Source organism: Procambarus clarkii, chromosome 57, assembly GCF_040958095.1.
Source record: "Procambarus clarkii isolate CNS0578487 chromosome 57, FALCON_Pclarkii_2.0, whole genome shotgun sequence".
NCBI lineage: Eukaryota > Metazoa > Arthropoda > Malacostraca > Decapoda > Cambaridae > Procambarus > Procambarus clarkii.
The window spans coordinates 13,856,322-13,928,410 of NC_091206.1; the positions used below are offsets into that span (position 1 = coordinate 13,856,322).

Genomic DNA, 72,089 nt, shown 5'->3' on the forward strand with positions numbered 1-72,089 from the left:
TCCCCAGGTGTCGTATTTTCTCTTCTCTGAGGGATCCTCCCAGCCACAACCAGAGGTGGTATCTCCTTTTTTATATATATGCTAGAACGGGAACCCGTCGATGCCCAGATCTCAGGCTCTCTGTCCATCTAGGTATCTGTCAGAGACTTAGTTACCTCTAGGAACCCGTTCTGATATATATATAAAATGAAAGTCTTTCTGTTTGTTCAAGATTGGTGGCCAGACGCTTGGGTTAAACTCACGCAACTTTGCAGTGTGATTGGTGGGAGAGAAGGAACTGCGACTGGCAAGTCGGAGAAGGCCCCATATTGCTCTCACTTTTAAGGGATGTCGGCTCCCATGGTGACCCCCATGATATCTGTGTCGAGATGAAATGATGGCCATTGAGTCCATAGAGTTTCATCACCTGTTCGCAATATTCTGAATACGGATTGGGATATGGACCTAATAACACGTGTTCTGAAGGTAAATTGGTATTCTTAGGGTTCTCAACACTTGCATGGTGGATCCTCAGACGGTCGATCCGGGAGATTTTCGAAAAGGATTGTACCTTCTGTCCCTGATAATGGAAATTCAAACAACTTGGACACCAATAATGCAATTACCAGAGATGAAACTATAATTTTGGCCCGAGTCCGAATTGTGTTATGTGTTAATATTTCAGGATTACACCTTTCATATTTGTTTTGTTTTTTCCCCGCAATGTAAGGGCATGTTGTTTTACCATGTGGTAAAGGTCCCATGTAACCCAGCAGCGGTACATGGCCATTTCTGGCCGGCTCAGGCCAGGGAAACTGATCGTCGGTGCCTCAAACGTGGTTTACGTGAGACTTCATATTCAGGTTACTTTCACATAAAGGTCGAAAGCCTCTGAAGATCAGAGTTTGACTTCTTATCTCATCTTCTTCCCTCCGCCTCACACGCGTGGGGTTCATGGTTCAAGTCTCGCTTCATGCAGGTCGGCGTTCAATCCCCGACTGTCCACCAAGTGGTTGGGCACCATTCCTTTCCCCCCCGTCCCATCTCAAATCCTTATTTTCTAATTCCTTCCAAGTGCTCTAAAGTCATAATGGCTTGGCCCTTTCCCTGATAATTCCCTCTCTCACCTGGGTTCTATGAGACTCGAACCATGTACCCCAAGCGTGTGAGGGCGAAGCTCTATCGACCTTTTGTATATACCATATACGGCATGGAACCATGTCGTCTATGACACACAGGGAAATTAAAAATGAAGTAACTTTGCTCTGAAAGTATTACCAGAAAATTTACCTCTAAGCTATGGGATTATCTAACAGAGATAAAGCTCCAGCCGCTGAATGATAGATGAGCAAGAGGAGATATGATTGTGATATGAGAGATGCTGAGAGTCACAAGCGGCGAAAGAAAATTGAATGTTCTGTGCAAGCTGCCCCCACGAGGGTCCTGAGGCTTCCACTGAAGCCTAACCGGCGTTTCCCACAACATCCAGCTCATAGGTTCGAACCCCCCTCACGGCCCTTGTGGATTTTGTTCATTTGATGTATCCCGTTACTGTAATTACTGTGTGTAATACTGTTATAATTATACAGAACGTAAGAGAGAACGTAAACAAATATAATATTGAACAAATCCACAAGGGCCGTGACGAGGATTCGAACCTACGTCCGGGAGCATCCCAGGCGCTGCCTTAATCTACTGAGCTACGACATGGTATAAGAATTGCAACCGGAAATTCTACTGAATTTACTTGAATCCTGCAGCCTCTCCGAGACACAAACCAGGATTTTACACACTATAATATTGTCTGCGAGGCAGAAGTAAACATTGCGGCTCTTGCTGAATAGAGACTTGATCGTTGTTAACACATGATCAAACCCAACAACTGACAGAACCCTTCGACCACCTCCAACGAGCGCAGCACTGCCCGCCTTCCTCACCCCAGACAACCACCTCCTACCACCAACTCTCTCGGGTCACTGGCCAATGAGAAAGGGAAGCCTCCTGGAGCTGTTGTTGACGGTATATGAGAAAGAGAAGCCTCCTTACCTTTCTCCGGCGCGAGGCTTGAGAACCGGTTCCTTCGGGTGCTTTCTCCACTCAATATACCAAGGGCGTATAACGTTCTGTAGTTCTGGTGTTCATTGTTCTCCAGTATGAGGCTACCGGGTGCTTTCTTCTGGCACTTGGCCAATGCTCACGTTATCGGCGCGAACGGCCTCCCTCTTATCAGAGCCGTGTGGTTAAAAGCCCCTTCCCTGACCTCATAGTCGAGCAGTTAACATAACAATAGAGAAAGTATCGGTGACGCCTATGGCAGACTCTTCCTCGGAGAAGCGCGGAGCGGGAAGCGCTCTCTGACCCTTCCATTACAGGCATGATAGCCGCCATTTTCAATACAATATGGGACAAACTACCCCATAACACTAACGGTGTGCTGGCCACCGCCACCTCTGATGCGTCACTCAACCACTACTCACCTACATGTGCTTGCAAGGTTGAGCATCAACTCTCAAGCCCCCGTCTTTCCTGCTGCTGCTGCTGCTGGTCAGATATTGCAATGATCTTTTCTCTCTCTCTCTCAGGCTTCTCGTCGTAGTTTAGTTAGATGTTGTTTAATGAGCTCAACTCGATATTATTTTAGTGTAGAGCATTTCACTGATTGGCAGCTCTTGTGTTAAAGAGTTTCAAGGCATCCTTCCGGCCTATCTGCGCCTCCAGCTTCCACGAGTGTTCATTGGTCCTCTCCTCTTTCATTTTGCACGTTGCACCTTCTAGTGTTAGTCACGCATGGCCTGCATAAGGTGAAGGAGCACCTTCACCTTCATTGTGAAGGTGCTCCTTATCCCTGTATCTCAAGAGTGCTCGAACATTTGCCAATTTTGCATATGCTGTTGGTTCTATTTCGTTAATGTTCTCCTCAGTTGGCAAGTTTAATTTTTATGGGGCTTGGCAACATTCAAGGCTGCTGCCGCACCACTATGGTTCTACATGTAGATTCTCGCAGTCTTTTTCGTTACTGACGCTCCGCATCAGTTTGTATTATCCGGAAATTGGGGTAATAACGTGTCGTTTTCTGGTTATGTACTGTGATTAGGAGCAGTATGAGGCCCCAGTACGGGCCTTCTGGCACCTCCCGACGCTCTGATGTTCCCTTTCATAATGTTATCCTCGCTTCCTACCCGAGAGGTGTCGCCACTCCTTCCTGGTCCTGCAGTCCACACCTGACTCTCCACCCACACCTGACAGTCCACCCACACCTGTTGTCTCGAACATACAGGTAAAAATGTCCAACATTTACAATATACACATAAACCAAATAACCCCCCCCCCCCTCCCCTTCACCTGACGAACCCTCCTGACTTGTAATGAGACCCTCTCGCCCCATCCCCCTCCCTCCCCTCTCCCCGACTCTTCCTCGCCATGACTTGATAAGGGTTCGAAACCGAGCGAAACACCAGCACTTAAATGTTAGCAGAAAGTGCAGAGAACAATTCCGTAATACTGATGTTTTCTGTGCATCGGACTCGTAAAGGTTAGGTGGGTTGCTTGGGATCGTATGTTTCTGGTTAGACAAACCAGTTCCAGCCTTTTTACGGAGTGGAAAATCAAGAGAACAGCGACTAATTACTTTCCCTAACCAGAAACAAAATGCGCGCAGGTAACCTAACCTAACCTTTTCTAGGCCGATGTATAGAAGATGTATCAGTATTAAGGGGGGCTGAAAGCCTAATTAAAAAACGCCACATTCTGAATGATTGATTCCTTAACAAAATAAGACGTATTAGGTAAGAGTTTGCTGCATTACGGGATATTCAAGAGTTCCAGGATATCGTTAAGAATGTCAATACGTGAGCACAAAGTGCTAAGATGAGCCATGCTGTAGGAGATGGATGCTCCCAGAACTGCATCTGGGGGACAAACGACTCTAAAGACCAACAGGAAAGTTAAATTACCGATCATACTTAAGATTGAGACATTGTGTGAGGTGACGAGCGACTGTTAGCATGACAATGTAGTTATGACAGTAATTAGATGTAGGTCTCATATATATATATATATATATATATATATATATATATATATATATATATATATATATATATATGTAACACACCCACATGAGTGAAAATGGAACGTTTCGGTCCATCTTGGACCCTTAAGAGTGAGTTGGATTATATATTTTCAGCTACATTAATGTGAAGTAATCCCTATATATATTTTAACTCTTAAGAATAAAAAGTAATACAAAACAAAAATCTTTACAATATACCACTAATAATATAATAAATATAATGTAATAATATTGACCTAATATGGTAATAATGAGGGCATAGTAACACAAATAATGAACAAAACAAATACAGCAAGAAAACAAATAATCTGTCTCAAGGAACACTGGTTCATCATACAGCTTCCACCTCCACCAAAAAAAATAAAAACAATTAAAACTAATTTTCCTTAAAAAAACAACGAACCCCCGCCCCCCCCCCCGGTATTGACTCCTAATCTACGTCCCCCCCCCCTGTCTTGACTCCTTCCCCCCCCCCTGTCTTGACTCCTCCCCCCCCCCTGTCTTGACTCCTTCCCCCCCCCTGTCTTGACTCCTTCCCCCCCCCCCTGTCTTGACTCCTCCCCCCCCTGTTTTGACTCCTTCCCCCCCCCCCTGTCTTGACTCCTTCCCCCCCCTGTCTTGACTCCTTCCCCCCCCCCTGTCTTGACTCCTTCCCCCCCCCCTGTCTTGACTCCTTCCCCCCCCCCTGTCTTGACTCCTTCCCACCCCCCCCCCCCCCGTCTTGACTCCTTCCCCCCCCCTGTCTTGACTCCTTCCCCCCCCCACTCTTCCATCTCAGGCCCCGACACGCTAAATAAGGCAACTCATCCTCTCCTCAAAAGTTATCAACAACTTGTGTGAAGCGCGCCGTAACCCGCTTGCTTAATTAAAACACCAAGGGGGCTAAATAGAATTTTTGGGTCGAGTCAATAGGTGTCGATTTCAGGATCCAATAGCAGGGAAATTGTTTTCCGTCAGTTGTGGAGCCTAAACGGCGTGGAGGTTATGTAGCCTTCCCTTTATCCCCCCCCCCCCCTAAACCCTTTCCCTTCCCCCTCTAAGTCCCCCCCTGGTGAAGAGTATGACTTCCCTGGCGCGCGGGACATGGGGGTATATACTCTCCTGTACTCGTCAATGTGATTGTATTCGCATACGCACAGAACTTTGTGTATTCTGATCCATTTGTTTCGGTTGACACGAACAAAACTTGAGGTATATACGCACGTGGTTAAAAACTACATTTGCGTATGCATAGATTTTTTTCCAGAAAAGCGCCGAACTCTATATGTAAGCAGAAGCTTAAACACACACACACACACACACACACACACACACACACACACACACACACACACACACACACACACACACACACACACACACACACACACACACAGAAGATCAAGCGATATGCCACCAGGCTCGTCCCGGAACTGAGAGGTATGAGCTACGAGGAAAGGCTAAAGGAACTGAACCTCACGTCCCTGGAAAACAGAAGAGTAAGGGGGAAACATGATAACCACCTAGAAAATTCTCAGGGGAATTGACAGGGTGGACAAAGACAAACTCTTCAGCACGGGTGGGACACGAACAAGGGGACACAGGTGGAAACTTAATACCCAGATGAGCCACAGAGACGTTAGAAAGAATTTTTTCAGTGTCAGAGTAGTTAGTAAATGGAATGCCATAGGAAGTGATGTGGTAGAGGCTGACTCCATACACAGCTTTAAGTGTAAATATGATAGAGCCCAGTAGGCTCAGGATTCTGTACACCAGTTGATTGACAGTTGAGAAGCGGGACCAGAGAGCCAGAGCTACACCCCCGCAAGCACAGTTAGGTGAGTACAGGTCAACCACTTGGGCTGGACGGTAGAGCGACGGTCTCGCTTCCTACAGGTCGGCGTTCAATCCCCGACCTTCCCTTCCTTGACACAGGCAGAGCTTCCGAGCTGATGCTCAACCCTGCAAGAACATCTAAGGTAAACACAGAGAAAAGCACCTTCAAGATTTCTTACCATAAAAGAGTCAAAAAATTTTGTTGATGTTTTTTGACCAGTTAATCGAATGATATTTTTAAGTGTCTGTGACCTAGATAACATGAAGGAAACTGTGTTATCATGTTATAGCTTGTAGCGCACGGGAGTGTCCTCGCTACCGAACGAACTGGTAATTGCTTCAACCAACTCGTTGGCTTTTATTACATAGTCAAGTGCAACAGTCTGCTTGGTCATATTGTGTGTCATGGTGCTTGCTTGTTCAAACTGTTCACTTGCATATGAACAATATGTAAGGTATATTTGGTAGTGAGGTGTATTGTTTGTATAGGTGTATGTGTGTGTGTGTGTGTGTGTGTGTGTACTCACCTAGTTGTACTCACCTAGTTGTACTCACCTAGTTGTGTCTGCAGGATCGAGCATTGACTCTTGGATCCCGCCTTTTGAGCATCGGTTGTTTACAGCAATGACTCCTGTCCCATTTCCCTATCATACCTGGTTTTAAAATTATGAATAGTATTTGCTTCCACAACCTGTTCCTGAAGTGCATTCCATTTCCCCACTACTCTCACGCTAAAAGAAAACTTCCTAAACTTGTGTGTGTGTGTGTGTGTGTGTGTGTGTGTGTGTGTGTGTGTGTGTGTGTGTGTGTGTGTGTGTGTGTGTGTATTCACTTACATATAGATTCCCCTGAGTGAAAATCTAGTAATGCTCTGTGCATGACTATTGACCGTCAAATGGCCATGTACAGGGGCAGAACGACCGTCAATGGTCGTACACAGTAACTGCACGACCGTAGACTGGCAAATGGGCATGCCCATTAACTGCTTCCGACTGCTCAGGAAGGGTTCTACGCTCGCCATAAGGGAGTATTAGGAGGGGTAGAAATAGCCTAATCTACTCTATCCCTTTGAGATGTATTTCTTTCTTGTCTCAATAAACATTCTGGAACTTGAAGGGAGTATTAGCACATATATTAACTCCATGTTCTTTACGACATCAACCAGTGTCAATTTCGTAAACATTGAGAACATTATCTAGGAGATAATGTCATGAACCTGCGACTTATCCCACGGACACTCTGGAACCTGGGGTCGACTCGCGTCTAAAATATTCTATGAACATTAATCTGTCGGAAACAGCGACAGTAACGTTGTAGCTGTGACGGGAATGTTGTAGCTGTGACGGGAACGTCTTAGCTGTGACGGGAACGTCATAGCTGTGACGGGAACGTTATAGCTGTGACGGGAACGTCCGTAATGAGTGATCGAATAGTTACAGCCGAGTTCTGAGAGTAATTCAATATTGTTCCGTCTTCACCGATATATTTGTGTTATGTACTTAGGTTGGAACAGAAGTAGACAACTTCTAACACTAATTAACAGGGGATACCTGGTTGATACCTTTTTGATACCTGGTTGATGGGGTTCTGGGAGTTCTTCTACTCCCCAAGCCCGGCCCGATGTCAAGCTTGACTTGTGAGAGTTTGGTCCACCAGGCTGTTGCTTGGAGCGGCCCGGGTTAGATATTTCTCTTTCCATAGCTCATATTAAGCCGTACCCTACTTCCCTTAATGTGAGCTGTGTTTCCTCGAGACACGACCCGGCAATCTGCTTCCGAACCAGGTCCCCCAGTTACTGCTGGGGGAACAGAGGCGAACATATACGGATTGGGGGCCCAGTCAATCCTCACGGGAGACATCTCCCGTCACGCAGGGTGCAGTCGCACCTCTACAGATTTCCAGTATCATCTCCTGATACTGGTAATGGCTCAAAAGGCCACCACTTACGGGCTATTCATGCCCGTGCCACCTTTTGGGTGGCTTAATCTTCATCAATCATCAATCAGTCAATCCTCATAAGTCAGAGCTCGGACCCGGTCGAACTCGGGTGGAGGCGAGTGGGAATCCCCTGCACCACAGGAAAACTACCGTCTATTGTATGTTCAATTGCAATTCCTTAGCATATTTTACAAACGAATAGAGGCTGACTTTATCATCTCCATTTGTAAGCTATTTACTGCGATACTCTATTATCGAGACCAATGTTGAAGTATGCAGCCTCAGCCTTGAGTCTATATATATATAAACACAAGACAAAACTGGAGAATACTCAGAGATATGTCGTGCCACATAGCTTGTCCCAGTCCTGAGAGAGCTGGAGTAGGAGCAGACTCGGGAAACTATATCTTACTACATTAGATACGAGATGGTAGAGAGGGGACATGATTGCAATATGTAAGATTCTAAGCAGATAGTTGAATCGAGCTCTGTTGTTACGGTAACAGCAGAAAGAGAAGCCATAGATGTAAAGTAGACAAGCAGACAAGTCATAGGGAAGTAAGGAAGACGATATTTAGATTAAGAAAGTGAATAATTTTAATAAACATACACACCCTTCATGAAGCGGGAGCCCACATATCTCGAGATTAAAAAAAGGTTACTGCAGCCTTACGGGAGGCAAAGTGCAGCACGGAAGGAAGTCACAAGAAAAAGTGCTTCCCCTGCCAAAGTGTGGTAGGGAGCGTGGGTGTTCCCCGGGGATATCCAGTGATATTGGAAGCTATACTGCTCTTTTAGATCTCTTAAGAGAGGAGGGCCAAATGCGCTATCTGTACGCGAGGGAGTCTAATTCAGTCCTTTTATGGTCCAGATGTCCTGCGAACGCGCCATTTTGCCAGACTAGACTGCCAGGGCCAATATATATATATATATATATATATATATATATATATTCTCTCATTTTTTTACGAGCAGGAGAGATTGTGCTTTCCTTACTCATAAGGAGGAGTCACGTGGCTCCGGCCCACTTATTGACGCGTGTGTTAAGACAAGTCACTTGGATGACTGTTTGTAAGAGAACTTACGAACAGTCATCCACTGGCGAAAAAGAGAACTAAGGAACGAGTTAAAATTAGTTACACGGGAGACATGTAATAATTGAGTAGATCATCTTGTTAAGGGTGAACCAGACCCTTCAAGAGACAGCCTGCCATCTCGCACACCTTCCGAGTCTCTGTCTCCTAAAAAAGATAGTACCTCCTAAAGAGATAGTACTCATAGCAGCTACTTGGTCAAACGTACCTATATGTACTGTTGGAACGCCCCGAACGTTTACGGTTTCTGTTACTAAATTACTCCAAATGGCATTAAAGAAAATTGGAAATGTAACTAAAGAACTTAACTTGATCTGTCTAACCAATCCTAGGCCTAATATACGCTATCTCAGACCTAATATAATACATATATGTGCTATACTAAGTTTTGAAATGTTTAAGCATGGTTTTTAGAGTTTTTCTCGGATTCTGTGAAATATAAAGTACAAAACAGGAACTTATCGCGATCCAACAATACATATTTTTGGAAGGTTCGGCCAAATAGTTACTGTAAATACTATGATTTTAGGAGGGCAGGTTACACCGAGCTTATAGGCCCAATTAAGAGATCTAATTGTTTGCGTGCGATGTTGTTGTTGTTGTTTTAGATTCAGCTACTGGGAACAAACGTTCCAAGTAGCACGGGCTATGGTGAGCCCGTAAGTGGTATCGCAGCTGAAGGTAAACTATACAAGACAAGACAGTAGGGAGGTGAACTACAAGCTTCCAGGCGAGGGCCAGGAGCTGGAGACCGACGGAGGGTATACCAAGCCGTCATGCTGACCGAATGAGACACAAAGAACTATCATTTAATTTAAAGTTTTTGAGGGATTGACATGTGCGTCTGAAATGTCATTGTGGTTTATATATAATGTTGATAGTTTAGATACTTGTTGTTATATATATATATATATATATATATATATATATATATATATATATATATATATATATATATATATATATTATATATATATATTATATATATATATTATATATATATATTATATATATATATTATATATATATATTATATATATATATTATATATATATATTATATATATATATTATATATATATATTATATATATATATTATATATATATATTATATATATATTATATATATATATTATATATATATATTATATATATATATTATATATATATATTATATATATATTATATATATATATTATATATATATTATATATATATATTATATATATATATTATATATATATATATATATATATATATATATATATATATATATATATTATATATTATTGATTTCAAATAATCGAGTTTGCTATTAGTTATCAAACTCCATTTACCCCTCCCCCATCAATACCCGCTTCAAGGACTAAAGGAAGCCTTCCCCAATTCTCTCCCTGTCTCTCTTCCAATCCCAAATCCTCATCCTATCTATTCCCTGAAAACGAAGATTTGTTATATTTTGGCCAAGTTGACATGCAGTTTCAAAACAACGATGGATATTCAAAATCTGATGCTTGAGTGCTATTTTTGAATGTCTACTTCTGTCCCATACCCCAGACCATTCCCCCTGAAAAGTTGGGTGAGTCTAGCCCCAAGTATCGTGCTTCCTACATTAGACAGACCGACACATTCTGTTGTTATAGATATACAGATAGACTGTTGTGTAGCAACAATGTACCCTTCCCTGGTGGCCTTACCTGACGACGCTGTCAAAACATCCCAACAAAGCTAATCATTGTCTCTCCTGTGCGCCGTCTGGGCCAGAGAGAAAACAAAAGAACATTACTGAAAAATAGAGGAGTCTAGGTAGCCTGGTGGAGGAAATGCTCTTCCTTCTCCCAGCTCTTCTACAGGAGTCTCGCATCCGGCCCCCGCGTCGGTATCCGGCCTCCCCTCCCGGCCCTGTCCCGGGACCCTCCCGGACACTCTTGCACTAATTTTCCGGTCGGAGTAACTCGGACATAGACCAATACCAGGTCTGAGGCGGTGTCGGGCCGGGTGGGCTGTCTGTGTCTTGTCTCATTCTGGGCTTCGAACTGGGGTTTGGGGGTTATTGGAATTTGGTGAGGAGGGAGCGGGGCGGTAGGAAGGGACTTCCCTAACCCCCAGCATGGTGGCTTAATGAACACGCCACCACTTGATTGTCGAGTAGGAATGCTTTCCGACAAGTAGAGTGATGAATGTGGTTGAGGGGGAGAGAGAGACGCGTCCTTCAAGGCGGCAAGATAATAAATGGAGGAGACATTGAGGCGACGAGAAGTTTTAAAGCGGTTGCCGGAGGTGGGGACGTTTGTGAGCCGGCCACCACGCCTCTCTCTCTCTCTCTCTCTCTCTCTCTCTCTCTCTCTCTCTCTCTCTCTCTCTCTCTCTCTCTCTCTCTCTCTCTCTCTCTCTCTCTCTCTCTCTCACTCTCTTCATTCTTTATTGCTGTGTACCGATGTCCCTGATGTCAGGTGGGCTACCACTGTTCAATTTCAAACGGAAGCTGAGCTGTGAATTACTTCAAACTTACAACACCTAAGTAAGCTTGAAGTTTTTTTTTCTCGACCCATCGCTCGAAAATCACTACGAAAAATAATACCACAAGGGTACTACATATTATATATCTAAATATATATATATATATATATATATATATATATATATATATATATATATATATATATATATATATATATATATACATATATATATATATATACTGTATTCATGGAGAAGAAATAATTATAAATAATATACAAAACAGGAAAATTATAAAGGGAGAAGACTTACAACACACCTAATACCGTAATTGAACTATGAACAAAAAGAGCATCAGCCACGAACACAAAACACAGCAGCACCAGGGTAGTATTGGGAAGCCCTCAGCTCCTTCTGCACTTCATCCTTAAAGCCAGAATATGCATCACTTGATTGAAACCAGATCTTAAGAGACACGGGAGAGCTGAAACAGAATGTCGAGATCCTTGGCCCGAGGGAGGCCTTGAAGACACCGGAATAACTGTGGACACTTGACGTCAAGACGCTGGAATGGATAGACATAGGATACGTTTACGTCAAATAATATTCTCAGTGAAATTGACAGGTTAGAAGTTGATGAAATGTTGGGAAGAAGTAATACTAAAAGGATGATTCGAGTCTAAGGATGCATTTGAGTTTGAGAGATGTTGGCATATATGTCTTGAGAGAGAGAGAGAGAGAGAGAGAGAGAGAGAGAGAGAGAGAGAGAGAGACTAAGACACAGAGAAAGATAAAGAGTAAGACTTACTAGTTTGAGATATTTAACTTTTGGAATTCCTTAAAGCTCATTTTCTTTGAAAATTACTTGTTCTGTTTCTCCATTAAAACTTTTGCCTCGATTTCCCACTTTTGTCCTTCCAATATTTACACAGATTCCCCCCCCACCTCCCCCCCCCCACCTTACCCACCTCCCCCCCCACCCCACCTTACCCACCTCCCCCCCTCCCCTCTCTCAGGGTCCAGCAACAGCGCACCAGCAGCTGCAACAGGAGAAGCAGCAGCAGCAGCAAACAGCAGCAAACAGCATATCTGGTCGACAGCAGACCAGATATACCTCCCCCGCCACCCCAGTCTCGTGAACACAGGGACCAGACCAGCTCCCCGACACCCATAATCTATAGCCACACACCGCACCAGGCACGTTACAGTTGGTCCAAATCCTATCTAATTATTCTCTTGGTAATTAGAAAAGATGATAGCGATCTACCCGCTCAGCGGCTCACGTGATGATAACTCACCCTCTCTCTCTCTTCCTCCCCTTCCTTCCCTTTCCTTCCTCCTCCCTGTAAAACCCCATTTCCCTCCCTCCCTTCCCCATTAGAACCCCTTCACCCCCTCCCCCCCGCTTTTCCACTGAGTTGCCACTGCCAGTTAAGTGTCGCCAGACGAGCCAATTTCCCAACGAGACATACAATTACAGAATTAACTACCAGTGATTATGTCCGATAACGATTAAAAAAATACCTGTTTAAAAAAAAAATTATTTCTCACAGTTCTAGTTGCTAGGTGGAGGGGTTCGTACGAGTGTGTAAGGGGGCGACAATTACCGTCATTGTTCAGTAATACCATAGACTATCTGAACCATACACTAATACCAGACATTACTAGAACCGTCGACCAGTAGTATCAGACACTATGGGAGGCGTCGACCAGTAGTATCAGACACTATGGCAGGCGTCGACCAGTAGTATCAGACACTATGGCAGGCGTCGACCAGTAGTATCAGACACTATGGGAGACGTCGACCAGTAGTATCAGACACTATGGGAGGCGTCGACCAGTAGTATCAGACACTATGGGAGGCGTCGATCAGTAGTATCAGACACTATGGGAGGCGTCGACCAGTAGTATCAGACACTATGGCAGGCGTCGACCAGTAGTATCAGACACTATGGCAGGCGTCGACCAGTAGTATCAGACACTATGGCAGGCGTCGACCAGTAGTATCAGACACTATGGCAGGCGTCGACCAGTAGTATCAGACACTATGGCAGGCGTCGACCAGTAGTATCAGACACTATGGCAGGCGTCGACCAGTAGTATCAGACACTATGGCAGGCGTCGACCAGTAGCACCAGACACTATGGCAGGCGTCGACCAGTAGCACCAGACACCATGGCAGGCGTCGACCAGTACTACCCAACAACATGGGGGGCGTCGACCAGTAGCACCAGACAACATGGCAGGCGTCGACCAGTAGCACTAGACACCATGGGAGGCGTCGACCAGTAGCACCAGACAACATGGCAGGCGTCGACCAGTAGCACTAGACACCATGGGAGGCGTCGACCAGTAGCACCAGACAACATGGGGGGCGTCGACCCACAAACATGCCACCATTTAGTTTAATATTGGAGTAATTATAGAGTGGGTAACTTGCCCACTAACCTCTAATAGCTCAAATATTTACGGTTATTATAATCCCAATTTTGTCTTGTGATCTGGTTCAATTATGGGTATCTTAAAGTGACGAGTCATGGCTGTCCAGCATGCGAGAGAGAGAGAGAGAGAGAGAGAGGGAGAGAGAGAGTTTAGAAGATACAGTGAACCTTCACAATGTATGTTTGTATGTATCCTGTGGCACATTATTCTCTCGCTAACGATAGTTCGTGATGCGGGGTTTACTATGAGCCATTTTAAGATTTCTAATTAGTGTGTGTGGGAGGGGCGGGGGGAGGGGGGTGAGTGTTCCTGAGCCCAGCCGTTGGCCAATTAGTGTAATAACTCTGTTCCACATTTGTCGTTGCTACACATTCAAAAGTTTACCCCAAATTTTCCTCTACAGTCTGTCCTGGTCTGTATGATCACTCTTACTCTGAAGTGATTGTTTATGGCATTTCACCTTCTTATTTTTGTCAGTCTCCTTTATGGTCTCTTGTTTTACTGTATCTAATCTCGAATTTAGCATTTGTACTGACGGTCAATTCCCTTGGTGTTTTGACTGTCATTGTCTGATTCCCTTTGCTCTTTGTGGTCTCCAGCGAGGAGAGGTTGACATGGAATCACTGGATGACTCGAAGTGGATCTCTCATAAGCTGTCTTAATTATTTTGAAGACCTGGCTGTCAGTGGTAATTACCTTGAAATTCTCGTTTCACATATTCGCCAATATGTCATTGTGCTAATCTCTTTGCTTCACGTCTGGTGTCGTGCGCACTTTCTTAATCTTTCTTCTCCTCCGATTTAGGAAGATGCTAAATTTTAGTCTGAATTGGTGGAGTCTTCTCGTTCATGTCCCCGTCTATCCTCATTACTTTGTACTTATCAGAGCTAATATTTATTTCCTCTGTCTCCGTTCCCTTCATGGTCCTCCTCCATTGTTCCTCTGTTGTTATCCTTCTCACTATGTTGTTGTTGATTTAGGAGCCACGACAATCGAGGGATCGGATGCGCCCCGAGATAGCCCGATATCCTTCTCCTTATTATCATTCCAACATTTGCGAGCAACATATATAAATGACTGCCAGGTCATTGGCACAAATTAGCAATAAATTCGAGAACGGATCCTTGCAGCACTCAATGACATTTCTCCATTTTGACTTAGCAGACGATAACAGCTAGAGAAATAACTGTGAGTGAGGTGCCCCAGCTTACCCTCATCCTAGCAGCCAGCCACATACCCCCAACTTTGTTATCATACCCCAGCTTTGTTATCATACGTGTAGATATCAGCCTCTTGTTCGGGAGAGTGCCTGTTGCTTTCCAGCACTCCTTTGTTCTTTCTCTGGTTTCATCAATAGCTTTTGTCATTGAGCTGCAAGAGATTTGTGGGTCATGATCTTCAGTCTCTGCTACCATGTTTGGTCCTTTTAGAGACAATGTCTGTCCTTTATAACTGTTCCATGAAGTCCAGACGAGTCTCTCCAGTATTACCCCGGGGGACACGTGCTGAACACAGAGGACACGTGCTGAACACAGAGGACACGTGCTGAACACAGGGGACACGTGCTGAACACAGAGGACACGTGCTGAACACAGAGGACACGTGCTAAACACAGAGGACACGTGCTGAACACAGAGGACACGTGCTGAACACAGAGGAGGACACGTGCTGAACACAGAGGACACGTGCTGAGCACAGAGGACACGTGCTGAGCACAGAGGACACGTGCTGAACACAGAGGACACGTGCTGAACACAGAGGAGGACACGTGCTGAACACAGAGGACACGTGCTGAACACAGAGGACACGTGCTGAACACAGAGGACACGTGCTGAACACAGGAGACACGTTCTGAACACAGAGGACACGTGCTGAACACAGGAGACACGTGCTGAACACAGAGGACACGTGCTGAACACAGAGGACACGTGCTGAACACAGGAGACACGTGCTGAACACAGAGGACACGTGCTGATCACAGAGGACACGTGCTGATCACAGAGGACACGTGCTGATCACAGAGGACACGTGCTGAACACAGGAGACACGTGCTGATCACAGAGGACACGTGCTGATCACAGAGGACACGTGCTGAACACAGAGGACACGTGCTGAACACAGAGGACACGTGCTGAACACAGAGGACACGTGCTGAACACAGGAGACACGTGCTGAACACATAGGACACGTGCTGATCACAGAGGACACGTGCTGAACACAGGAGACACGTGCTGAACACAGAGGACACGTGCTGAACACAGAGGACACGTGCTGAACACAGGAGACACGTGCTGAACACAGAGGACACGTGCTGATCACAGAGGACACGTGCTGATCACAGAGGACACGTGCTGAAAACAGGAGACACGTGCTGAACACAGAGGACACGTGCTGATCACAGAGGACACGTGCTGAACACAGAGGACACGTGTTTAACAAAGGGTATTGTTGACGGTTGAACAAGTGTGGACGACGATGAGGAGGAGGAACACATATTTGGAAAGTTTGGAAGGTGTGGACTTGAGAAGGTGCTTTCACGATAGTTGTCGGTGTAAATATTAGAGAGCATTATGCTGTCAAGTGTAGGTGTTGTGCCCTCAGGTGTGGAGGGGTGCAGGTGTGGAGGGGTGTAGCTACAGCAGGTGTGGAGGGTGTTGTTGTGCTGGGTGTCGGTAATATAAAGCTGGTGTCGTTCTGGTGAAAATGAACTTCCAACAAGCACTGTAATTCAGTGTTTTAATTTAATGACTGAAATTGTCACAGCAATTAATCAGTCAGGCGGCTGAGTGCCGCGTCCAATATGCTGATTGGCGCCGTTGTGATTGAAGCGCTGTGATCAAAACAATAGAACAATCGGAAAATGTAAGAGACGTTGAAAATGAAGAGGAGATAGAGGAGGAGGAGGAGGAGGAGAAGGGAGACGAGGAAAAGTGAGCTAGAGAGAGAGAACACAGGGGAAGACAATTATAGTGCGAGTATATTTATACCTCTCAACACTATCAAAACATTGTGTTACCGCATGTGTGTGTGTGTGTGTGTGTGTGTGTGTGTGTGTGTGTGTGTGTGTGTGTGTGTGTGTGTACTCACCTAATTGTACTCACTTAATTGTGCTTGCGGGGGTTGAGCTTTGGCTCTTTGGTCCCGCCTCTCAACTGTCAATGAACTGGTGTACAGATTCCTGAGCCTACTGGGCTCTATCATATCTTGTGTATGTGTGTGTGTGTGTGTGTGTGTGTGTGTGTGTGTGTGTGTGTGTGTGTGTGTGTGTGTGTGTGTGTGTGTGTGTGTGTGTGTGTGCGTACTCACCTAGTTGTGTTTGCGGGGGTTGAGCTCTGGCTCTTTGGTCCCGCCTCTCAACCGTCAATCAACAGGTGTACAGATTCCTGAAGAGTATGTGTGTGTGAAGAGTATTCCTGTGTGTGTGTGTGTGTGTGTGTGTAGCAGGCACATCAGACAAAATCTCACCATTGATATTAGTGTGTATCACTGACGGTCGTTAGCGACGGGAAAATTGCATCCTGCAATATAACAGCAATTATGAAGCCCTACAATGCTGCCAGAGCATTTAACTCTTCTTTTCAAAGCAGTTTGTAATAGCTTTCAGTTGTTAGATTTTTACGGGTGTGCGTTCAGTTTCTCCTTTCACAGGTGCTTTCTCCTTTCACAGGTGCTTTCTCCTTTCACAGGTGCTTTGTTGCTAGCTTGGAATGGCTTCAATTGCATTCGTTGGCTTCATTCTTTCCTGGTGCACTGAAAGAATGAATTCCACCCTATACCCATCCCGTGGGCGGCGGTGGAAAGGATTAGAGACATATAATGGGTTCGGGAACTGAACCCCATAGTTCATTTATCTAAGCAAGTGACATCTTTTGAAGCTAGTTGTATAATTGTTACTGTTATATACACACATATATATTATACAAGGCACTGTACATCTATGGCGAGTCAGGCAGTGACTCGCCATAGATGAGCTCCTCGCCAATCAGAGCTCGCCTCGTTCCGATGGCCTTCATTAGTCAAGCTTGTGTGTGTGTGTGACTGTGAAAGATGAACGACCTGTTTGTTGCCTTTTGTAGGTCTGTGTGTGTGTGTGTGGGGGGATGGATGTGTGTGTGTGTGTGGGGATGGATGTGTGTGTGGGGTTGGATGTGTGTGTGTGTGGGGTTGGATGTGTGTGTGTGTGGGGATGGATGTGTGTGTGTGTGTGTGGGGATGGATGTGTGTGTGTGTGGGGATGGATGTGTGTGTGTGTGGGGATGGATGTGTGTGTGTGTTTGTGTGTGGGGGGGGGGGTGTACGAGGTGGGTGCACGTGTAGGTATATCAGCAGGTAGGCGTGCATGTATGTGTGTATGTGTGGGTGATCGTATGTGCGAGAGAGAGAGCTGGTAGAGTTGTAGAGTGGAGGTTGTTGTGTCCGGGGAGCTTGTAGAGGTCCACGATGAATGACACTTTGACAGCCAAGTTTTGACGAATGACAATCTTCGTTGATGTCACGATAATTGATGCTCCAGCTCACATATGCTCACATACGTGTGGGTGTGACGGAGCATATTGTAAGGAGCTACAGTCACACCACCAACTGGTCGAGGTGAGCCCCGTCACACTACACTTCCCCGGCCACCAACCGGGTCCGCGCCAGACTCCAAATCCCAGAATTATTCTGCCAACTTTCAGCCAACGGTTGAAAAATCGTCTCCAGGAAATATTGTTTGAGATGTGTTAACAAATGGTACAGCAATTCTTATAATGTATTCCTCATTGGCTGAATGGCGTGGCTGGGGAGATATCTTGGGGGAACGATCACGTCTGTGGTAGTGGTGGTGGTGGTGGTAGTGGTGGTTGACGGTGGTGGTGGTTGGCGTGGTAGTAGGGAGTTTTCAGAGCGAACGAAGGGTGGTCCTGACGGACACTGTTTTGGCGGTGTTTCCGGAAGATGTGGCTATGGTTGATTGTGGTTGGTTATGACGTGCCTGTTAGGGAAGGTATTGATGGTGAACCACCAACACCATCACCTCTGTTCCACCAACCACTTCATTTCCATGGTCATTTCTCTGATCATCTCTGCAACCTGTTCAGGTCCTCTTGGAGGATCCTGCAATCCTCATCAATCCGCACCGCTCTTCTCATCAACTTTGCGTCATCCGCGAACATTGACATGTAGGACTCTACTCATGTAAACATGTCGTTCACGTATATTAGAAATAGAACTGGTCCCAGCACCGATCCTTGAGGTACTCCACTCGTTACTGTTCGCCAGTCGGACTTCTTGCTCTTTACCGTAACTCTCTGACTCCTTCCTGTTAGGTAGTTCCTTGCCCATGCTAGGGCCTTCCCGCTCACTCCCGCCTGCCTCTCGAGTTTGAATGGCTCTCCCATCTGCGGTACTGTATCAAAGGCTTTTTGGCACTCCCTCCTTCGGCGGCTGCCTGGGGCGGCCACGGGCGGCCACGGGCGGCCACGGGCGGCCACGGGCGGCCTGGGGGCGGCCTGGGGCGGCCACGGGCGGCCAGGGACGGCCTGGGGCGGCCACGGGCGGCCAGGGGCGGCCAGGGGCGGCCTGGGGGCGGCCTGGGGGTGGCCTGGGGCGACCCTGTGATCTCGGGAATGTTAGCATTTGGAAGCGACGGTGGTGAATCGGCAGAGGAAATGGTCGTTAGTTGGTGCATGGTCTGATGGTGTGGTGAGCGATGATGCTTAGCTTCGGGGTGGCACGCTGGGGAAGATCTTCTCATCTCCATCACCAGCATCATCATCATTACTACCGACACCATCACCACCAACATCACTATCACCACCAACACCACCACCATCACCACCACCACCACCACCACCATCACCATCACCATCACCACCACCATCACCATCACCACCATCACCACCACCATCACCACCACCATCACCACCACCATCACCATCACCAACACCCTCACCACCATCACCACCACCAACACCCTCACCACAACCACCACCACCATCACCACCACCATCACCACCACCATCACCATCACCAACACCCTCACCACCATCACCACCACCAACACCCTCACCACAACCACCACCAACATCAACACCACCATCACCGTCACCATCACCACCACCATCACCATCACCACCATCACCACCACCAACACCCTCACCACAACCACCACCACCATCAACACCACCATCACCGCCACCATCACCACCACCATCACCATCACCACCATCACCACCACCAACACCCTCACCACAACCACCACCACCATCACCACCACCATCACCGCCACCATCACCACCACCAACACCCTCACCACCATCACCACCACCAACACCCTCACCACAACCACCACCACCATCACCATCACCATCACCATCACCACCACCAACACCCTCACCACCACCATCACCACCACCACCACCACCATCACCATCACCACCACCAACACCCTCACCACAACCACCACCACCATCACCACCACCATCACCATCACCACCACCAACACCCTCACCACCACCATCACCACCACCATCACCACCACCATCACCATCACCATCACCATCACCACCATCACCACCACCAACACCCTCACCACAACCACCACCACCATCACCACCACCATCACCATCACCACCACCAACACCCTCACCACCACCATCACCAACACCCTCACCACAACCACCACCACCATCACCACCACCATCACCACCACCATCACCATCACCATCACCATCACCACCATCACCACCACCAACACCCTCACCACAACCACCACCACCATCAACACCACCATCACCGCACAGATCACAACACGTCAACAACCGACTCTCTCTCAGCACAAACTACAATCAAGTCTTGCAAACTATAAAGCTTGACACAGAAAACTCAGCGTAACAATTCTTGTTACAATCCTCCCCCCCTGCTAGAGTGACCGACAATCCTCCCCCCCTGCTAGAGTGACCGACAATCCTCCCCCCCTGCTAGAGTGACCGACAATCCTCCCCCCCTGCTAGAGTGACCGACAATCCTTCCCCCTGCTAGAGTGACCGACAATCCTCCCCCCCTGCTAGAGTGACCGACAATCCTCCCCCCCTGCTAGAGTGACCGACAATCCTCCCCCCCTGCTAGAGTGACCGACAATCCTTCCCCCTGCTAGAGTGACCGCCATATTCACCCTCTCTAGTGTGACGTCAAATCGCACCCTTCACAGAGTCGTTGATTATCGCTTTTATTTCTTGAGAAAAATCAGCAGTTAGGGACGAGTAACATTTCATGTAATCTTAGTGAGGGGCCCAGGGGCCCTCGAGCACCCGGGCGAGGGGCCCAGGACGCCCCTCGAGCACCCGGGCGAGGGGCCCAGGACGCCCCTCGAGCACCCGGGCGAGGGGCCCAGGACGCCCCTCGAGCACCCGGGCGAGGGCCCAGAGGGCCTCGAGCACCCGGGCGAGGGGCCCAGGACGCCCCTCGAGCACCCGGGCGAGGGCCCAGAGGGCCTCGAGCACCCGGGCCTAGGGGCCCTAGACGCCCTCGAGCACCCGGGCGAGGGGCCCAGGACGCCCCTCGAGCACCGGGGCGAGGGGCCCAGGGGGCCTTAGGCGAGGTGAACCTTGCGTGTGCATTGAAAGGGAAAGCTACGAAATTAGAGGTGTGTAATCAGGCTGGTGAGAGAGAGAGAGAGAGAGAGAGAAGAGAGAGAGAGAGAGAGAGAGAGAGAGAGAGAGAGAGAGAGAGAGAGAGAGAGAGAGAGAGAGAGAATAGGCCACCGGAAGTAATCAGAACATGTAGTGACAAAAATAGAGAAAGAAACAAATGAGGGTATAGGTGAAGGGGCGAGAAGGGTATAGATGACGGGAAGGGAATTGAGGGACCCAATTGTTACAGCCCCGCTCCTGTGCCAGGTAAGTCCACTACGGGCTCACCATAGCCCGTGCTACTTGGAACTTTTTGTTCCTAGTAGCTGAATCTATAACAACAACATTGAGGGAGGTCCTGGGGCAGGTAAAGTCATGGAAGATGTGTGTGTTGATTCATGGTCAGCAGGTAGGCTGGCAGGTCAGCAGACAAGGTGTTAGACAGGCTGGACGAAAGGCATGAGGTAGGCTGACACACCTGTAGTCATTGGGTTGGCTGGCAGACAAGCAAGCAGGAGGCAGGCTGGCAGACAAGCAAGCAGGAGGCAGGGTGGCAGACAAGCAAGCAGGAGGCAGGGTGGCAGACAAGCAAGCAGAAGGCAGACTGGCAGACAAGCAAGCAGGAGGCAGACTGGCAGACAATCAAGCAGAAAACAGGCTGGCAGACAATCAAGCAGAAAACAGGCTGGCAGACAAGCAGGAGGCAGACAGGAGGTATGCATGGGGGGCGTCATTATGTACAGCTCCCATTACTGTTCTCAATATTAAACCTGTAAATTATCCTCCCAGCCCTTCCCCTTCCTCTCACCCACTCCGAAGCAGAAGAGAGGAAAGAGGGAGAGATGGACGGTGGGTAGAAGGAATAGAGTGATAGAGGAAGGAAATGAAGAGTAGTGATGAAGGAGAGTGGAAGACTGAAACAGGGAGAAAGGGAAGGAACGGAGGGTGGATTTGAGAGAGAGAGAGAGAGAGAGAGAGAGAGAGAGAGAGGGCTTGTGTGGAGTCAGGGGTTCCCCAAGAGACGACCTCCATGATCTGGGAGCTTAGAGGCGTCCTGCCTACTTCGCCCATTCACCTCTGCTGCCTTCCCCAAGCGCCAGTGGGAGGAGAACCAACGCAAGAATATATTGTCGTGTCCGCCGCCTCCCGCCCCGCAGGGAGACTTCTTTAGGTCAGGAAGGATGTCCTGTTATTGTTGTTAAAGCTCGTGCATTGTTGTTTGGTGACATATCGTGTGTGTTCTAACGTTGTAAACAAAGAGGTTTGGGAATATAATATATTGTCCTCGAGAGCGTCTCTAGGTCACCGCTTCAAAGGGTCAATCCGGGTTATCACAGGCATTCATGATTTCTTTTAGTCTGTGTGGTTTGAATTTCGTGTTCGAAGAACATTTTAAGACGCTAGTGAACTTTCCCATGTTCCTTTTAGACCACATTGATAGAATCTTTACTAACTAAAAAGGAGAAGCAGACGACACATAATCACTGCATACAAAATCCATAGGAGTTAAGACAGGACAGATAAGAATTGACTGTTTGGCTTGGCTGGCACATGAACTAAGGTATACAGGTGGATGCTAAGTAACCAAGTGAGCCATAGAAGCTTTAGAGAGAATATTTTCAGTGTTATATTAGTGAACAAATGGTTTGTGCTAAAAAGTGAAGTGTTAGGAGCTGACTCTAAACACAGTTTCAAATATATATATTTTTGCCAGAGGCCAATGTCCCTGGAACCTGTAAACCAGTCTATTAGAGTTTGAAAGTCGACACCCAAGAGCTGAAGGTAAACTAGGTATAAGTATTGATGGTTGCAGTGTAAGTCGAAGGTCTTAATGGCATGTTCTCAACCTGTTAAACCACAGCTCCAACTCCTTGTAAGGAGCTGTGGTAAAGAGCTCCTTAGTGATATGTCTTCAGCTATTAATACCAGAGGTTCTTGTAAGGTCAGTTTCACTAAGTGGTAAGTGAAACTCCCTCAATCTGCAGTAAATATAGAGTCGAAACGTCAGAATTCTACCCAGGGAGCACCCTCTTGTTTCATTACCAAGTGCCTGGGCCACCTCGAATTATTCTCAGTTTATTTATATTTGAATATTATATTTAATTATTTAGTAACTATATTAGCAATCTGTTAAAACCCAGAGTCACAACCTTTATTAATAAATTTTTACATAATGTAACAAATTATTTCTAATTTGTTACATTATGTGATTTTTCTGAGTCCAAATTGTATTATTTTAAACCATTGCTCTTATTCTGCAAATATAACCTTTAGATGATTATTATTAATCTAGAAGGATTAAGTCACTAGACGCGTGTGACTAGGAACACCCACCACATAGGTTCGATCCCTCATAACAGCTCCTACGGATTTTCTCATTGATAGTCACGTTAGTGTAATTATTCTCTGTATTATTATTATTATTATTATTATTATTATTATTATTATTATTATTATTATTATTATTATTATTATTATTATTTGCTGTTCATATACAGGCAATTGCTATGAAATTTTATTCACATATTATGAGTGCCGAAACCCTGTTATATTCTCTCTCTCTCTCTCTCTCTCTCTCTCTCTCTCTCTCTCTCTCTCTCTCTCTCTCTCTCCCTCCTCTCTCTCTCCCTCTCTCTCTCTCGCTCTCTCTCTCTCTCTCTCTCTCTCTCTCTCTCTCTCTCTCTCTCTCTCTCTCTCCCTCTCTCTCTCTCGCTCTCTCTCTCTCTCTCTCTCTCTCTCCCTCTCTCTCTCTCGCTCTCTCTCTCTCTCTCTCTCTCTCTCTCTCATATCTCTCCCTCTCTCTCTCTCTCTCTCTCTCTCTCTCTCTCTCTCTCTCTCTCTCTCTCTCTCTCTCTCTCTCTCTCTCTCTCTCTCTCTCTCTCTCTCTCTCTCATATCTCTCCCTCTCTCTCTCTCTCTCTCTCTCCCTCTCTCTCTCTCTCCCTCTCTCTCTCTCTCTCTCTCTCTCTCTCTCTCTCTCTCTCTCTCTCTCTCTCTCTCTCTCCCTCTCTCTCTCTCTCCCTCTCTCTCTCTCTCTCTCTCTCTCTCTCTCTCTCTCTCTCTCTCTCTCTCTCCCTCTCTCTCCAACCCAATACTACAATTTTCGTATGGAATACCTTCTACCCTCCCCAGTACTAAAAGTTATTTTTAAAAACATATATATATGTTTTTGTGCTCTCGCTGAATTCACTGCATTTGTTCAGGTCAATACTGGGCGAAGTGCAAGTGAAAGCCATTATTAACGAATTACTTTGGGATTAAATGTAATAGATTCTCATTCCAGATTATATGTTGTGCCCAACCGTTCTATATATATGGGCAATTTATTTTAAAAGTAGGCGATTCTTTTCGAAACAAATATGTGTGTGTGTGTGCCCATTCGCTCGCACACACTGTGATTGTGATATATATATATATATATATATATATATATATATATATATATATATATATATATATATATATATATATATATATACTGATAACTCGAATTAATGAACACTGATCAATCTGTTCAAGTAAGCTATGACATGTCTGGATCTCTATGCTCATCTTAATAAACTCTTTTTAGTGAACTTAATTTATTTTGCTTGCATATTATTCATGTTCATATTTGGATATTGGTAGTTTGGTCGTTATGGTTGAGACAATGGGAGTGGTAATCCCCAGCACCCATCAATGGGTTGACTCTGCGAGTGGAGAGTTCGTTCCTCAAGTACATAATGGGATATGGTACGGTTGAAAGATCGGAAAGAGAGTTGAAAGTGACGATGTGAGGGAGGGGAGGGACCCCCCTCTTCTATTCATCACCCCTCCCCCACACCCCTCACCAACCCCATCGCCCCCGAGGGGCGGGGGGGCGGAACGCCCCCTAAGAGCGTGTGGGCCAGACTCGTGTTTGGTGAATGTGTGAATATTTACGATGAGACACGAGCTCCGGAAGTGTCTCCCGTGTGTCTTCTCAATGTTTCCTCCCTCCCTGGCTGATGGACGGGGCGAGGGAGGGAGCGAGGGCACTACAGGGAGGGAGGAAGAACGATGGAGCTTGGAGGGTTACATGGGGAAGGAAGGAGGGAGGGGGAAAAAAGACACAGAACCCAATCAGAATAGGAGAAGCACAGAACCCAATCAGAATAGGAGAAGCACAGAACCCAATCAGAATAGGAGAAGCACAGAACCCAATGTAAACAAAAATACCCAAATGAGAGAAGACATATTAAAAAATGTAATAATATAATCCCCAATAATAACAATAACAGCTGATATTTGTTGTTCTGGTTGACAGTGTTCGACAATATTCCCAGTTTTAACGGCAAGGAAACGCGCCCATTTTCAGGACCAACTTCGATAAATCGCGTCCCGATAAATTTAGGCAGGGAGCGAGAGGCAGTTTGTATGAAGAATCTGTAAAGCCTCACTGCCATTATATGGACCGGACCACACAGCCTCCGTTATATACATCTGCGTGAGGCACATTTGAGCGGAAAATATCGCTTCGTAATGTCAAACGTTTGCGCCATAAATAGGACTAAAACAGCCAGAAAATGCTATCGCTTTTCAATAGTGCCGGTGCGATTATATGTGGTCGTGGCTGCTACCTGTCACAGCCTGCTCTGTTACCCTGATGCCTGCGGGGTGCTGGTGGTGGTTGTGGTGGTAGTTGTGGTGCTAGTGGTGGTGGTTTGGGATGGCTAAGGATGTGTGGTTGGTTTTGAGTAGCGTGGAATATTATCTGGATAATGATAGTGGTCGTCCAGTTTATGTTTGAGGTTAGAATGGTGTGTTATGGGATTTGATGGTGTTTACCATGGGCCAGATGACAATGGTGAGGTAGTGTCATGTTTGTTCTGGATACCTAAGCATGAAGCATCATTACAGGGGTTCCTAAACCATGAAGTTTCATTACAGGGGTTCCTAAACCATGAAGCATCATTACAGGGGTTCCTAAACCATGAAGCATCATTACAGGGGTTCCTAAACCATGAAGCATCATTACAGGGGTTCCTATACCATGAAGTATCATTACAGGGGTTCCTATACCATGAAGTATCATTACAGGGGTTCCTAAACCAAGAAGTATCATTACAGGGGTTCCTAAACCATGATGTATCATTACAGGGGTTCCTAAACCATGAAGCATCATTACAGGGGTTCCTAAACCATGAAGCATCATTACAGGGGTTCCAATACCATGAAGTATCATTACAGGGGTTCCTATACCATGAAGTATCATTACAGGGGTTCCTATACCATGAAGCATCATCACAGGGGTTCCTAAACCATGAAGTATCATTACAGGGGTTCCTAAACCATGAAGTATCATTACAGGGGTTCCTAAACCATGAAGTATCATTACAGTGGTTCCTAAACCATGAAGTATCATTACAGGGGTTCCTAAACCATGAAGTATCATTACAGGGGTTCCTAAACCATGAAGTATCATTACAGGGGTTCCTAAACCATGAAGTATCATTACAGTGGTTCCTAAACCATGAAGTATCATTACAGGGGTTCCTAAACCATGAAGTATCATTACAGTGGTTCCTAAACCATGAAGTATCATTACAGGGGTTCCTAAACCATGAAGTATCATTACAGTGGTTCCTAAACCATGAAGTATCATTACAGGGGTTCCTAAACCATGAAGTATCATTACAGGGGTTCCTATACCATGAAGTATCATTACAGGGGTTCCTAAACCATGAAGCATCATTACAGTGGTTCCTATACCATGAAGCATCATTACAGGGGTTCCTATACCATGAAGTATCATTACAGGGGTTCCTAAACCATGAAGCATCATTACAGGGGTTCCTATACCATGAAGCATCATTACAGGGGTTCCTAAACCATGAAGCATCATTACAGGGGTTCCTAAACCATGAAGCATCATTACAGGGGTTCCTAAACCATGAAGTATCATTACAGGGGTTCCTATACCATGAAGTATCATTACAGGGGTTCCTAAACCATGAAGCATCATTACAGGGGTTCCTATACCATGAAGCATCATTACAGGGGTTCCTAAACCATGAAGCATCATTACAGGGGTTCCTATACCATGAAGCATCATTACAGGGGTTCCTAAACCATGAAGTATCATTACAGGGGTTCCTAAACCATGAAGTATCATTACAGGGGTTCCTAAACCATGAAGCATCATTACAGGGGTTCCTAAACCATGAAGTATCATTACAGGGGTTCCTAAACCATGAAGCATCATTATAGGGGTTCCTAAACCATGAAGCATCATTACAGGGGTTCCTAAACCATGAAGCATCATTACAGGGGTTCCTAAACCATGAAGTATCATTACAGGGGTTCCTAAACCATGAAGCATCATTACAGGGGTTCCTAAACCAAAAGATCTTCAACAGAACACTTCACTCATGGTTTAGGAATTTCCGTCATGATACCTCTGGCACCCCCCACCCCTTAGGTCTTGTATATGATTATAGATTATAAATAATATTTCATGGCTATAATTATTATTGGCGATTGTAGTTAATGATCTTATCGATAATGATTATAACGAAGTTTGTGTAAAGAACTCCTATATTGATCAGATCAGCAGCACTTTTTTGTTTTTTGAGATGACCAATAAGTAGGGATTTATCTATTTTTTCCATTAACCAGTATGATTACTTTCTTAATCAGTCACCACCTGTGGTATTAGTGAGCCCATATCCTGCTTGTTCAGTACATTGTTCACACTCTTCTGACTATGATATGAACTTTTGTACAATGGTGAACCCATTTAAGAATGCCAGTTTTCCCTCCTAGTCTCTTGCACCTTTCATTCTCACAATTTATTATCGCTGTATTCTGCCCATTTTAGTCTCCAGTAATTTGGTTTAAATCTTCGTCACTGGTATTTTATTAGGCTCTTAAATTGTTGAATTTGGTCTAGTTTTTGCAGCTTTATTGTGAGTGACGCATGCTGGGGCAGAGTTACTGTGCGCCACTGTTATTATAACTGCGTTATAATACACCCAAATTGTTATTATGAGTATTCTCTTTTAATATGTCCTGAAGACCAGGTGAAGATGAGGTGGAGGCCTTCAGAAAGTTTCCCTACAGCTCTATAGCTGTTTCCTACCTGTCGCAAACTCACATGCCTGTCTCAGAACAGCTTCTCTCCTCCAAACTCTCTACGCCAGCACGTATATATGCCTGTACAGGCATATCTGTCTACCCTAGCCAGCTTGTCTGTCCCAGCCTACTTGCCTAACCCGATCTACATAAACTTGACCCAGCCCTCCAATCTACCCCAGCCCACCCATCTACCCCCAGCCCTCCCACCGACCTGGGGATGAGTGTCATGGGTCAAAAGGCGCCTGGTGCCGTGTTTCACGGTCAATGAGACACGTGCCCTCAGAGGACCCAGCCCGCCAGGGGATGAGAACACAATTTGCTAAGCGAATGTGACTTTCATCTATCCTTTGATGATATCATTCCACTGGGCGTGTTGACACAAGATGCGTATGGCCCCTTTCTTTTCTCTCTCTCTCTCTCTCTCTCTCTCTCTCTCTCTCTCTCTCTCTCTCTCTCTCTCTCTCTCTCTCTCTCTCTCTCTCTCTGCTGAATATAAATTGGCTAATAATTCGAGGGGTGTGTGTGTGTACTCACCTATTTGTGCTTGCGGGGGTTGAACTTTGGCTCTTTGGTCCCGCCTCTCAACCGTCAATCAACCGATGCTGGGATCCTGAGCCTACTGGGCTCTGTCATATCTACATTTGAAACTGTGTATGGAGTCAGCCTCCACCACCACATCATTGCCTAATGCATTCCACCTGTTAACTACTCTGACACTGAAAAAGTTCTTTCTAACGTTCCTGTGGCTCATTTGGGTACACAGTTTCCACCTGTGTCCTCTTGTTCGCGTACCACCAGTGTTGAATAGTTTATCCTTGTCTACCCTGTCAATTCCCCTGAGAATTTTGTAGGTAGTGATCAAGTCTCCCCTTACTCTTCTGTCTTCCAGTGTTGTAAAGTACATTTCCCGCAGCCTGTCCTCGTAACTCATGCCTCTTAGTTCTGGGACTAGCCTAGTGGTATACCTCTGAACTTTTTCCAGCTTCATCTTGTGCTTGACAAGGTACGGACTCCATGCTGGGGCCGCATATTCCAGGACTGGTCTTACATATGTGGTATACAAGGTTCTGAATGATTCCTTACACAGGTTTCTGAAGGCTGTTCTGATGTTAGCCAGCCTCGCATGTGCCGCAGACGTAATTCTTTTTATGTGGGCTTCAGGAGACAGGTTTGGTGTGATATCAACTCCTAGATCTTTCTTTCTTTCCATTTCATGAAGCACTTCATTTCCCATTTTGTATCCTGTGTCTGCCCTCCTGTTTCCATCGCCTAGTTTCATTACTTTGTATTTACTCGGGTTGAACTTGAACAACCATTTGTTGGAGCATTCACTCAGTCTGTCTAGGTCATCTTGTGTGTGTGTGTGGGGGGGGGGGGGCGTGGTAGAGGTTGTGTGTGTGTGTGTGAGTGTGTGTGTGTGTGGGGCGTGGTAGAGGTTGTGTGTGTGTGTGTGTGTGTGTGTGTGTGTGTGTGTGTGTGTGTGTGTGTGTGTGTGTGTGTGTGTGGGGCGTGGTAGAGGTTGTGTGTGTGTGTGTGTGAGTGTGTGTGAGTGTGTGTGTGTGTGGGGCGTGGTAGAGGTTGTGTGTGTGTGTGTGAGTGTGTGTGAGTGTGTGTGTGTGTGGGGCGTGGTAGAGGTTGTGTGTGTGTGTGTGTGTGTGTGTGTGTGTGTGTGTGTGTGTGTGTGTGTGTGTGAGTGTGTGTGTGTGTGTGTGTGTGTGTGTGTGAGTGTGTGTGTGGGGCGTGGTAGAGGTTGTGTGTGTGTGTGTGTGTGTGTGTGTGTGTGTGTGTGTGTGTGTGTGTGTGTGTGTGTGTGTGTGTGAGTGTGTGTGTGGGGCGTGGTAGAGGTTGTGTGTGTGTGTGTGTGTGTGGCCGGGGTGGCCGCCAGCCACGTAATCAACGCCTGACAATTTCATCTCACCTGCAATTTGACGTTCGCCGTATAGCGGAATTTGGGGGAAGTGTTATCGTTTTTCTCACAAAGTTTCAATTACACGCGCCCTGACCACGGCCTCCCCCCTCCCCCCCCCCCCCCCCCCCACCACCACCACCGTTCCTGTGTGGAGAATAGGCTTGGTTGACGCCGTCTATCTGTCCCCCCCATCCCCTTCATCCCCACCCCTTGCTTGTCTCTCCCTCTCTCTCTCTCTCTCTCTCTCTCTCTCTCTCTCTCTCTCTCTCTCTCTCTCTCTCTCTCTCTTTCTCTTTCTCTCTCTCTCTCTGGCTGGCTCTCTCTCTCTCTCTCTCTCTCTCTCTCTCTCTCTCTCTCTCTCTCTCTCTCTCTCTCTCTCTCTTTCTCTTTCTCTCTCTCTCTCTGGCTGGCTCTCTCTCTCTCTCTCTCTCTCTCTCTCTCTCTCTCTCTCTCTCTCTCTCTCTCTCTCTCTCTCTCTCTCTCTCTCTGTAGTGCATTCACTAGAACACTATATTGTTAAGTGAGAAACTGTAAAAAGATTTTAGACCTCCTGGCCACTTGTACCACCAACTGTGTAACTATTCCATTGACTCAGGTGTTCTGGACGACATCCTAACAATTTATCCAAAATTTGCTTGTCCGTTTTAAAGAATGAAGAACAATTTTACTTATATTACTTCTAAGCTGCATCACTTATGAACCCATCCCTGCTCTTGTGTGGCAGTGCACAGTAGAAAGTTGTTTTTACATATTCATACATTAAAAGATTGATTGTAACCATGATATACATGTGCTAGTTTAGACCTATTGTCTTGTGTATGACCCTCTGTCCTGCGTGACAGTGAATACCAGCATTATCCTCACTATAATAAGACTTAATTGAAATCCTCAGATTAGATAAAATATTAATTAATTGTCAAGAAAGATAATAATAATAATCTCTTCCATTTTATTTATATATTTTTAAATACTCTTTAAATATTCCTTTTATGGTATATCATTATTTTCATCAAACTGCTGTCAAATCAATACATTAAAAATTATTATTACAAAGATTTTCTCCCAGTCAAGTGATGCTGAATCTTCTCACCTCCACCTCACCTCCTCTCATTATTCTCACCAATGTTCCCACTGGGAATTGAAGGTGAAGGGGCGGTGTATTCTGTCATAGGATTAAATGGGGGGGTTCCATCACATTTGTATCCCATATTATGGATAGGGGGGCCCCTGGAACACTGAGGGAACCACATACTTCCGCAATGGCCTTTCTGGCGTTCTTTGCACTGGGAGATGTAATCATAAAGGGGGTTATCATCTCTAAGGTTCCTTCTTCTGGGCCTCTCATACTTGGGGTTTACTCATACTGAGTGAAGCCTTCTGTGAGGAGACGCTGAGGCGGGTTCCCGCCGCTTCCAGCGTGGTATTCGCCTGCTATACAATACTGGTGGATTAAAAGAGCAGGTGCAGTTGTCTGAGTGGGAGGGGGGGTAAGGGGTCGACCCCTCGGCAACGCGATGGAGAATTAATTTCTTCTTCGCTCTCCTTACTGGCCTGCTCTGTCTACCTTTCTCCCTGGTGGCCTGCTCTGTCTACCTTTCTCCCTGGTGTATTGCTTCTTCTCTCCCTTCTCCCTAGTGGCCTAGTCTGTCCACCCCCTTCTAGTGCCCTGCTCTGTCCACCCCCTTCTAGTGCCCTGCTCTGTCCATCCCTTCTCCCTAGTAGCCTGCTCTGTTTAATATGCGAACGCCCACGTCATCCACTCCTGACAGGGGCACGTGAATGTCTGTAGCTCCGTTCCGTCGCTCACCTTACCGTCCCTCTCTGTACCGTCCCTCTCTGTACCGTCTATCGCACACCCGAGACCCTGGTCCAGAATGGACGCCACCGCCGTCCCCTCGGCCTCCACGGCTCCACCGGCTTGGATGTGCAATTTACGTCTTCTAATCTGATACAGTTTTCCATCAGTCAGTCTGAGGTGGATTACCAGGAGGCAGCCTGACAGTTTTCCCGTGGAATTTACCCTCCGAATTCCGCCCAGATAAGCGGCGATGTGATCCGTCCTAATTCAGAAATATTTGGGTGCGTGTGATGTCGGGTAATCCGATGATGGGAGGGCTTGGGGAAGGGGGGTGAAGGAAGGGGAGTGATGGGGTGGCTCTCTTGACCTGGGGAATGGGAAGGGAAGCGCGGGAGGGGGGAGGGTGATCAAAGTCTCCACTCTTCCTTATATTAGCGGCAGCCAGTTCCTCTCACGTCAGGACCAAAGATAGATAAAAATATAAATTCCTGGGGACGAGATTGGTTGGATGGTGGTGCTGGTTAGGCTGCGGCGGCCTGCGAGCGGTAAAAAGGTCATCATGCCTGATCAAACATGATATTGAGGCCGAACTGGCGGTTCACTTACAGGCCTGGCAAGAGCATTCCAAAAGCTCGTCGACTTGTCTCAATTTGTTTCGCGGGTTGAAGGCGTCTCCGGAGGGCCGGGATCCCACTTCTGAGTGAATTAACACGGGTCGTGCAAGCCAATCCTGAGTTTAAACTCCAACTCCAATTTTGGAGTAGGGTGGGGGAGGGTGTAGGGAAGCCTCTTTATTGAGCGACTGACGGCCCGCTCGTAAAATCGGGCTGTGAGGTAGTATACTAAACGATATTTGTCTCGAAGTAAGTTTTATGTTTCATTAAAAGTAATGCGCTATGAATGTAAAAGAGGGTTTCCGTCATGGCGGCGTGTGTTGACTTGCCAGGCGGCTGTGTTGGTCCGATAAGGCGCGCTCCCTCTTGTCGCACCTCCTTCGCCTCCTTCTTCTTCTCCTCCTCCGCCTCCTCCTTCTGCTACTTCTTGGCCTCCTCCTGCAATTTTCCCCCTTTTCCTTGTGGTCCGCTTCTTCCTGTATCCCTTAGTCCTCCTTAACTTCCCTCTTCTTGCCCCCTACACCTCTTCCTACAAGGAACTATTTCCTTACCCTCTCCTTAGCTTCCACTTACCTTCCCCTTAGTCTCCACTTACCCTCCCCTTAGCCTCCCCTTACCCTCCCCTTAGCCTCCACTTGGGCACCTAAATTCAATTCTTTTGCAACTCTCGTCTTCCACCTTTTAATTTTCCTATCCCTGTTCCTCCTCTTCCTGTCCAAACCCTCTGCCGCTTCCGTTCCCTGGCACTTACCTCCTAGCCTCCTCCTTATCTCACTGCTGACACTGTCTCAGTGGCTCTCTCAGGGGGTAGGGAGGATGGGGGGAAGGATGCACAGTCTGTCGCTTCTCCGGGGTCTGAATGGGGTTATAGGAGCCATTGCCAGAATAAAAGAACTCTCTGTTTCATGTATAAAACAGAGATTTATATATATATAAATATATAATATATGTGTATGATTTCTTCCTTTCTTCCTTGCTTCTACACTTCCTCCTCTCCCCGTCTTTCTCTCCTCCTGCCAGACAAATTCTTCTTCATTAGCGCTCGGCCAAAACTCGTGTCAAAACAATGGGCAGCGCCGGAAAGCGAAACAGGTGAAACTTTCGTCCAAGCTTCTTCGGGATTAGGAAATTGTTTTCCCTACTCGCAAGTTTCCCCTGATGTGCATAAGATGCGAGTGTGATATGAAAATGATGAGTAAAATATGAGTGAAGAACAAGAATGTTATATGATGGTATATGAGGATGGAAAGTTATACCTCATATCTCTGTGGCTCATTGGCTTATCCTGAGTACATCAGAGTTAGCTTGGTCAACTATTTACCATTTTGAATACTGCTTTCTTGTCTGTTTTATCGATTTTCTTTAGAATTTTGTATGTCACTGTCATGTTTCCCCCATATTCATCTGTAACACCTACCTCATGGCAGTCTGGAAAGACGCGGTCTGCCCCTCCCTTCTTCTCCTGTTTTATAGCTGTCATCTGTGATAAAACTCGAGTAAGTTTGCCAATGAGACTTTCCTTCGCTGAGTCCATGTTGGTGCTTAAGAGATGAAGCCCAATACTTCGAGATCTTCCCCGAGTCTCATGTTGATTGGTTGCTTGAGTCGCTTGCAAGGAATTCTTGTGACATTGGTCATTGACAATGGCTCGGTATTGTTGGTTTTCTTCTCTTTCTTATATTTAGGTATTTCATTGACTCCTTCATTGCCCATGGCTGTGTTGCAGTGATGGGCTCTAAATTGCAGCAATGTCAGGCTTGTGTCACTGCCTTTAGGATTCATGGTAAGATCTCATATGTCGTCTCTAACCTTTAGACTTGCTTCCTTATTTATTTCGAGAGGTCATCACTACTATACAAAGTCTTATACTGAATGCAGGCGATGAGTCACAATAACGTGGCTGAAGTATGTCGACCAGACCACACACTAAAAGGTGAAGGGACGACGACGTTTCGGTCCGTCCTGGACCATTCACAAGGCGATCGACTTGAGAATGGTCCAGGACGGACCGAAACGTCGTCGTCCCTTCACCTTCTAGTGTGTGGTCTGGCTAACATACTCTTATACTGAATGACGTCTTTAGTAAGTACAAGGTCTCTCGGGTGTTCAGATTCCCCGACGAAGGTTCGCCTATAATCCCTCGTTTATTGCTTCACACACCTCTTTATCTTTCTCCACCCTTCCTCCCTCTTTTCTTGCACATTTTAATTACCAGGTAACTCAGACATGATTCCTGGGAGTATTTAAGGATAATCTGATCTTGTTCTTCGGTAGCTATGTCGTTCTCACATAGTCTCGATTTCTAGCCCTCATCCCTTATCTAGGTCTCATGTAGATCATTATATAAGTACGGTCATGCCTATCCTCCAGAGTCGCCACCTATCCACTTACTTAAATCCAATAACGAGACATATAGAGTGTCAAAGACTCTCAATACTCCTTGCTGTGATGCAGCCGTTCCATATGTAAATATTATCACCAGGTTAGGGAGCCGGTCGGCCGAGCGGACAGCACGCTGGACTTGTGATCCTGTGGTCCTGGGTTCGATCCCAGGCGCCGGCGAGAAACAATGGGGCAGAGTTTCATTCACTCTATGCCCCTGTTACCTAGCAGTAAAATAGGTACCTTGGTGTTAGTCAGCTGTTACGGGCTGCTTCCTGGGGGTGGAGGCCTGGTCGAGGACCGGGCCGCGGGGACACTAAAAAGCCCCGAAATCATCTCAAGATAACCTCAAGATAAGGTTGTGTTTACGTTAATAGTCACGTTGGTCTTTACCAATCTCCAACTTAATCAATGGTGACTTAAATACCAATTACACGTTTCATTACAAAGTTTCCAGACATAAAATTACTGCTGGAAATAGATAAATCGAGTGTGCTCGTAACTCATTAAGGAATAATGATTCTCTTTGATTAATTATAACTGAACCATTAATAATGAGAGTGAATAACAGATTTTTTTAGTCAGTGTGACAAACTATAACAACAAAATGTCAACAAATCCTGTAATGAGCTTAGCCAATGGTTTCTCTTGGTTCTATAATGCACTGTTTTGAATAGTAAATTCACTAAGGCATCGACGTGCACTCTCGCTCGTACTAGTGATAGCACTCTAAGACCGACGTGTCTGGCGAAGTATTGTTGGAATCACTGCTGGGATTTCTTGAGTGCCGCGACTGGCCTTTCTAAAGACTTGTCAGATAGTCTTCTGAGAATCTGAATCTAAGCGTCTATTTCTTGAGTTCGCTTTCAAGCAGCTGCAGAAACTCTAATGTATCGATCAAGTAACCTCTATCTCATTCTTTTTCCAGTGTTGTAAGATCCTTATAGACCTCTACTGTTGCTACTTCTGGTAATTCCGTTGTTGCTACTGTTAATGATACCGTTTTGGCTACTGTTGATGATACCGTTGATGCTACTGCTGATCAACAGTACCGTTCCTGTTACTGTTCCTGCTACTGCTGTTGATCAATCTCCTCGTGGAACTGAGGGAACTGAGTCTCACTAGCAAGCTAACAAGTATGGAAGCATTCAAACAATTAACTATGCAAGAAAGCAAGACAGCAAGCGCAGGAAGGACAGCAAGAAATTAAGGTAGAAAGCCATTACGAGGGCAAGCAATCAGGGCTACTTCATACTACTGAATGTCTCTATTTATCCATTGACAGTAGCGAGCCTCCAGCGCAAGCTACGACTCGGAGCTACGATACAGTCCACGGCACAGAGCTACGGCACAGAGCCACGATAAGGATCTATTACACAGCCACGACAAAGAACTATTGCATTCGATAACAAGGGATGTGACCAGAACTATAGAACACAGCTCAACGGAGAGAACATTCAGGACGAAAAATATAACACATAATCCGTACTAGAACAACGAACCTGAAAGCGGAATATAACAGTTAAGAACGATCTCCGTTTTGCACCCGCAAGATAACGTAAGATTTTAAGGGTTGACAAATGTTAATCTTCTTGTTTGAGAAGCTGTTCACTTGAGACAGTTAAGCAAGTCTCAGCTGCAACTGGGTACAAGGGACGGGATGAACAACCCAGCGGGGTTTTCTTTTTATTGGGGAGTGTTGTACATGCTGCTATGGCGGTGTGTCCACTCACAGGATGAGTGACGCTGCCCTATAAACTCGCCCCTCGGGGCACAAAAAAGAGACATTACACCAGATAAAAAGGAGATGGGGCCTGATAGCGAAACACAGACCGAAAGACCAAGATACTACATGAAATATTATCACTAAAACATTAAAAGCGGAACACAGCGCGTCCGAACACAAGCTAATGACAACACTTCATTCTTCACGGAAGCCGGAGATAAAACAGAACAGAAACCAGTTTTTTTTTTAACTCAACAACACCAGAAAACTCACTAAGGGATGATGACGTAAATAAGAAATCGAATCAAGTGGATGTACCACACGCGCGCGCGCACGCTCGTGTTAGGGGAGATATGATCACCACATACAAGATTCTCAGAGGACTGGATATGTTAGATAAAGACAGATTATGTAACACCGGTGGATCACACACAAGGGGACACGGTGGAAACTGTGAGCCCAAATGAGCCACAGAGATATTATAAAGAAATTTTTCAGTGTCTGAAAAATGTATGGAGTGCAATGGAATGAACTCCATACACAGTTTAAAATGTAGATATGATAAAACCCAGTAGGTTCAAGAATCTATGCACCAGTTGATTGACAGTTGAGAGGGTGAGACCAAAGCTCAGACGCTCAACTCACGGCACACACACACATACATCCTACCTGTTGATTGACGGTTGAGAGGCGGGACCAAAGAGCCAGAGCTCAACCCCCGCAAGCACAATTAGGTGAGTACACACACACACACACACACACACACACACACACACACACACACACACACACACACAACTCCAAAGAGCCAAAGCTCAACCCCCGCAAGCACAATTAGGTGAGTACACACACACACACACACACATATATATATATATATATATATATAAATATATATATATATATATATATATATATATATATATATATATATATATATATATATATATATATATATATATATATATATATAGTGTGTGTGTGTGTGAGAATAATCAAGCACTCAGACTAGATCGGAGAGGAATAATGCGGGAAAATGGGAAAATGGAAATATAATAGAGGCATGAAGCATAAATTTCCAGGAAGTATTTAATCTGAGCGCCTCCTTGAAGTAGAGGATGTGCAGACGCCCTGAATAAACTTCTGTGGAAAATTACCAGACAGTTAGACGACTACTAATGTCAAGCATGTAAATACAATGGGAGCGGGGAAAAAGACAGTATAGAGACCAAACTGCACGCCTGTATAGTTGCCCTGTATACACAGATGTATAGTCATCTGTATAGTCTGTAAGAAGACTGGGAAATTCAATTGGGAGAGCAGTGGAACGTCTTGAAAGGAAAAGAGAATTGAGACAAACTTGTCAGCATAAGTCAGTTATTTAATATTTGGGTAGAGACAGTTTTGGGTACGGATGTCTGCGTTGTAAACGAGCGTTCGTGAGCATTCTTCCCTCTATCCGTTCGTGTAGCTCTGCGTAGAGCGCCTCATGCGTGTCCCGCGTTCGTGAGCCTCCCGCGCGTGCCTTTGTAAACGGAGATTGTGCGCCCGCGCGCGGACAGGCCGCCTGCGCCGTAAAAGTTGGGAGTAATGATTTCATTACGATAGTCGACCACACCAGGATCGTAAAGTGAGCCTTGCTTCCCCTGCACCCCCACGCCCCCCCTGCACCACACGCCCCCCACCTGCCCCCCGCCCCCCCCTCTGGACCTACGCCCCCCCTTCCCTGTACCCTACTGTTGTGCTTCCTGCTTCACCGGAGTCACACTGCCAGCACCTCCAAGTAACTTGTTTTACTGTGACACATCAGCAACAAGGTGCTCACATTAACTGAATATGAGTTGGTGTCCAGTTAACTGTTCAAAACAATAACAAAAGTAAATTAGGTTTATAATTTGTTTGCTTGCTGTTTGGCTGGCCAACTGGCTTTCTGGCTATCTGCCTCTTTGGCTGGCTGGCTGGCTGACTAGCTGACTGTTTGACTGGCTGGGTGGCTGGCTGAATAGCTGTTTGGCTGTTTTGGCTGGCTGACTGGTTGGCTGGGTGACTGGTTGGCTGGGTGACTGGTTGGCTGGGTGACTGGTTGGCTGGGTGACTGGTTGGCTGGGTGACTGGTTGGCTGGGTGACTGGTTGGCTGGGTGGCTGGGAAGTATTATGTTGATGTACTGCGAACAAAGGAAAGAGGTTATAAACAACAAGTTTCCCTGTGAGCTCCATCGAGAGGTGCTCTTTCTGAGACCTTGTAAGCCCGTGGGCCCCATATGTCGAGACCCCCCACTGGTCCAGTCCCCACTGGTCCAGACCCCACTGGTCCAGTCCCCACTGGTCCAGTCCCCACTGGTCCAGTCCCCAGTGGTCCAGACCCACTGGTCCAGACCCCAATAGACCAACAGGCTCCGTTACCACATGCTTTCCTCTTAAAAAGCGCTGTCGAATTCCACATTAAGCTCGTTTCCCTGAGAATAATGGCACCAAACATGCCACAAATTACTGTAATGTTGAAGCAGAAGGCTGTCCCCAGCGGCACGACTATACAGCGGCCGGCGTGGTTCCATGTGAAGTGTTCACCACAGTGCGACCAGTCGTAAGGTAACTCTCAAACTGTTTAGTATCCCCTGAAATAATTATCTCCCTGAGTCGAACTGGAGTCATAAAGAAAACAAGCACTCATTGGTTTAGTTAACGTGGGAGGGATGTATGTCCGGTCCCTGGATTACCTATGGGGTCCTTGGAATGGGTACAGCTACATGGCTATTGCAGAGGTCCAGAGGTATGAGATATAATATGTGGAAGCCTGGTTGATAGTGTTAGGAAGTGTTACTGGTGGGGTGGCCAGTGTGTATCACTCTAGTCAGTGTTACTGGCGGAGTTGTGAGTGTATTAGAACAACAGTAAAATCATAACAAATGGGGGTGTGGAACAGAAGGAAAGAACCTGGAACAGCAGCAATGGATTAGGACCTGAGTGGGGGAACGGAGCCGAGACACCAAACCTTAAAGAGAAGTATATGAGGAAAAAGTTGATGAATAACGGGGTGAGGGGACGGACTCAACAAGGGTAAGGTAACATATTGAAGTTTGCTGGGTCATTGGTGCTTCAAGTGGCAGCAGAAGGGAATGTGAGGGAGATGCTCGTGTGTGTGAGGGAAGGTTAATGAGTGAGAGGAAGCCAGTCAGCCAGGTGAGGGGAGAGGACGAGAGGTGAGGCTGTGAGAGGTTATGTAGTGTCAGTGAGGAGTGAATAGGTTGTCACTGTGGCTGTCACTGTGGTGGAGGTCACTGTGGCTGTCACTGTGGCTGTCACTGTGGTGGAGGTCACTGTGGCTGTCACTGTGGTGGAACAAATATGGACACTATGTCAATTTCGCGAGCCGCTTTCATTTTCTAGTATGACGATTTTGGGTCCTAGATAAAGTTTACGTCAAAATGCGACGTTCTGTTAAGAGGACGGGTTGAACGACAACAGAGGTACCTGAGTCACAGAGGTACCTGAGTCACAGAGGTACCTGAGTCACAGAGGTACCTGAGTCACAGAGGTACCTGAGTCACAGAGGTACCTGAGTCACAGAGGTACCTAGATCACAGAAGCATCAGAATCAGAGGTACCTGGCTCAGAAAGCCACAAGGGGCAGTGACAGAGACGCTGAAATAAACTGAGATTGGAAATAGGTTCTGACACCATTGGTTGATGGCGAGATCACTTTATTGCCTTGGGGGCATAATGGCCGCTAAATCAAGAGGGGAAATCTTTGAATATATATATATATACGCCCTGAGAGATTGCCTGTAAGCGATCCCGTGACTTGTGGTGGAGCGAGACCACCAAGTCTCTCTCCCTGTGCCGAGAGACTTGCGGGGGGTCAAGTGTCCATGTGCTCGAGTGTGTTGAACAAAAGGACAAAACTCTGAACTAAACATTTGCAGGAGGAAGAGGAGGTGGAGGCGCTGAAGACACTTACCGTGATGGACAGGCGGTGTTATTGTGCTCCATTGGTCTCGACGTTAATGTTACGGTTTGGCAGGCTGGAGTCAATCAGGGAGACGAGGCTGGGAAGGAGCGAGAGACGGAGGGAGTAGAGGGTGAGAGAGAGAGAGAGAGAGAGAGAGAGAGAGAGAGAGAGAGAGAGAGAGAGAGAGAGAGAGAGAGAGAACCGTCACGTGGTAAGAGACAGTACCGGACCTGCGAAGGGAAAATCCTTTTAATTTGACGGTAATTCTCGTCGACTTTGACTGATCGGTAGAACGATCTAGCATCTTGCAGGAGGGGGATCCAGCGTTCGATCCCCAAGGTCTAAGTGGTTGGGCACCATTCCCTCACTTCGACCTCATATATGAGATCCTTGTTCTCATATATTCCTTCCAAGTGTTGAATAGTTATCCTGGCTTTATCCTATTATCCTTTATCCTGCTTTATCCTAATAATTTTTTTACTTTGCCTCTGGGTGACGTAGCTCTCAGCATCAATATGTTTAGTTAATGTTCTTGTTTAATACTACGCTGAAAATACTGTGATAAGAGGGAATGGAACTATCAGAAGAAAGCACCAAGTCATTACGACTATATAGCACTGGGAAGGGGGTCAGGATATGGATTTGGGATGGGACGGGGGGGAAAGGAATGGTGCCCAACCCAATGGACGGTCGGGGATTGAACGCCGACCTGCATGAAGCGAGACCGTCGCTCTACCGTCCAGCCCAAGTGATTGGACATACTGTGATAGAATAAGTCTATAAAATAGTGTGTACCTTACCTTATTTTGTATCACTGAGGCTCGCAAGAGCTTAAAAGTTCCACTTATGTGTCCTTCTTCTATTTTCTATTTTGAACGATCTTTTCGTCTCTCCCGTTGTGAATATCACTTAAAACTTTGCACGCCGTGACCATGTCTTCTCTACTTGTTACCCCCCCCCCCCCTCCCCCCCAATTATTTTTTTTTTAATTTCTAGTACACTTTGTGGGAGATTCAGCACGTGGTCTTTTTCTCTGGCCTGGGTCTTTAGTAGAGATGATTGAGCACAATGTAACACGGGTTCGGGTTCCTCTCTCTTTACTTCCTTCTTTCTACCCCCTCTACCCGTATTCTTACTTTTATTTCTAAACCAAGGGACTCCAAAACTTTTAACAAAGCCAACTCCACGCCACGTGGTCCTAAGACGATTGACCGACTTAGGATTCTACACCCAGTATGACGTGACCTAAGCTCTGAACAAAACCCTAGAGTCACCTCTGCTGCCACCACCAGACCAGTAATACAAGAGCAATGATCGAGGTCTGGATCGATCACGCTAATTAATCAACCTAGGGGCTTGATCCCCACTATAAACGATGACCTTGAGTGTGGAATAAATTACACGGTAATGATAATTCCGATTCGATGTTAGAATCGGCGCCCAATGCAACTCTGCCTCGTGTGGACCACGTGACCAGGACAAGTATACACATAAAACACATGGAAACAATAAAATGCAAATTAATAACAAATTTAATTTATTAAAAGAAAACTAAAACAAAATCTAAATAGGTTCACTCCCTATCACTTTAACACTCCCTACTTGACCTGAGTGGCAAATGAGAAGACTATTTCTATAATTAACAATAGCAACTATACCTTGGGCGACCACCTAGATGTTTTGGTGGTCTTGGGGAGAGGTAAGATGTTTGACCTCTTATCCCAGCTGCTACCGTTTCCACACTGATTTGTCCTCGTCTGGCCTAGCCCAGACTAGAACCTTGTATCCTTCCGCCTAGTCAAAGTTCTACCCAGTTCCTAGCCAGGTTTAAGTTATAACAATTAACCTCTGTTGTACTTAATTGATCCAGACTGGTTGAATTATTTTACTGAATTGAATTACAAACATCTAACGGCAGAGTTGTTCCCGATCCCCAAAATGGTTAATTGAACTTTGAGAAATACTAGACATGTCAACCCTGCTGACCTATGACCGCCAGTCACTCCGCCTTAAAAGTTAGATCTGATTCGTGACGTCACTGATGGTGACTTAAACTCAATAATTAGAATACTCTTGATATTGTATCCAGTACTATTATACAATACAATTTTAATGCAAAATGAATAAAGGCTAATTTTCTCTAAATTACTTGAATACTATAGGATGATTCCTTATACGCAGATATGAACAAAGCGTCGGTTATTTCCACCGCGAATTCCCCTGGGGGTCAGGTCACCATGCGGCTCAGCTTCCCATTCTCTTTTGTCGATAAACCACTCTGGATAATTCTTACAACAGCCTAGTCTGTTACAACCCCCCCGCACAAGCACTTAGTAAACCTTGTTAATTTGTTAAAATTCACGAGGTTTAGTATCCAAACCCACAATTCAACTCATGCCACAAACAAAAGCTAACCTAACTAATAAAATTTGACAAATAATAGTCCAACAAGAATCTGAGTGAATGCACTAGGCGGTTGATTGATAAAAGATGGGGCCATGAAGATGACCTAAGTTTAAGCTAACGCAACTACGCAAGGAAACCTACACACACACACACACACACACACACACACACACACACACATATAGGATGGGATAGGAAGCGTCGTGGCCAGACTGGGAGGTCGGACCCGGTGTTCACGCGGTCACCAGTTCCAACTCTATTTTTTAATAGAGTGGTAGACGGTTGGAACAAGTTAAGTGAGAAGGTGGTGGAGGCCAAGACCGTCAGTAGTTTCAAAGCGTTATATGACAAAGAGTGCTGGGAAGACGGGACACCACGAGCGTAGCTCTCATCCTGTAACTACACTTAGGTAATTACACTTAGGTAATTACACACACACACACGCACACACACACACACACACACACACACACACACACACACACACACACACACACACACACACACACACTAAGGGGCCTCGTAGCCTGGTGGATAGCGCGCAGGACTCGTAATTCTGTGGCGCGGGTTCGATTCCCGCACGAGGCAGAAACAAATGGGCAAAGTTTCTTTCACCCTAAGTGCCCCTGTTACCTAGCAGTAAATAGGTACCTGGGAGTTAGTCAGCTGTCACGGGCTGCTTCCTGGGGTGTGTGTGTGGGGTGTGGGAAAAAAAAAAAAAAGTAGTTAGTAAGTTAGTATACAGTTGATTGACAGTTGAGAGGCGGGCCGAAAGAGCGAAGCTCAACCCCCGCAAAAACACAACTAGTAAACACTCGCACACACACACTCACACACACACATACACACTCACTCACACACATACACACACACACACACACACACACACACAGGCTGACTCCATACACAGTTTTAAATGTGGATATGATAGAGCCCAGTAGGCTCAGGAATCTGTACATCAGTTGATTGACGGTTGAGAGGCGGGACCAAAGAGCCAAAGCTCAACCCCCGCAAGCACAAATAGGTGAGTACAAATAGGTGAGTACACACACACACACACACACACACACACACACACACACACACACACACACACACACACACACACACACACACACACACACACACACACGCAGTCAGCCAACCAGCACATATTTACATCCCAGAACCCACACATTCACACATACAAATCCTACAAAAGCTTCCCAACCACAACAAATAAAACTCTCGGAACCAGCTGCTGTTGGTTGTGCGACAAGCCAATATATATGTTTACGTTCCAATCCCACTAGGAATGTGAGATTTACTGCTTTGTGGAGTTTTTATGCGGCTTCCAGTAGTGGTTGGGCAGTGTCCCACCCACGGAACGCTGGGGCGGTACACCCGACACCCACGGGACGCTGGGACGGGACACCCGACACCCACGGGACGCTGGGACGGGACACCCGACACTTATGGAACGCTGGGACGGGACACACAGCCTGGTGGTATCAGGGGTGAAGGGCCCAGGACACAAGACTCTGTATAGCCAATATCCTCGATGAAGTTGGAAAGATTTACGATGTCGCTTCCCGACTCAGGCAAGACCTCTGTTGTCACACACGTGTATCATGTCCTGGGTCTTCCCTCCCACCTTTCCTGCTGCCAACACTGTCCTCCCTCCCACCTTCCCTCCCACTCTCCCACTATATGTCCCACCCTCTCTCCCACTATATGTCTCTCCCCCTCCCATCCATCGTTCTCTCCCTCCCTCCTCCCCACTATAATAATTCATTGTATCCGGGACAGGAAGCCAGTGGGTATTCATACACGTTTTGGCTTTGACACCCCTCCCCCAAGGGTCGAATTACTGCCCCCCGCCCAGGATGCAACCCCACAGCAAGCTGACTAATTCCTGAGTACCTATACTCACTAGGTGAACAGCGGCATTAGGTGAAAGGAAATGTGCCCAACCATTTCTGTCCCGTCTTGGATTCGAACCCGAAGTTCTTGCGTCGAGAAGGAACCCCAGTGTAACTACCGATGCGTTCTGCCTCCCACTCTCACTACCTCTCTTTTGAACGCCCATCATGATGGTATAGACCAGAGAACGTCCATCATGATGGTATAGACCAGAGAACGTCCATCATGATGGTATAGACCAGAGAACGTCCATCATGATGGTATAGACCAGAGAACGTCCATCATGATGGTATAGACCAGAGAACGTCCATCATGATGGTATAGACCAGAGAACGTCCATCATGATGGTATAGACCAGAGAACGTCCATCATGATGGTATAGACCAGAGAACGTCCATCATGATGGTATAGACCAGAGAACGTCCATCATGATGGTATAGACCAGAGAACGTCCATCATGATGGTATAGACCAGAGAACGCCCCACATGCTGGTATAGACCAGAGAACGCCGAGCATGCTGGTATAGACCAGTGAACGCCCATCATGATGGTATAGACCAGAGAACGTCCATCATGATGGTATAGACCAGAGAACGCCCATCATGATGGTATAGACCAGAGAACGTCCATCATGATGGTATAGACCAGAGAACGTCCATCATGATGGTATAGACCAGAGAACGCCGAGCATGCTGGTATAGACCAGAGAACGCCCAACATGCTGGTATTGACCAGAGAACGCCCCACATGCTGGTATTGACCAGAGAACGCCCCACATGCTGGTATAGACCAGAGAACGCCCCACATGCTGGTATAGACCAGAGAACGCCCCACATGCTGGTATAGACCAGAGAACGCCCCACATGCTAGTATAGACCAGAGAACGCCCCACATGCTGGTATAGACCAGAGAACGCCCCACATGCTGGTATAGACCAGTGAACGCCCAACATTGCTGGTATTGACCAGAGAACGCCCTACGTGCTGGTATAGACCAGTGAACGCCCAACATTGCTGGTATTGACCAGAGAACGCCCCACATGCTGGTATAAGTCAGAGAACGCCCCACATGCTGGTATAAGTCAGAGAACGCCCCACAGGAGGCAGAGAGGGGTAGGGCAGGTGTATGCGTAAGCCAGGATAATAATGACAAGCGCAATATTGACTGTGCTCTTCGTCCCATGTTTAGCAAACACCCGCAGGCAATAACTGTGCAAAAAAAATATTACGTAGCCTGTAATACTGCTCAGTGAATATAGGTGAGTATTCACCTATTTGCACTCAGCTATTTGTGCCTGCATTGAGCGAGCGTTAGCTCTTGGACCCCGCTTCTCCATCCACCGGTTGTCTAACGCAATGACTTCTGATCAATTTATCTATCGTGTCTATTTTTTTTAAATTATGAATAGAGTTTGTTTCTACAAATCTACTCATTTAGTTCATTCCATTTCCTAACTATTCTTACGCTACATGAAAACTTTTTAACATCTCTGTGATTCAGATGAGTCTCAAGCCTCCACCCCATGGATCTTGTCCTAGTGGTGTCCATTGTGAATACGTCCTGTGTGTGTGTGTGTGTGTGTGTGTGTGTGTGTGTGTGTGTGTGTGTGTGTGTGTGTGTGTGTGTGTGTGTGTGTGTGTGTACTCACCTAGTTGTACTCATCTATTTGTGTCTGCAGACTCGAGCATTGAGCATCTTGGATCCCGCCTTTCGAACCATCGGTTGTTTACAGCAAAACATGAGTGAGTGTACTGACCTAGCTGTACTCATCTAGTTGTGCTTGCGGGGGTTGAACTGTGGCTCTTTGGTCCCGCCTCTCAACCGTTAATCAACAGGTGTACAGGTTCCTGAGCCTATTGGGCTCTATCATATCTACACTTGAAACTGTGTATGGAGTCAGCCTCCACCACATTACATTAGTGTGTGTGTATGTGAGTGAGTGTGTGTGCGAGTATGAGTATGTCTTCCCCCTCCACCCTCCTGCAAGCCAGTATACCTCCTGCAAGTCAGTATACCTCCTGCAAGCCAGTATACCCCCCTGCAAGCCAGTATACCCCCCTGCAAACCAGTATACCTCCCGCCACACCATCTACCTTATCTCTCTCTGCCACAGCTTCCAAACTTAGATTGGAGAAAAATATCTTCCCATTTTTTCTTCCCTCTCAAGCGCAGGGACAATTTTCCCTCATATGTAATTCGCTTCAATTCACTCATGATAACTTTCCAATGTTTTAAAGCTGTGTTTGGAAACTTTGTAGAGGAAGGTAGGAGGAAGGAGGAAGGAGGAGCTGGGGCGAGATGGAGAGGGAGAGAAAAAGTAGATGTGGAGGAAGAGGATGGTAGAAGAATAGATAGTAAGATGGAGGAGGAGGTAAAGGAGGATTCTAGTAAATTAAAGGGTACAGTAAAGCAGTGAAGGGTACAGTAAAGCAGTGAAGGGTACAGTAAAGCAGTGAAGGGTACAGTAAAACAGTGAAGGGTAACAGTAAAGCAGTGAAGGGGGTACAGTAAAACAGTGAAGGGTAACAGTAAAACAGTGAAGGGTAACAGTAAAACAGTGAAGGGTACAGTAAAACAGTGAAGGGTAACAGTAAAGCAGTGAAGGGGGTACAGTAAAACAGTGAAGGGGGTACAGTAAAACAGTGAAGGGTACAGTAAAACAGTGAAGGGTACAGTAAAACAGTGAAGGGTACAGTAAAACAGTGAAGGGTACAGTAAAACAGTGAAGGGGGTACAGTAAAACAGTGAAGGGTAACAGTAAAACAGTGAAGGGTACAGTAAAACAGTGAAGGGTAACAGTAAAACAGTGAAGGGTACAGTAAAACAGTGAAGGGTACAGTAAAACAGTGAAGGGTATAGTAAAACAGTGAAGGGTAACAGTAAAACAGTGAAGGGTAACAGTAAAACAGTGAAGGGTACAGTAAAACAGTGAAGGGTAACAGTAAAACAGTGAAGGGTACAGTAAAACAGTGAAGGGGGTACAGTAAAACAGTGAAGGGGGTACAGTAAAACAGTGAAGGGTACAGTAAAACAGTGAAGGGTAACAGTAAAACAGTGAAGGGTATAGTAAAGCAGTGAAGGGTACAGTAAAACAGTGAAGGGGGTACAGTAAAACAGTGAAGGGTACAGTAAAACAGTGAAGGGTAACAGTAAAACAGTGAAGGGTACAGTAAAACAGTGAAGGGTACAGTAAAACAGTGAAGGGTACAGTAAAACAGTGAAGGGTAACAGTAAAACAGTGAAGGGTATAGTAAAGCAGTGAAGGGTACAGTAAAACAGTGAAGGGTAACAGTAAAGCAGTGAAGGGGGTACAGTAAAACAGTGAAGGGTAACAGTAAAACAGTGAAGGGTACAGTAAAACAGTGAAGGGTACAGTAAAACAGTGAAGGGTACAGTAAAACAGTGAAGGGTACAGTAAAACAGTGAAGGGTACAGTAAAACAGTGAAGGGGGTACAGTAAAACAGTGAAGGGTACAGTAAAACAGTGAAGGGGGTACAGTAAAACAGTGAAGGGGGTACAGTAAAACAGTGAAGGGTACAGTAAAACAGTGAAGGGTACAGTAAAACAGTGAAGGGTACAGTAAAACAGTGAAGGGGGTACAGTAAAACAGTGAAGGGTACAGTAAAACAGTGAAGGGTACAGTAAAACAGTGAAGGGGGTACAGTAAAACAGTGAAGGGGGTACAGTAAAACAGTGAAGGGTACAGTAAAACAGTGAAGGGTAACAGTAAAACAGTGAAGGGTATAGTAAAACAGTGAAGGGTACAGTAAAACAGTGAAGGGTAACAGTAAAACAGTGAAGGGTACAGTAAAACAGTGAAGGGTAACAGTAAAACAGTGAAGGGTACAGTAAAACAGTGAAGGGTATAGTAAAACAGTGAAGGGTACAGTAAAGCAGTGAAGGGGGTACAGTAAAATAAAGGAAGAAACTAAAGATGTGTTGATGGAAGGGTTGATAAAATAGGTGATAACCTATCCTAAATTAACCACCTTCGTTATCATAGCGAGGATAACGATGGCAGTTAACTTAGGATAGGTTAACTGTGCTAAATTTGGCTAGGATAATTTTTTTTTAATCAGACGTTCTTATTTAGTTAGGTTCGAGCGAGCATGTTCATTAGGTCATATTTCATTAAGCTTCATGTTAATTAAGAAGTCATATTTGCACAAATATAGTAAACATAGAGTACTGCTCGTAACATCTGAAGTATTGTGCATTGTTTCCTGGTAATCCTTGTGTTGGCCCTGAGAACCAGTTAGCGTAGCTCACCAAGAGGCTGTGTTATGGAGGGACAGTTAGGGTCCTACAGACATTCATCCAAATTACAGTGGAACTTCAGGGTCAGTATCCAAACTGCGAATCGTAAGTCCAACAGCCTCGCTTGAAGAGTCTGTATCTTGATAATACAGCACCTGAAGAGTCTGTATCTAAATAATACAACACTTGAAGAGTCTGTATCTAAATAATACAGCACTTGAAGAGTCTGTATCTAAATAATACAGCACTTGAAGAGTCTGTATCTTGATAATACAGCACTTGAAGAGTCTGTATCTTGATAATACAGCACTTGAAGAGTCTGTATCTAAATAATACAGAACTTGAAGAGTCTGTATCTTGATAATACAGCACCTGAAGAGTCTGTATCTTGATAATACAGCACTTGAAGAGTCTGTATCTAAATAATACAGCACTTGAAGAGTCTGTATCTTGATAATACAGCACCTGAAGAGTCTGTATCTAAATAATACAGCACTTGAAGAGTCTGTATCTTGATAATACAGCACCTGAAGAGTCTGTACCTAAATAATACAGCACTTGAAGAGTCTGTATCTTGATAATACAGCACCTGAAGAGTCTGTACCTAAATAATACAGCACTTGAAGAGTCTATACCTAAATAATACAGCACCTGAAGAGTCTGTATCTAACAAGAGCACTTGTAATATGACGTGTCTCCATAAAGCCCAGAGCCCCAAGAGCCTCCATTCCAACAATGTTGATGTTTGTCCTTCGTGGTCGTCCACGACCAGAACTTCAATATATGGATTGAGGTCATAACTTCCACTTGACTTAGATTAAAGTGAGGAAGAGTTGCGCAAATCGCCAGCCTTTCTCTCTCTCTCTCGCGCCGACCTATCTGGGTCCAGCAGCAGGGCCAGTAGAGACGCCAATGGGATAGGTTAGGATAGGATAGGATAGGTTAGGATCCGATGCGCTCCACAACGCCCTGATGGGTCCACCTTCCTTCTCGTTGAACCATTCTGGTGGTTCCCACAGTCCGCCGGGTCCAGTCTTCCATGCGTAGGGTAGACAAGCCTCAACTCACCGAGGGGTCTCAGACCTTCGGCAACCCATTCCAACAACCCAACGCTAAAATATAAATAAAACAACTCGTATAATTAGCAAAAAATAACTATGACAACAAACCAGGCCCCTGAACAAGCATCTGAAATGTGTTTGTTTATAGAGTATATCGCCAGAGAAGAAAACCCGGATCAGAAACGCAGTCAACAAGTGATTCGAATTCCCCGAATACCAAAGGTTATTGTGCATCAGAGTGACAAATTCTGGCGCCGTCAGAGTGAGAAAGGAGAGCAGTTGGCCTGAGAGGTGGTCTTACCCTTTATTGTTGTTCTGGTAGATTTAGCCACTGAGAACGAAATGTCCATGTAGCACGGGCTATGGTGAGCCCGTAAGCGACTCTTATCTTTAGATGTGTCGTGTGGACTGACGGGGGGGAGGTAAAGTGTGGGACGCGGGTAGGATAGAGGTGGGATGGTTCAGCAGGGAGGGTGGAAAGCTCTCTCTCTCTCTCTCTCTCTCTCTCTCTCTCTCTCTCTCTCTCTCTCTCTCTCTCTCTCTCTCTCTCTCTCTCTCTCTCTCTCTCTCTCTCTCTCTCTTTCTCTCTCTCTTCCTCTACATCATCTTTAAATAAGCTGATGTAGTATGAGAAGTGATAGTGTGTAGAAATCAAAGACCCGAGCTGCGGAACAATAGAACAAAGGGAGACAGACAGGGAAGAGAGAGAGAGAGAAAAACGTAAACACAAAGAGATAGAGACAGAGACAGATAGGAAGATTAAACGCCTCGACGAAGCCGTGGAAGGAGGTTGGAGGGGATTAGCTGGGAGGGGGGGAACTGGGGGAGAGGAATAAAGAATAATGATATTATAGAATAAGGCGAATGAGTGGATGGAGAAGAGCGTGAGACAAGAGATGATTCTTCCCGAACATAACGGTGGATGTGGGAGGGGTCGGTGGATGTGGGAGGGGTGGATGTGGGAGGGGTGGAAGGGTGTGGGAGGGGTGGATGTGGGAGGGGTGGAAGGGTGTGGGAGGGGTCACTAAGTGCAGAGGATCAGCAAATGCCCAAAATATAACTAACATTTGAGCATCATCAACAAAACCTCCAAAAGAAAGCCTTCAAGAAGTTATACAAAACGTATTTTAGTTCCGTCCTAGAATATAAAGACTAAACGAGCGAAACATCGCCGTAAAGAACCGATACAAAATGTTCAGAATAGGGAAAGAACGAGATCACGAGGATGGGACCTAGAGAGCCCTATGGACCACAGGTATGTGAAGAAGCACCTCTTCTCTATGGGAGTATCAGACATGTGTATGGAGCTGCAAGGAGCAGCAGTTGAGTCCTAATTCCATACACAGTTTCAGCAGAAACAGATTTTATAAGTGTAAGGGAGTCAGAGGCTATAATGTGATTGTAAGGCGGTGGTCTAGAGCTAAAACTCATCTGGCAAGTCTAGAGGAGTTTTATTACAATGTATTTTTTAATAAATTCCGTGTTGGACAAACTGGCAAACACCTAGACAGATTCAAACAACACAAATATAGCATACAAATTAGTGTATTAGATAATATTAATGTAAGTCAGTGTTGTATTATTTAGATAATTTATTTAGATTTAGTTGTATTATTTAGATAGTTTTATAATTGTTACGGTTTACAATGGGTATACAATGAATCTGTAAAGAATGGGTAAAGCTTCAGATTGCCTATTCCCATAAGTACGTGTGGAAACTACTGTTGGCTTTTGGAAATATGGAAATGTGGATAGGAATGAAAGAGAGAGGAGGAGGATAGGAGACGAGAGAAAGGCTTGGAAACAGAGAGTGGATGTGGGGAGAGAGAAAAGAGGGGAAGAAAAAAAGGGAGAGTCCGTGATAAATTAAAGAAATTCATAACGAAAAAAAAGAAACACGAAACAAAAATGAAAAGCCTGAGTGAGGGGAGACTCATGAGAGACAGGAACGCATGAAGGGGAAAATAGAGAGGGGGGAAAGAGTTTGGGTGAGTTGGTGAAAGGTGAATCAAAGACCAAAACTGGAGTAAAAAGAATGAGAGACGAAAGTGTGTGTGTTTTTCCATGAAGATGGGTTGAAGGGGGGAGTGAGGAAAGGTTAGTGTGGTTGTAAGTGAGAAGGGGCGGGATGTATGTGAGTGTAGGGAGGACGGAAGGTTCACGCAAGAAGCACGAATGAGAGAGAGAGAAAGAGAGAGAGAGAGAGAGAAAGAGAGAGAGAGAGAGAGAGAGAGAGAGAGAGAGAGAGAGAGAGAGAGAGAGAGAGAGAGAGAAGGTTCACATAATGAGGTGGGTGTAGGAAAGTGAAGTAAGGGTCACATAAGAAGGTGGGTGTAGGAAGGTGAGGTTGAGGTTCCACAGAAGGAGGTGGGTGTAACACTTTGAGGGGCAAGGGTGTATAAGCAGGTGAATTCCGAATCACTGTTCTTTCTCAAATATTAAAATGGCTGATGAGAAACGTCAAATTTCCCTTCGACCAGGTAGCTGGAACCCGGCAAGGATAGCAGCAGCTTACTATTGTGGGCTATTTACCTAAATTCCAATTTTCTGCTTTGGTTAGACCCGAGGCAATGAAGACGTCATTGCCTTACCGGTAAACCTTCTGAAACAGAAGCGAGAGGCACAAAAGGTTCTATACCTCAGAGGTCGGTGGGTGTCCTTAAATAGTAACGGACCCCTGCTTGCTCTGTAGCTGTTGTGTGATCATTTAATAATGCATTATAGACGTTGGTCATGTTGGTAATACAATGTTTTTGACACTCCCAAGATCCCCGTCTCTCTCTCTCTCTCTCTCTCTCTCTCTCTCTCTCTCTCTCTCTCTCTCTCTCTCTCTCTCTCTGAGGCACCCAGCACCCTCTCATCTTCCCTGTAAAAGCCAGTATTCCCCCTGACTCTTTTTTGTAGAGGACCCAGCGTTCCCCTCGTCTCCTTTGAAGCATCCAGATCCCTCTGGTGTCTCCCCATACCCCTTCCTCCCAAGAATCCCCAGAAACACCATAGCATCCCTTCACCCCTACCCCCAGAAACTCCTTTTACTCATAAAACACGCAGCTTGCTCAGCATCTGAAACATTAGGCACCCATTTTCTGTAAGATCTAGTAACCTCTCGTCTCTTCTACAGCGCCCAGTACCCTCTCCCTTCGCCTAAATTGGGCCACACCCCTTCTTCTGAAGCGTAAAGCAGGCCCTTCCCCCTCCTTGAAGCACCCTGCACGCCGTCCCTCTAAACTCCCAGAACACATTGGCTATCAAGCCTCCCCAGCTTACACTCCATTGAGAGAGCTTCGGAACCCTCCCTCTACCTCTGAAGGATCCATCTCCTCTCCCCTCATCTCAAGCACAAGGATTCTTACCTCTGAAGGATCACTGTCCCCCCCCTCTCCTGAAGAATAAGGAACCCCCCTTTCCTCTGAAGGATCCCCTCTTCCTTCGTTTGAAGCATTCCCTTCCCTCAGAAGCCTGTAATTCCCCCTGCCTCCACAAGCCTCTAGCTTCCCATTCCCTCAGAATCTGTGGTAATGATGCGGGTATCCGCGCCCCCATTTCCTCATAGTTTCAGAGGGAAAAGAAATTGTATAAAATATTATTGTCTGAAATATTCTGTAAAGAAAATTACATTTAAGAGTTTAATATATATATATATATATATATATATATATATATATATATATATATATATATATATATATATATATATATATATATATATATATAAAACTCAAAGCGACCCCCCCCCCCCTATCCCTCTGTGAAGTTCCTACCCTCCTTAAACCTTCATATATCCCAATCCCGCAATATTCCTCCTCCCTGCTCCATCCCATCACACTCCCTCATTACCCTGCAAGCACTCCCTCATTCCGTACCCATCCCTCACGACCGGTAAATAGGGTGGTCCGGGCCAGGCCTCACAACTCCCGTTATGGCCGCTTTAAAGCAAACTTAATGGACGCACTTTTATTCAATTAAAACTTGTTACTGTGATAAAGTTCGACGCGCCTAACCAAGCAGAGAGAGCAGGTGTGATCAACCACCCGCTCTTTCCCATCCCACAACCTATCCCATCTGTCCACTTATTACCCCCTCACTGCTCTACCCTGCCTCAACCTTCAGCATCCCCTAGCACAGTTAGTGTGTCGTCACTACCACCACCACCACCACTACCACGACTACCACGACCCACTACCACCACCACCACCACTACCACTACCACCACTACCACTAGAGGGACACTAAAGAGAACCAGAAGAGAATACATCCGAAGTTAGGAGAGAAGCTAAGAGGCAATTTGAAAATGACATTGCTGGAAAACCAGGAGGAGCTCTCACAGAGACTAATAAGGAGGTATGCGAGGAACTCGTCACATGATTTCACCGCTTTACATTAGAGCCTCCGCCACCACCACCTCCACTGTGTAATGGTAGGATAATGTGAAGTAAAGTCATACCTGACGAGCCTAATCAAGCACAATAACGTAGCTGAAGTAGTTTGACCAGACCACACACTAGATGGTGAAGGGACGACGACGCTTCGGTCCGTCCTGGACCATTCTCACAATCGACTTGAGAATAGTCCAGGACGGACCGAAACGTCGTCGTCGTCCCTTCACCTTCTGGTGTGTGGTCTGGTCAAACTGATCACGCTCCTTGACAAAATTACGAAACTACGCCAGGAAAAAGAAGATTGTGTAGATTTTATCATCCTATATATGTCAAAAAATAATTGCTATTGTTGTTTATGAAACGCTCGTGCACAGGATGGAGAACCCAGCTGTGTTAATAACTGGGGAAACACTGAACTAAGAAAAGGAGTACCTGAATGGCAGGAAACAAAGATTCACAGTCTGAGAGGAAATCTTGAGCTGCAGGTTTGGGAAAAAGGGGTTCCCTCTCAAGACTCGGTTCTTAGACCACAGCTGTTCTTAATTTTTAGTTAATTGTCTTAAGTATTGTTGTCAGCTGCCCGAGGAAGAGAGCTTGTACTTGTTAATGTTTTCAGGCGGTACAAAGCTATAAAGGAACATAAAAACCGTGGAGAACTGAGAACAATTACAAGAAGACCAAGAAAAGCTTCAGGAATAGGCAAATGGTTGTTAGAACTCGATTATAAAAACATGTAAGGTAATAAAGATGAGAAAGTGAAGCAGGAACACCAGGAGTTACCTACACCATGAAGGAACGGCAACGACATGGGGAAGAGAACAGATTGGGGGAATGGATATAATCCATCACAAAAACCAGAGGCACATATAAACAGGATAACATCGGCAGCACATGGGACGCTGGAAAACATTAAATCCTAAATGTGCGTTTATGCAAGGCAATCAAAACCTACTGTTTTAAACCAATACTGAGTTTTACAACACCGGCCTAAAATCCGCACCTCGTGAAGCACAAAACCATAAATCGAAAAACACGAATAGCAAGTTTGCAACAAGTTTAGTGCCTGAACTAAGAGGGCAAATCTATAAAGATTTGTTAGTGGAACTATATCTCTCCACCCTAGAGAGGAGAAGAAACAGGAGAGGGGCATATGATCACAACATACAAAATACCGAAGGGAATATACAATGTGAACTAGAACAGCCCTTTTATATTGAGAGAAAGGTGGACATGTGGATGCTGGAAACGCAAATGAGTCGAGGTAATGTAAGGAAATTCTCGCATCCTGTACAGGATGTGAACAAGTGGAATACACTGAGAGATGTGCTCACCTCCAGTCATGATTCTAAAGCAATGTTCAACCAGGAATTCGAACGTTAGGAAAGCTGAGTTATAACACAACAGGCAGACATTAACAAAGCAAGTCAGAGCTGTTAGGTAAACGCTGTTAGGTAAGCACTATCCTTACCACCACCACCACCACCACCACCACCAATCACTATTAGCACCACCACAACAGCAAGTATCAATGAAGATAAGCTCTACCAGAGGTAATTGAAACCGTTGGCTATTAAGCTGGTATTGCCAGACTGGAGAGGAAACCTTGGCAATGTGTTGCATCAGACTATCAGCTCTGGTGAGAGTGCCTGTCTGTCGTATATGAGATTTACCAGCCTTAAAGACCCAAACAGAGAATATTGAGTTACCATGACAGACATGTTTTGAACTAGTACGTCCTTGTTGCATAACTATGTTTGGAGAGAGAGAGAGAGAGAGAGAGAGAGAGAGAGAGAGAGAGAGAGAGAGAGAGAGAGAGAGAGAGAGAGAAAGCAGTGGTTCCTAACCTTTTTTTACCAATACAGGTAAGCAATGTAGTACCCAACATGCCCCCAAATACCCCTTTTGCCATACTGTTCAAATCACCGTCATCATCACCCCTTATTATGTACCAGCATGACTTCAGAAGATGTCAATAGCTTGGTGGTACTTCACATGTGGATACCTGGGGAACACAGCGGCTGAATGAAAATCATAAGAATATTATGATATTTATTGATAGAAAAAAAGACAACTTACAAATACACAAGTGAACTGAAACTAGCAAGATTTTTGTTGTTTTTGGGGAATCAAACTATGGAATCGCTGTACAAATAACATTTTTTATTTATTTGTTCAAAGATATTATATCAAAGATACTGATATATCAAAGATATTGTTCAAAGATATTTAGATATTAAGATATCTTAACAAAGATATTAATCAAGTTCTTGATAGGTTCTTGACAGAACTAGGTAAATAAAGTTACGAGATGGGGAAAGAATACTAGCGAATATGATTTCTGTGTCATTACTGTAATAAATTGTGTGACAGGGATGAGTTGTCGTCCAAGACGGACAGTCAGCACAGGTAAAAAATGATACAAGGAGATCAAAGATCAATATAAGGAAAAGTACTTCTTATGAAGTGCTGTCAGTGAGTAAACAAGGTATAAGATAATGACATTTAAAAAACTAGTACAATTCTAGCAGACTGTAACGAGGCCATAACGAGGCCATAACGAGGTCATTACAACGTCAACGACCTGACAAACTTATCGTAAACAACCAAGAGAAATATTGAATGAAAAATAGGCATATACTAACACTATTCAATATAGAGAGGTGTAACTAGGGCAAGTCTTTTTGTAACTTGTCAAGGCAAGTCCCTTACCTTGACAAGGGACAAAAAGGGAGCGAACATATAAAGAGAAGGAACGAGCAGAGTGGGAAAGGTAGACAGAAGAACCAGTGGGAGGGATGGGAGAGAGAGAGAGAGAGAGGCAACCTTCCTCTCCCCCTGGAAACCTTAATGCTCCGACAATCATCGCTTAACTACACCTGCCTCCCTAATCCTCCCCCCCCCCCTGCCTCCTCCGTCACCAGTTCTCTTCCCCTTGTTCTCCTCCTCCCTTACCCAGCCCCCGTTTACTCCACTCCTCTGTTCCCCAGTCTCCTCTTTGCTCCGTATCCTGTGTTACTCTCCTTCCTTACTTCGTCTTTCTTTCCCTCTCTCACTTTGCTCTTAGCTTCCTCCTCTTCCTCGCCATTTCACATAAATTATCTCAAGTCCTACTTCCCACCTCCTCCGCCCCTCACTTTTCACTCTACTTATTATCTACTTAAATGGTAGTTCCTTCTCTACTATTCCCCCTTTCTTCTTGCCATCATTGCCTCCTCTCTCCATACTTCCTCTACTGTTTCCACCTCCCAAGCAACAACTCCACCTCCCAAGTAACAGCTCCACCTCCCAAGTAACAACTCCACCTCCCAAGTAACAGCTCCACCTCCCAAGTAACAGCTCCACCTCCCAAGTAACAGCTCCACCTCCCAAGTAACAACTCCACCTCCCAAGTAACAGCTCCACCTCCCAAGTTACAGCTCCACCTCCCAAGTAACAGCTCCACCTCCCAAGTAACAGCTCCACCTCCCAAGTAACAGCTCCACCTCCCAAGCAACAACTCCACCTCCCAAGTAACAACTCCACCTCCCAAGTAACAGCTCCACCTCCCAAGTAACAGCTCCACCTCCCAAGTAACAGCTCCACCTCCCAAGTAACAACTCCACCTCCCAAGTAACAGCTCCACCTCCCAAGTAACAGCTCCACCTCCCAAGTAACAGCTCCACCTCCCAAGCAACAACTCCACCTCCCAAGTAACAGCTCCACCTCCCAAGTAACAGCTCCACCTCCCAAGTAACAGCTCCACCTCCCAAGTAACAGCTCCACCTCCCAAGTAACAGCTCCACCTCCCAAGTAACAGCTCCACCTCCCAAGTTACAGCTCCACCTCCCAAGTAACAGCTCCACCTCCCAAGTAACAGCTCCACCTCTCAAGCAACAACTCCACTTCTCGTCTATCCTCGCGCCCAACCGTTCCCACTGCCTCTGTCCTGTTTAATTCTCTTATTTTCTATTCCAGCCTTTCGCACAGTTCTTCTCCTATCTCCTGTCTAGGTTCTATCCTCCTAGGTTCAGAGGTATGCCACCAGGCTAGTCCTCGTGCTGAAAGGAATGAGCTACGAGGAAAGATTACTGGAAGTGAACCTAACGACACTTTAAGACAGAAGAGTAGAGGGAGACATGATCACAACCTATAAAATTATCAGAGGAATTGACATGGTAGTTAAAGATGAACTGTTCGCGTACCTCCCGTGTTAAACAAGGGAACACAGGTGAAAATCGAGTACCCAAATGAGCCACAGGGACGTTAGAAAGAACTTTTTCAGTGTCAGAGTAGTTAACAGATGGAATGCATTAGGCAGTGATGTGGTGGAGGCTGACTCCATACACAGTTTCAGATATAGATATGACAGAGCCCAGTAGGCTCGAGAACCTGTACACCAGTTGATTGACAGAGGCGGGCCGAAAGAGCAGAGCTCAACCCCTGCAAGGACAACTAGGTGAGTACAACTAGGTGAGTACTACACAAACATTGTGTTTGCCTTTGCTCTCATTACTTCATCCTAACATTTATTTGGACTGAACCAGTTTTCTGTTATTCTAAATACATCGAAATGAGTTTGATACAGTGCTGTTTAACGTACAACATTTTATTCGTTAATTTTGCGTGCATTTCACCTTATTACGGGGTGATGGGGAGTCAGCAGAGCTGGAAGGCTACGTGAGCTACTGACGCTGTTCATGAAGAGCTCTCAACCACTTGGGCTGGACGGTAGAGCGACGCGGTCTCGCTTCATGCAGGTCGGCGTTCAATCCCCGACCGTCCACAAGTGGTTGAGCACAATTCCTTTTTCTCATCCCATTCCATATCCTTATCCTGATCCCTTCCAAGTGCTATATAATCGAGAAAGGTTTGGCACTTTCTCCCGATAGTTCCCTTCCCTTCGTACTGAAGACAAAATTCGCCTCACGGCTGACCATGTGTGGTGATGGAGTGCTGGTGAAGGCGAAGGAGCAGGAGGAAGAGGAGTAGGAAGAAGAGAGGAAGAAGGAGAAGTAAGAGCAGTGGGAGATTGAGCAATAGACGGGGAAGGAAAGAGGTGTCATCAGTAGGACGGGAGATGTTGGGCAAGAGACGGGCAGAAGGAAAGAAAACAGTGAAGACAAAATTATGAAGCCGGGATGCTAAGAGTGAAAGGCAGAAAGAAAATGAAAACGGGAATTGAAGAAAACTAAACTAGAAGAAAAAGGCGAGACGAGTGAAGGAGAGAGAAACCTGAAGAGATAGCAAGATGGAAAAAAGTGACTCGCAGAATACCGACAAAACGACAAATAAACAACTTGAAAAACGGATTAGGTCATTACTCAACCAGGATGTATCCAAGACCTGCTTGTAACCCCTGACGGCTGAAGACAGGGAGAGGATAGCTGAAGACAGGAGACAGCAGGAGGATAGCTGAAGACAGGAGACAGCAGGAGGATAGCTGAAGACAGGAGACAGCAGGAGGATAGCTGAAGACAGGAGACAGCAGGAGGATAGCTGAAGACAGGAGACAGCAGGAGGATAGCTGAAGACAGGAGACAGCAGGAGGATAGCTGAAGACAGGAGACAGCAGGAGGATAGCTGAAGACAGGAGACAGCAGGAGGATAGCTGAAGACAGGAGACAGCAGGAGGATAGCTGAAGAGAGGAGTCAGCGGGGAAGAGAAGGAGGTGCGAGAGACCCCAGAATAGACCATCAACAAAGACCCCGGGAACCAATAAGACCCAGCTCTCGGCTCCATCTCCGACCTCATATTACACAAGAGTCTAGACTTCCTCGAAGTCTCTTAGATAAACAGTTGCACGACAATAAACTCCAGAGATCCCATCCAGGAAATTCCAGGAAAAGGAGATTGACCAATGGCAGCGCTGCATGTCGGGTCCCGGGTTCTGGCTTGACCATTGGCAGCTCGCCGTGTCGGACTTCAGGTGGTGGCGTAACCAATGACAGCGCGAGAAGAGTCACCTTCGCAGCCGAAGTGAAGAGAGGGAATGCTCATTTCCTTGCTGAGATCGACTTCCAGAGGTCAGATGACAGCTGCTTTTTTGCCTTTTCATACAATCTCCTGACCTCCTTCGTCTCGAGGAATCCAGCCAAGAGGCCGGGAACCCGACCCTGATGTGAGATTACAACGGCTTTTCTCGCTTTATCACCCTGTCGTGGACAGTGTAAGCTCGGGGTGCCCGAGACTGCTACAGGCCGGGGTGCCCGAGACTGCTACAGGCCGGGGTGCCCGACGCTGCTACAGGCCGGGGTGCCCAACCTGCTACAGGCCGCGGTGCCCGAGGCTGCTACAGGCCGGGGTGCCCAACCTGCTACAGGCCGGGGTACCCGAAGCTGCTACAGGCCGGGGTGCCCAACCTGCTACATGCCGGGGTGCCCGAAGCTGCTACAGGCCGGGGTGCCCGCGGCTGCCACAGGCCGGGGTGCCCGAAGCTGCTACAGGCCGGGGTGCCCGACGCTGCTACAGGCCGGGGTGCCCGAGGCTGCTACAGGCCGCGGTGCCCGAGGCTGCTACAGGCCGGGGTGCCCAACCTGCTACAGGCCGCGGTGCCCGAGGCTGCTACAGGCCGGGGTGCCCAACCTGCTACAGGCCGGGGTGCCCGCGGCTGCCACAGGCCGCGGTGCCCGAGGCTGCTACAGGCCGGGGTGCCCGAAGCTGCTACAGGCCGGGGTGCCCGAAGCTGCTACAGGCCGGGGTGCCCGAAGCTGCTACAGGCCGGGGTGCCCGAGACTGCTACAGGCCGGGGTGCCCGCGGCTGCCACAGTCTCTATACCAAAGCGAAGCTCTACGGTGTTAATAACTGACGTCAAGGGACACGCAGAGAGGGACGTTCCTGTGACGTCGCGCAAAGTTTCCCACGACGTCGACGCATCGAAGTGACAGGTAAAGTGAAGTAACAGTTTCTCCCGAGGCCGGACGACGAGCTTTTGAGACGTCTACAGCAGCAACGAGAAGTGATGTTAGTGTGTCGCGTAGAAATGTAGTCAACATCGGTCAATTTTATCTTCGGCTTCTTGAGATTACTGTCATTTTTCTACCAATAAATCTCTGATAGATGATTGTGATAATAATCTCAGCCATATGACGACCAAGTTAGAAGAGGTGAAAGATAAAAATGGATGAATTACGAGTATAAAATATATAGAATACGAACTAATGACATATGTAATGACATATAACATGCGCAGATGATACACTCGTCAGATGTCAACATTGACCAGAGCCAGATGTCTACATAGGCAAGTCACGTGTTCCAGTCCCTCAGGATGTCATGGTGATGTCAAGCTAGCATAAAACATGGTGCGTGTGTCTCCCTCCCCTCTCTCTCTCTCTCTCTCTCTCTCTCTCTCTCTCTCTCTCTCTCTCTCTCTCTCTCTCTCTCTCTCTCTCTCTCTCTCTCTCTCTCTCTCTCTCTCTCTCACTTCCTCCACCTTCCCATCCCTTCCACTTGTTCATCGTCCACTTCTTACTCCTATGTTCCTCCTTACTCACCACCCCTGTCTTTTCCTTGTCTTTCTTCCTTAGCTCTCCAGCATTCCTTTCTGATCCTCCTTACTCATACCTCCTTACTCATTACTCATACCTCTATTCTTGACTTGCTCATACCTCATTTTATTACCCCTTCTCCTCTTCCTCTTCTGCCTCTTCCTCCCCTCCCTCCTCCCCCCGTCCCTATCCCTCCATATACCGCGCCCCTGAAGGGAGTCCCTTGCTCAGACTGGTCCTTGTGCTCCACTCTTTAACAGTCTTTCAAGAAAGTTCCATAATGAATCCTCTTAAGAAAGAATATAATTCCTTTGAATGATTAAACTTGCCTTTTGAGAGGGAGAACTGAAAGCGATTGGGCCCCTTCATTTAAACGCCTTATGGGAACAAACGAAATAAGGCACTCAACTTTATTTATTATGGATCGAGAATGATATAATGTTTTTATATTATTTGGTGGGAGAAAGAGGGACGATAATGATGGTTAAGAGAGCGATATAATGTCCTTCAAACATGTGGAATGGAAAACGATATATTTCTATTAAAGTGGATTGATGTGGGCGCGATATTTTGCTAAAAAATTCCGTGTCAAGACCTTGTTTATGATTGTTTTTCTTTGATTTCAAACTGTTTATGAATGATTTTCTTTGATTTCAAACTGTTTATGAATGATTTTCTTTGATTTCAAACTGTTTATGAATGATTTTCTTTGATTTCAAACTGTTTATGAATGATTTTCTTTGATTTCAAACTGTTTATGAATGATTTTCTTTGATTTCAAACTCTTGGTAAATCTTGAACCCCGATGTGGTTTACTCCCAAAGGTGCCACACACGACCTTGTACACAGGTTACGGTACACATATGTACATAAGCTGCTGAGTTTCAAAATCCACCTCGATAAAATCATCGCGACAACTGGGAGGACTCATTTACAAGCCACCGCCGGCTTCCTGTCCCCGTCGAGGCCAGTAGAGAAATAAAAAGGTAAAAACCTTCAGGGAACTAAGAATAAGTTAATCTTCAGAAGACCTAATGACCATTTTTGGCAACTCTTTACATTGATTTACATTTATTTACATTTATTTACATTTTTACATATATATTTACATTTATTTACATTTTTACATATATATTTACATTTATTTACATTTTTACATATATATTTACATTTATTTACATTTTTACATATATATTTACATTTATTTACATTTTTACATATATATTTACATTTATTTACATTTTTACATATATATTTACATTTATTTACATTTTTACATATATATTTACATTTATTTACATTTTTACATATATATTTACATTTATTTACATTTTTACATATATATTTACATTTATTTACATTTTTACATATATATTTACATTTATTTACATTTTTACATATATATTTACATTTATTTACATTTTTACATATATATTTACATTTACCAGTATATACCTTCGTATATTAAGTCACTACATGCTTGAAGCTTCCCAGTGAGTTTGCGTCAATGATGCTTCATCACTAGAGTCATAGATCTATTTTCCGAACCACGTAACCAATGGATCGCACATAACCCATTTTCCGAACCAGTGTTTGCTAATTTGTTATATTAAAACTTCAGTCACGTGAATCGATTGTTTAGTGTTGTTATTTCGGTAAATTTTCTCGACACCCCAGTTTACATATCTCCTTGCGCACTGAAGACAGAAGTGTACACACACCTCATCCATTGTTTACCACAGTGAAATGGGTCGAAAACACCACTTGTATGGCGGGCCAAAATCAGTAGATTGATGGAGGTTATGACAACTGGAATACGACTTGGCCGCACGTATCTCTGGCAGCTCGGCCTTTATTGGGATGTGTGTGAAGAAAGACAGGGACACGTACCATACCTGAACAAGACACCACAGCATCAGTCAACTTGTTCACTTCTTATCTCCCGTTACCCCGTGCCTTTATGGGAAGTGTAAATTGGGTTTCATAGTCTTTATATAGGCCGCTCCTACTGCTTGGGATCAACTTAGTCATAATTTACTGTTTGCTTAGCAGTTAACTTACGTCCATTCATAAGTACGGCGCTGTTGTTTTAGATTCAACTACTCGGAACCAAAAGCTGCAAGTAGCACGGGCTATGGTGAGCCCGTAGTGGACTTACCTGGCACAGGAGCGGGGCTGTGGCGCTGCTCTACTGGAAACTTCAAGCTGAGGATTATAGGGGAAAGTCCAAGGTGAAGCATAACTAAATCTCAGCTTGTGCTTCTAGATATATATATATCTAAGTGCCCTATTAACACTTTCGAATATTTATACATTATTTGCGTCAGCTGCACTCTCTTCACCAGTCGTGCAGCTGTGGACTCCAGACCCGCGAGTCTCCAGCTGTGCCTCCCCCCAGTCCTTCAACAGCAGTCGTCCCTCTCTCTCCTCCTAGTACTCCAGCTGAGCCATGTTTATAGTTTCTAGCTGAAAGCCTCCGCCAGTCATACAGCTGAGCACCTCTTCCAGTCTCCAGCTAAAGGTCCCCTCCAGTTATTCATCTGCGCCTCCTTCCAGTCTCCTGATGAAGGTCCCCTCCAGTTATTCATCTGCGCCTCCTTCCAGTCTCCTGATGAAGGTCCCCGACAGTCATATAAGTGCGCCCCCCCTCCCTCCCCCCCTCCCTAGTCTTCCAGATGCGGTCCAGAAGTGGCTCTGAACTTTTTCTTCTCCTTGACCTTGTCTAAATTTTTTTTAGCTCGTTGGACCACATTAATGCACGCGATTGGAGTCATTTTGACCCGCCCCTCCGCCCGACTTCTATATTGGGGAGATATTTTTGTGGTCCCCATCTCAAAATCCAGGCATATCACACGCACGCACACACACACACACACACACACACACACACACACACACACACACACACACACACACACACACACACACACACACACACGTAGTTTCAAAGCGTTATATGATAGTAGTTTCAAAGCGTTATATGACAAAGAGTGCTGGGAAGACGGGACACCACGAGCGTAGCTCTCATCCTGTAACTACACTTAGGTAATTACACTTAGGTAATTACACACACACACACACACACACACACACACACACACACACACACACACACACACACACACACACACACACACACACACACACACACACACACACACACACACACACACACGGCGTAGGAAGCAGGAGGCCAAACACAAGGTACCAGCTGGGAAGGGAACAATCAGGGGAAAAGCGCCAAGCCATTACGACTATATAGCACTTGGAAGGGGTCAGGATAAGGATTTGGGATGGGACGGGGGGAAGGAATGGTGCCCAACCACTTGGTACCAGCTAGGAGAGGAAATCCTTCAGGAGACAGGAAGACAGAAAGATCTGGGGGTTCATATCACACCTGACCAGTCCCCTGATAACACACATTATTCTACGATAAGATATTGATTATTTAAAGGAAAAGTATATTGTATAACAATAATGATGACAAATAATGTAAATACTATATAAATAAGAACAATAATTACATTAAAGATTAAAGACAGTCGTGATAACAATGCAACTAATATAAATTATAACAATGACAGATATAATGACTTTTAGTTTTTTTTATCAACAGTGAAAGCTTGGATTGTGAAATTTTAATACGAAAATTACATCATCTTGTTAAAAGTCAACCGTGAAGCGAAATTAAATATTGTACTTATAAGAATAAAACTGCCTTCGTTTATATTTGTTAAGCGAATTGTGTTTGATGTCAACTCATTCCACTTTTCCCGTGTTGATTATGCTGTCATGTGCACCTGCGATTATATATATAATATTATATATATATTATAATATGGGCGTCAGGAGTCCAAGGACATACCATAAACACGTCTTTAGCAGCAAAATTCCTTGCAAAATATCCGGAAATAATCCAACAAATGCAATTCTGAAAGTGGATCGGTAAAAACGTGTTTCTCCGGTGTGGAGTCGAGGCGGCGGGTCTTATCTGCGCCGCACACCTCCCCAGAGTCAACACGGTGACGTCACACACAAACACTGGCCGCCGCTACGCCCAACACGTTTTCCTGGAGTTCGCCGCCACTTCTTGAGAGATCTGTGCCTGGGGGGTAAATAGAGTGCCAGTCTTGATCACCCTCCTCCACTCGTTCCCACTCCAATTGGCACTCGGAAAGTAACTGTTTATACAAGACAATGTAAAAAAACAAATAATAATGGAGATGATGAGTTACAATAACGTGGCTGGAAATATGGTGACCAGACCACACACTAGAAAGTGAAGGGATTCACAATCGACTTTAGAATGGTCCAGGACGGACCGAAACGTCCCTCCCGGACCGACAAAGTCCCTTCACTTTCTAGCGTGTGGTCTGGTCAGCAAAATAATAATCTCAAGCCTTTGCTTGAACTGTAAAGAATATATTGGAACTAATGCGGTGGGTACAAAAATAAAAGGAAGAGATGATATAACTCACGGAAACTGTATATGGAATTGTATGTAATAATTTTTAATTACGACAATCATAGTTTGTGGCCTTAGGATGGAGGTAAATCGAACAGTTTTTCGAACGGTTGTTCCACTAATTGTTCTAAATAACACAAAAGGTTACCTACCTGACTGAAGGCACACCGGGGTCTGATCCCAACTCTTATATTCTATATAAACTGTCATTAACTCTGGTTGTAACGGAACAGTTGTGCTTATATATTATATATTACTTGGTATATATTATTTTATGTTTACGTTCATTGTTTATGTAAGAAACTGCAGTATGGATTAAGTTATTTCAAGTGTCTGGTGAGTGATACAGTCTCACAAATTCACTAAAATGTCTACCGTTCTGAGCAATGAAGCTAAAAAAAAGTATTTGCCGTTAATGTTAAGTTACAAGCTGGACACTTAACCTTCAATAAAGAAATAAACCTAAAAACTTAGCAAGACGAAAGTATATACATACATGTAATTTGAGAGTTAACATAATTACTTAAATACAGATTACCATATATATAATATATATATATATATATATATATATATATATATATATATATATATATATATATATATATATATATATATATGTCATTATTTATTTGCAATGCACTTATAATTCTGTGTATTTCAAAATATAATGAGAAAAGTGGCTATAAACAGCGTTCTAAAAATTGTAAATGTTACCCCAAGTTAGAACACGAAGCCATGGATTCTAATTTTAATAATTTTGACTCAACAAATTAATAGGTGAACGATTGTTCACAAATATGGTTGGAGATATGTTAAACAAGTTACCAAATAATATCAGTGAACTCACTCTTAAGTTCATGCATCAGGTGGACAAATACATGAGTGGAAGTGGTTGGATAAGCACATCTTTCCCACCCTCATTTCTTTTCCTTTTCCCCCTCATTACTCATTTTCCTCGTCTTCACATTCTCTCTTTTTCCCCTTCCCTCATTTTATTTTTCCTCTCTCCTTTTTGCTATTTCTTCCCTTCCTCCCCTCCATTTTTCTCGTCTACTTTCCCTCTCTCTCTCTCTCTCTCTCTCTCTCTCTCTCTCTCTCTCTCTCTCTCTCTCTCTCTCTCTCTCTCTCTCTCTCTCTCTCTCTCTCTCTCTCTCTCTCTCGTTACTTATTGTTTCTTCATCTCCCTCTCCAATTTTCTCTATTCCTGTCTCCTCTACCATTATTCTCCAACTTTCTTATGATCTTTCTTGGCTTTACCCTCACCCTATTCTTCCCTATTTACCTCTCACTCTTTTATCTCTCTCTTCACCATCCCCTTTCTGGATCCTCTCTTTTATTATCTCCCCCTTTCCAGTGCCTTCCTCAGCCCTCCTCTTTCATCTCCTATATATATATATTTCTCTCTCTCTCCCATCTCTATATGTTTCCTGTTTCTGCTCCTCCCTATTCCTCTTCTCTACCCTTTCCTTCTGCTCCTTCCTGTTCTCTCTCCACCCCTCTCCCTCTCCCCCTCTCCCCCTCCCTCTCCCCCTCTCCCTCGCCCTCTCACTCTCCCTCTCACTCTCACTCTCCCTCTCCCTCTCCCTTCGACATATGGAGGACAGTTTCATCACTCTGACAATTGAGGCGCGGGGTAATATAGCGACCATGATGGAACGGTGGGTAGGTGATATTTTACTCACTAATTATTGCTGTGTGCGACCGTTCCCTCATCTCTCTATTACCCTATAAGACCCGGGGCTCTGCTGGGGAGAGGGGGGGAGAGGGAGGGAGGGAAGAGAAGGGAGGGGTGTATGAGGGTAGGAGATGAGAGGTTTGGGGGATGGGTTGGTGAGGGAAGGAGTAGGTTGGGGAAGGAGTGGGGAAGGCCTGGTAGGTTGAGAAGGGGAGGAAAGGGGGGGGGGAGAAGAGGGGAGGAAAGGGGGGGAAGAAAATAGGATGGAAGGTGTTTGATTAGAACACCAGTGTGGGTGTTGCTTGAGAAGTACGCCAGTAGCGTAAATGGTGTTGTGAGGTGTTGAGAGATATAATTGTGAGGTGTAGTGAGATGATTGTGAGGTGTTGAGAGATATAATTGTGAGGTGTAGTGAGATGATTGTGAGGTGTTGTGACCTTTGATGGGGGGGGGGTTTAAGCTCCTTGAGGAAGGATAACAAACACACACATCTGTTGTTATCTCAGTGATAACAAACACACACCTGTTGTCGCCTCAGTGATAACAAACACACACCTGTTGTTATCTCAGTGATAACAAAATCACATCTGTTGTTATCTCAATGATAACAAATACACATCTGTTGTTATCTCAATGATAACAAACACATCTGTTGTCTTAGTGATAACAAACACACCTGTTGTCGTCTCAGTGATAACAAACACACACCTGTTGTCGCCTCAGTGATAACAAACACACACCTGTTGTCGTCTCAGTGATAACAAACACACACCTGTTGTCGCCTCAGTGATAACAAACACACACCTGTTGTCGTCTCAGTGATAACAAACACACACCTGTTGTCATCTCAGTGATAACAAACACACACCTGTTGTCGCCTCAGTGATAACAAACACACACCTGTTGTTATCTCAGTGATAACACACACACACCTGTTGTCGTCTCAGTGATAACAAACACACACCTGTTGTCGTCTCAGTGATAACAAACACACACCTGTGCCTCAGTGATAACAAACACACACCTGTTGTCGCCTCAGTGATAACAAATACACACCTGTTGTCGTTTCAATGATAGAAAAAAGCTGTTCTTGTCTCAATGATAAGCAATAACATCTGTTGTTATCTCAGTGATAACAAACACACACATGTTGTTGTGTGAGTGATAACAAACACATATATGTTGTTGTGTGAGTGATAACAAACACATATATGTTGTTGTGTGAGTGATAACAAACACATATATGTTGTTGTGTGAGTGATAACAAACACACACATGTTGTTGTGTGAGTGATAACAAACACATACATGTTGTGTGAGTGATAACAAACACATATATGTTGTTGTGTGAGTGATAACAAACACATATATGTTGTTGTGTGAATGATAACAAACTCACACACCTGTTTTTGTTGCTGTGATAATAATACATTTTTATGAAGAACAAAAATACTCTTGTATTTCAAACATTCTTGTCCCTGAGAGTGAGGGGAAAAAACCCAGCACTGATATGCAAAAGTCGTTTGTGTAATTATATAAACGTTTGTCCCTATGACTAAAATTTTCTCTCGACGGGAAAAAATCGTTTGTGATATTTAATAGTGAGGCCCACTGATGGGTCGAACGTTTGTGCTTTATTCAAGAGATTCATGTCGTTTGAGAAGGTTTGTGTCGTTAGGTGAACGTGTAAGAGTTTCTTCAACGTTCCTGTTTTTGGATAGAAGAACGAGGAAAAGCGGCCGTTCTCGGGCCAGATTCACGAAAGCACTTACGAACGTGTACATCTTTCCTCAATCTTTGACGGCTTTGGTTACATTTATTAAACAGTTTACGAGCATGAAAACGTCCCATTTAGCTGTTGTTATTGTTATAAACAGCCTCCTGGTGCTTCGTAGCTCATTAACTGTTTAATAATTGGAAACAAAGCCGCCAAAGATTGAGAAAAGATGTACAGGTTCGTAAGTGCTTAGGTGTAATAGCAAGAGGAACATATCAACCACAGCATGGTGGAGGTGCTGGTAGCTTCCCGGAGGCAGATTATGTCACAATAAGTAGGCTAATATATATCCTTAGGAAGAAATAAATGTCCTCTCACTTGAAGGACGTTTTGTACCACTGAAAAGGAATTTCATCCCATTGAAGAGGCGACCAAAACTCTTGAAAGGATCGCTCCCCATTCCTGTACGTAGTTGGGAAGACACGGAGGAAGGAGAAGACAAAGGAGTTAGAGGGAGGGAAGAGATGGAAAAGAGAGAAAGAGAGAAGAGTTAAGTGAAAGAGAAGTAGCGCAGGGAATAAAGCAGTGAGTGATAGATGAGGAAGAAGAGAGGAAAAGAGAGAGTTAAATAGCTACATGAAAGGAAGAGTAAAACAAATTGTACAATAGAGAGCATAATTTCTCGGTCAGTCAGGTTAAGCACCGTTGCTTACAACAAGGAAATGGATGATTGACCGCTTGATAGAAACATCCGTTATATCTGAAGGATGTAAGAGGAAGACGTTGATGAGACGTACATCACATAGTCTGAGACAATGGACACTCGAGTCCCTCTCCAACAAATGCAAGACAATAAGCCTAGTCAAGAAAAATAACCGGAAACCACTATGAAGAGAAGTCGAGGGAACAGAATCTGACACCAATCGAAAATAAGTATAGAGAAAGTTAACATGATTAAGGCATACAAGATCCTCAGAAGGATTGACAGAGTTAAAAACAATAAGATATTCAGGGCGGAAAACAGTAGAAAGAGTGAGTACAGAGGGAAATTAGTGTCCCAAACGAGCCATAGGGAATCGAGAAATATTAATTCAGTGTGATTGATGAAGAAATGGAATGAACTAGTTGTAGAGAGAGTTCAAGTTATTCACAGTATTAAAAGAAGATAGACTTGCAACTGAAAGGGTTAGCATTCACTGAAACAGACGACAGGCATCATGTAAAGACGTGCCCAGGAGCTGTAGTCCTCACCTGCAGACTCAAATAGGTTAATTCACACCAAACGCACATAAAAATAATTATGGGAAATGCGAGGGCCGAATTGGGAAGGAAAGTGTGAGGAAAATCACCCAAACACGGCCTGGTGGTTGGGGATGGAAAGAGGATAAGATTACGACTCTCCTGTCTTCCAGCTGAGCCTCGAGCAATCTAGGGGGAAATATGCACGAGCATCAGGGAGAGAGAGAGAGAGAGAGAGAGAGAGAGAGAGAGAGAGAGAGAGAGAGAGAGAGAGAGAGAGAGAGAGAGAGAGAGGACATGCACAAGAGGCTGCGAGGTTACACCGGTACTCTCCCTTTCTTTCATTACTCCTCCAATTACAGTAGAAATGACCATCCTGGTGGTCCTGGCGCGGGGTTCCCTCAACCCTAAGGAACGATTCTTTAGCTCAATGGCCCCACTTACTTTATTATACAGGGGAATCCTCCCGTAAATATCCTCGCTCCTCCTCCCTACACACACCCAAGCCCACACAACCCATGGGGAAGGAAGGTGGGTTCCTCCCCCATGGGTTCCGTTCCTGCTGCTGGCTTCAGCTTAGGCATCTGAAGGCGTGGATAATTATCATGATCACTTTAGTTAACTGAGGATAACA

The 72,089-nt window shown here is 45.3% G+C and overlaps 1 protein-coding gene across 1 annotated transcript; it reads left to right on the forward strand.

The window, feature by feature from the left end:
- The first annotated feature begins 26,194 nt into the window (after positions 1–26,194).
- Positions 26,195–27,637, forward strand: LOC138353336 (aggrecan core protein-like). Its single transcript, XM_069306215.1, has one exon. The coding sequence runs from the start codon at positions 26,195–26,197 to the stop codon at positions 27,635–27,637; it is 1,443 nt and encodes a 480-aa protein (XP_069162316.1).
- The last annotated feature ends 44,452 nt before the right edge of the window (positions 27,638–72,089 follow it).

What these genes read in the sequence shown, in the direction of transcription:
- LOC138353336 (XM_069306215.1), top strand. Translation starts at nt 26,195, where the DNA reads ATGGGATTTGATGGTGTTTACCATGGGCCAGATGACAATGGTGAGGTA.